At 45.9% G+C, this 72089-nt stretch overlaps 1 protein-coding gene across 1 annotated transcript; it reads right to left on the bottom strand.

The window, feature by feature from the left end:
• Positions 1–37841: 37841 nt before the first annotated feature.
• LOC140191160 (uncharacterized) lies at positions 37842–63089 on the bottom strand. Its single transcript, XM_072248291.1, has 2 exons — positions 62796–63089; positions 37842–46095 (listed from the first exon to the last, which is right to left on the bottom strand). The coding sequence occupies exon 2, from the start codon at positions 46025–46027 to the stop codon at positions 44150–44152; it is 1878 nt and encodes a 625-aa protein (XP_072104392.1). The 5' UTR covers positions 46028–46095; positions 62796–63089; the 3' UTR covers positions 37842–44149.
• Positions 63090–72089: the final 9000 nt, after the last annotated feature.

Raw genomic sequence — 72089 nt, 5'->3', positions numbered from 1 at the left:
TATCTGCGTTTGTTCACTGCTTGTACTTGTGTGTGTGTGAGAGAGTGTATGTGCCACCACGGGGTGGGTATGAGCACAGGCGAGGGTGTGCACGTGGACGCGTGTGTTCGCGTGTGTCTGATTGAGTGTAGCACCAATCAATCTGCTGGAGAAACTCAGCGGTCGAGCATCATCCAGGGAAGGACAGGAGTTCCAGATTCAGGATTGTTTGTCGTCATTCTTCAGTACACAAGCGTAAAGGAGAACAAAATGATTGTTACTCCAGATGCAATACAGCATAAAGGAGAAACATGAATATAAAAACATGAATATAAAAAATATATAAATATGAATATAAAAACATTCCTATAAAACTAGGGGGCCGTGCACAATCCTGATTTGATGGATCCAGACATGAGAAGCACGGAGGAACACCTGGAGAAACTTCCGAAATGCCCGCTTTGCTGCCGCTGCTACTGTGCGATCGAGAATCTCTGGAGGGGAAGGCCCCAAATCCTCGGCTTTGCCTATTGCCTGTTGCCGGGGCTGGGGTTGAAGCGCTCAGCAGAGATGGTGCTCGGTGTCCAGTGTCGGAGAGCTGGTCGGAGGCTCGGAGTTTTCGGACAGACTTGGAGTCGGACTGTGGTCAGGTGCTTCCAGGATGCTGTATCGGTAAGTTTGCGGTGCTGGAGGTTCACCGTCTGCGTGGGATGATGGGACTTTCGAGAGATTGTGAGACTTTTTACCGTGCCCATGGTCTGTTCTTCATCAAATTACAGTATTGCTTTGCACTGTTGTAACTATATGTTATAATTATGTGGTTTTTGTCAGTTTTTCAGTTGGGTTATCATGTGTTTCTGTGATATCATTCTGGAAAAACATTGTATCATTTCTTAATGCATGCATTACTAAATGATAATAAAAGAGGACTGTGTGTCCTCATAATCTAAAAAAAACACAATTGTCGATGTTTTGAGTTGAAACCTCACATCAGGACTGAGAGTGGAGAGGGGAGTATGAAGAGAAGAAGAGCAGTGAAACATGAGTGATTGTAGACCCTCTGAGTGAGTTCACTATACGTGTTTGTGCTTTGTTTGGCACAAATCTGTGCAAATGCATGTAAAGTATATGAGCTGTGTATATATCTTAGTGCGTGTGTGTGCGTGAGTCTATTGTGTGTGACTTTGTATGTCTGTAAGTATGACTGTGTGTGTCTCAGTCTCGATTTATTTGCTTCAGTGAATGTGTATCGGTGCATCAGTGCATGCGACTTCATGTGTGTGCTCACACACTTAAACAAGTGTGTAAGTGTGACTGTGTATATCTGGGTGTAGAACTATACTGGGTGGCTGCTTCACACACTGAGCTATCCTGTGAGCTACAGAGTCTGCAGAAGGACTTTGACAGATTAGGAGAATGGGCAAAGAAGTGGCAGATGGAGTACAGTGTAGGGAAGTGTATGGTCCACTTTGGTAGAAGGAATAAAGACACAGACTATTTTGTAAATACAGAGTGAATTCAGGAAACAGAGGTACAAAGGGACTTGGGAGTCCTAGTGCAGGATTCCCTAATGGTTAACTTGCAGGTCGAGTCAGAAGTAAGGAAACTAAATTAAATGTTAGGATTCATTTTGAAAGAACTAGAATATAAAAGCAAGGATGTAATGCAATGCACTTGATAAAGCATTACATTTGGACTGCATTTGGAGTATTGTGAGCAGATTTAGGCCCCCATATCTAAGAAAAGATGTGCTTGCATTGAAGAGGGACCAGAGAAGGTTCATGAAAATGATCTCAGGAATGAAAGGGTTAATGTATGAAGAGTTTTTGATGGCTCTGGACCTGTACTAGCTGGAGTTTAGAAGAATGGGGACGGGTGGGGAGGGGGGATCTCATTGAAATCTATCGAATATTGAAAGGTCTAGTCAGAGTGGATGTGGAGAGGATGTTTCGTATCGTGGGCGAGTCTAGGACCAGAGGGCACAGCCTCAGAATAGTAAGGCATCCGTTAGTCGTGCCAGACCATGGATCTGCACCTGGAAAGTTTTCACTCTCCAGGGTGCAGGCCTGGGCAAGGTTGTATGGAAGACCGGCAGTTGCCCATGCTGCAAGTCTCCCCTCTCCACAACACCGATGTTGTCCAAGGGAAGGGCATTAGGACCCATGTAGCTTGGCACCAGTGTCGTCGCAGAGCAAGGTGTGATTAAGTGCCTTGCTCAAGGACACAACACATGGTGCCTCAGCTGGGGCTCGAACTCACGACCTTCAGGTCGCTAGTCTAATGCCTTAACCACTTGGCCATGTGCCCACACCTCAAAATAGAGAGATGTCCATTTTGAACAGAGATGAGGGGGAATTTCTTTAGGCAGATGGAGGTGAATCTGTGGAGCTTGTTGCCACAGACAGCTGTGAAGCCCAAGTAATTAGGTATATTTAAAGATTGGGTTGATAGATTCTTGATTAGTAAGGGCATCAAAGGTTTTAGGGTGAAGACAGGAGAATGGGATTGTGAGGGAAAATAAATCAGCCACATAGGTGGGTCCGATGGTCTAAATCTGTTCCTATGTCTTATAGTGTTACAGTAACAGGTATTACCTCTGAAATCAGTCCCTGTCTGTGTACAGCACCCACTCCTTCCCTGCCAAAGGCAAGGAATAGAAATCTGGCAGATGGCTGTCTGACTCTAGCTTCCAGCTCTGTTAGGACCCTGATCTGCAGCTCCACAGCAACGGCCCTGCCCATGTAGGATTCGTTCCACCCAATGAAGTGTGCAAAGTGCTGGCACGGCTCCAGGTCACAGCTCACGCTACACTGACCCATTTTCTTTCCATTCATCAACCTGAGGAAGTAGGAGGGTCTGTTTCTCTATTTACCCAGCTTGCAGATGGAGCTTTAACGGGAATTGCACTTGACAGAAATCCCCTGAGGGATCCTGGGCCATTAAAGGAATTAAACAAATACAAGTTATGTTCGAAATAGAAAATAGTAACAACATATTTTTGCCATGTGTTCAGTGTTTCAATGCAGTGTGTTATTAAATAATGCTAAACCACTCAGAACATAAGGACTTAAAACTTTGTTGAAGGTGCAGGTTCAGGAGAAGGGAGAGGTGGAGAGGCTTAGGAAGGGATTCCAGAGCTTGAGGCTTTCGGAGTAACGAAAATCTGGGTTAAGAGAACAAAACCAGAGAAGCAAAGGGAACTCTCAGAGCCAGAGCAGGTTACAGATTGTGGGGGGCTGGGGGTGTGGGTGGTGGGTGAGGCTGGGGCTGCAAAAACGTGAGGGAACTGGAAGTCAGTAGTTGCTGGGGTGGTTGCCGTGTGCCATATTGGCCAAAGAGCTCGGCGAACTAGGAATCAGCGCGGTCCCAGTAGACACCACTGGGACCTAATCCCAGTAGGGAAAACGCTTCACCCCAGCAGCGGACAAAATTGAGGTGACAACACTCCTCCTCATAACTGTGCTTGCGGGTATGGAATTGCAGACACACACACTCATACAATCTTACATATTAACAAACACACACACACATGCAATCACATTCATGTACGCATAACGACACATATACATAATCACACACACATGTACTCACACACACACATTTAACCCTATCAACCATGACTTGGTTGAAATGACTGTTGCCCATGTGTCAGTGGGTTCGAATCTCACTCTGGAGAGAACACTGAGGAAGGAACAGTGCCTTTCAAAGGAGACAGTAAACTGAGGTTGTGACTGAGCTGGGAAGACGAGTATCAAAGAAAATGAAGACTGTTCTCTCTGACAAATATTTACCCCACTTCTAATGCACAGACACTGAAGATACGGATGGGATGAATCTGCAGTAGTTGGTTCTGCTGTTTTGCAGCTCCAGGGACCAAGTTTCAATCCTGACCTTGGACTTTCTACATCTCCCTGTGATCAAAGTGGTTTCTGCTGGGTGCTGTAGATTATTCTGCTTCTAAAGATTTGCCAATATACTAATTGTCCATGGTGAACCACTCTTTGGTTGGTAGAACCAAAGTTTAAAGTAAGTTCATTATCAATGTATGCATAACCATACACAACCTTGAGATTCATGCTCTTGCCGGCACCTACAGGAAAGCAAAGAAATACATTAGAGTCCACAAAAAAACACACACACAACGAAGACCGACAATATGCAAATCATGCAAATAATAAAAAACAATAAACAAATAATACGTAGAATATAAAGCTGCAGAGTTCCTGAAAGTGAGGATCGATGAACGTGCAAGAGAAAGAGAAATTGAGAATAAATTGAGAAGAAGCTAGTGGACCTGCAAGAGAGAGAGAGAGAGAATAAGTCGCACAGGTACGGAGGAATGCAGAGAGCAGGAAAGGGACTGATGAGATTTCTCTCAAACAACAGGAATTCTGCAGGTGCTGGAAATTCAAGCAACACACATCAAAGTTGCTGGTGAACGCCTAGGAAGATCCTGACGAAGGGTCTCGGCCTGAAACGTCGACTGCACCTCTTCCTAGAGATGCTGCCTGGCCTGCTGCGTTCACCAGCAACTTTGATGTGTGTTGATGAGATTTCTCTGCTGGGAACAGCATAAATCCAATGGGTAGAATGGCCTTTTACTGTGTTGTAGCATGTAGAAAGTCATCATGTTGTTAACAGAAGCTTGCTGTATTTAAATTGGCTACAGAGATTATTGTATTACATCCAATCTGCAAAATAATGCATTTAATTGATGGCTAGGTCCCCAGGGCCATTATGATCTCATGGAAGGAACTTCATAAATGGAAGTTTTTCCTTCCTTCATTTGGAGGGTCTCACGAGAACTCTTCTACGCTGGCTGCATGAATCATCACATGTTCCCGTGTGAGGTGTGGTGGGACCTGTTGTACAGCTGCTTTCAGGATCGACGGAAAACAGATAAATGCAAATAGGCTGAGCTTGTTCAGAATGGTAAACTGTACAAAGTGCAGCAAGTTCATATCAAACAGCAAAACAGTCTGTCAATCCAGGCAGGATTGTGTAAAACCATAAAACAAACAGTACATTGGGTCAAGTCCCAGCAACTTATAAAACAGCTCTGAGGGAGTCAAGCCAGAGTTATTTATTCACACACAGGAAGGGACAAACTGGCATGGCAGGCATTTAGTTGCGTCTGACCATGCGGTGGTCAGCCCTCCGGTGCACCATAGAAAACATTCTGTCTGGATGCACTATGGCTTGGTACGGCAAGTTCTCTGCTCATGACCGCAAGAAATTGCTGAGAGTTGTGGACACAGCTCAGCACAGCACAGAAGCCAGCCACCTTCCCTCCCCCGTGGACTCTAGACTTCATAATCAAGCTGCCAGCATCATCAAAGACCTCACCCACCCTGGACATTTTCTCTTCTCCCCCTCCCAACAGGGAGAAGATACAAAATACCACTGTTCAAGGACAGCTTCTAATTCCCCTGTTATCAGATCCTTCAATAGACCTTTTGTACAATAAGATGGACTCTTGGTCTCATAATCTACTAAGTCATGATTTTTCACTTTATCGCTTACCTGACTACACTTTATTGATAGCTTTTGCACTTTATTCTGCATTGGTATCGTTTTACCTTATTTTTTTTCTCTCAGTGCACTGTGTAATGATTTGATCTATATAGAGAATGTGCAAGTTGTTCCTAAAACACTGAGTGTGTATCTTCAGGCTCCTGTAATTCCTCTGCGATGGTAGTGATGAGGTCCCAGATGGAGAGGATCCTTCATGATGCATGTTGCTTTCTTGAAGCACCAGCTCTTGACGATGTCCTCGATGGTGGGGAGGGTTGAGCCCATCGTGGAGCTGGCTGAGTTTACAGCTGCCTGCAACCTTTTGTGATCCTGTGCATTGGAGCCAGGTGGTGATGCTCAATAGACAATAGGTGCAGGAGTAGGCCATTCAGCCCTTTGAGCCAGCACCACCATTCACTGTGATCATGGCTGATCATCCACAATCTCTACCTTTTTCCTGTTTTCTCCCCATATCCCTTCACTCCGCTATCTTTAAGAGCTCTATCTAACTCTTTTTTGAAAGAATCCAGAGAATTGGCCTCCACTGCCTTCTGAGGCAGAGCATTCCACAGAACCACAACCCTCTGTGTGGAGAAGTTTTTCCTCAACTCCGTTCTAAATTGTCTACCCCTTATTCTTAAGCTATGGCCTCTGGTTCTGGACTCCCCCAACATCAGGAACATGTTTCCTGCCTCTAGCGTGTCCAATCCCTTAATAATCTTATACGTTTCATTCAGATCCCCTCTCATCCTTCTAAATTCCAGTGTATACAACCTCAGTCGCTCCAATCTTTCAACATATGACAGTCCCGCCATCCCGGGAATTAACCTCGTGAACCTACACTGCACTCCCTCAATAGCTAGAATGTCCTTCCTCAAATTTGGAGACCAAAACTGTACACAATATTCCAGGTGTGGTCTCAACAGGGCCCTGTACAACTACAGAAGGACCTCTTCACTCCTATACTCAATTCCCCTTGTTATGAAGGCCAGCATGCCATTAGCTTTCTTCACTGCCTGCTGTACCTGCATGCTTGCTTTCAGTGACTGATGTACAAGAACACCTAGATCTCGTTGTACTTCCCCTTTTCCTAACTTGACTCCATTTAGATAATAATCTGTCTTCCTGTTCTTGCCACCAAAGTGGATAACCTCACATTTATCCACATTAAACTGCATCTGCCATGCATCTGCCCACTCACCCAATCTGTCCAAGTCACCCTGCATTCTCATAACATCCTCCTCACATTTCACACTGCCACCCAGCTTTGTGTCATCTGCAAATTTGCTAATGTTACTTTTAATCCCTTCATCTAAATCATTAATGTATATTGTAAATAGCTGCCGTGCCAGCACCGAGCCTTGTGGTACCCCACTAATCACTGCCTGCCATTCTGAAAGGGACCCGTTAATCCCTACTCTTTGTTTCCTGCCTGCTAACCAATTTTCTATCCATGGCAGTACCCTACCCCCAATACCATTTGCTCTAATTTTGCACACTAACCTCCTATGTGGGACCTTATCAAAGGCTTTCTGAAAGTCCAGGTACACTATATCCACTGGCTTTCTCATGTCCATTTTCATAGTTACATTCTCAAAAAATTCCAGAAGATTAGTCAAGCTTGATTTCCCCTTTGTAAATCCATGCTGACTCGGATCTATCCTGCCACTGCTATCCAAATATGCTGTTATTTCATCTTTTATAATTGATTCCAGCATCTTTCCCACCACTGACGTCAGACTAACTGGTCTATAATTGCCTGTTTTCTCTCTCCCTCCTTTCTTAAAAAGTGGGATAACATTAGCTACCCTCCAATCCACAGGAACTGATCCTGAATGATTACCAATGTGTCCACAGTTTCTAGAACCACCTCCTTAAGTACCCTGGGATGCAAACCATCAGGCCCTGGGGATTTATCAACCTTCAGTCCCATCAGCTTACCCAACACCATTTTGTGCCTGATGCAAATTTCCTTCAGTTCCTCTGTTACCCTAGGTCCTCTGGCCACTATTACATCTGGGAGATTGTTTGTGTCTTCCCTAGTGAAGACAGATCCAAAGTACCTGTTCAGCTCGTCTGCCATTTCCTTGTTCCTCATAATAAGTTAAAGATAGCGCCAGTAACTGGCGACTTTGCGCGTGCTCTCCCGAGCAAACTGCCCTCTCCACTATCCTATAACCGAGAAACCCTTTTAAACCTCAAATGTAGTAAGATAAAGATCAACAACACCCTGGCGAAGCTACTGACCGAGCTGGATACCACTGCGCCAGAACTGCTTCTTAAACTCTGGGCCGCACCTGGACCCGACCAACGAGGCCCACCACGTTCCCGGAGACCCGCAGTCTGCTACCGCGCCGGAGCGCTTGGAGACACAGCCCATTCCGACCAGCACCTCTCCAGAGCAGACGACCACACAGAAGTGACGTCGGAGGTGACCACCGTAAAGCCCCGTTGGTGGTCATCCACAGCTGCCGGAAGTGAGGCCTCCACCGCCAACCTCGGAAATCGAGCCCGAGGCTCGGCTGGAGCGGAGGCCTCCGCAACCATGACTCGGCTTACGGACTTGTTTCAGCCAGGAGCCCGGCCATCCGGGATTAAGTGTCGGCTTCAGGGTCCGACCCAATCGACAGCCCGGGCCCCCGGCAGCTGGAAGTGGCAGTGGAGCCTCCCCCGTTACTCGGCCCGACCCGGAGTGTCCGACGACGCGACCTGCCGATCCATCCCCGCAGGACGCGTCCACCAACATCAAAGAGCTGACAACAACACACTGCACTGATGGAAACCTGGAAAGATGCACTATTTACCGAGGAAGCATGGGAAAAGAGCTGGGCTGCTGGTCAGATTGAAGTGAGGGGCTTCAGGGTCCCTATGCCCACCATCCTACTAGCTAATGTGCGAGCCTCAGAGAACAAGGTGGATGATCTTAAAGGGAGACTCACCTACTGCAGGGAGATGCAGAACTGTGTGTGTTCTGTTTCACCGAGACCTGGCTGTCCCCTGCCTCCCCGACTGTGCCATCCGACCGGAGAGATTTTCGATCCATCCGATGGACTGCACGGCATCTTCGGGCAAGACGAGGGGAGGTGGTGTCCGCCTACTGATCAACACTGGGTGGTGCTCGGACACAGTGGCACTGACAAGCTCCTGCAGCCCGGACCTGGAACACCTGTCGGTGAAGTGTCGTCCCTACTATCTGCCACAGGAATTCACCTCAGTCACACTGACAGCGGTCTACATTCCCCCCCAGGTGGATGTGGAGTGTGCTCTGAACATACTGTATGCCAACATCAGTGAACTTGAGACCAGGTATCCGGAGGCTTTGCTCATTACAGCTGGGGACTTTAGCCAGGCCAACCTCAGAAAGGCGCTGCCAAAGTTATACCAACATGTCTCTTGCTCCACTAGAGGCCCGAATATACTTGACCACTGCTACACAGCAGTCAAGGATGCCTACCGTTCCGTCCCACGACCTCACTTCGGAAAATCGGACCATCAGGCCATACTCCTCCTCCCGGCTTACAAACAGAAACTGAAGTGGGAGGTCACGGTGTCAAAAGTAGTGTCGCGTTGGACAGAGGAAATGGATAGGGTCCTCTGTGACTGTTTTAAATTGGTGGACTGGTTAGTATTCAAGGACTCGGCAGCTAACCTCGATGAGTATGCCTCAGCTGTCACAGACTTTATTTAGAAATGCACGGAGGACTGTGTGTCTCGCAAGATGATCCGGGTATTCCCTAACCGGAAACCTTGGATGAATTATGAGGTCAAGTCCCTTTTAAAGGCTAGAGCTGCGGCTTTTAGGTCCGGGGAACCAGTCGCTACACGGAATCCAGGCGTGAACTCCGGAAAGCCATTAAAGGCGCCAAGAGGCAATATCAAGCCAAGTTGGAAGCCCAGGCTAATCAAAGGGATGCCAGTAGACTGTGGCAGGGTCTAAATGAGATCACCGGGCACAAAGAAAAGGCTGGGAATATCAATAATTGTGGCGCTTCTCTTCCTGACGAACTTAACATACTCTACACAAGATTCGAACAGAAGAGGAGCGTCCCGCTCCCTCCGGATGAACCGGACCTGGTGGCATCGAGATTCATCATCACCGAGGAGGACGTTAGAAGGGCCTTCCTGAAGATAAATCCAAGGAAGGCGACGGGCCCAGATGGTGTCCCAGGATGGGTTCTCTGGGCCTGTGCAAGCAAGCTAGTTGGAGTGTTTGCTGACATCTTCAACTGCTCCTTGCTTCAGTCTAAGATCCCCTCGTGTTTTAAGAAGGCCACGATAATCCCAGTGCTGAAGAAGAGCAAGGTGGCATGCCTGAATGACTATCGACCTGTGGCTCTGACATCAATTGCTATGAAGTGCTTCGAGAGATTGGTTATGGCACACATCAACCTCAGCCTACCGGTCAACCTCGACGCTTTGCAATTCTCCTACCAGAGCAACAGGTCAATGGCAGATGCCATCTCTCTGGCCCTACATTCCTCCTTAGAACACCTGGAGAATAAAGACGCATACGTAAGGCTCCTTTTCATTGACTACAGCTCTGCCTTTAATACCATCGTTCCAAATAAACTGATTCCTAAGCTCTGGAACCTGGGCCTTAGCACTCAGATCTGCAGCTGGATCTTCAATTTCCTCACAGACAGGATCCAGGCTGTAAAAATAGGGGACAAGTTCTCCTCTACAATCACTCTGAGCACTGGTGCCCCACAAGGCTGTGTACTCAGCCCCCTGCTGTACTCACTGTACACCCATGATTGTGTAGCTAAGTTTCCATCAAACTCAATATGTAAGTTTGCTGATGACACAACAATTGTAGGCCGTATCTCGGGTAATGATGAGTTTGAGTACAGAGAGGAAATTAAGAACCTGGTGGCATGGTGCGAAGACAATAACCTATTCCTCAACGTCAGCAAGACGAAGGAATTGGTTGTTGACTTCAGAAGGAGTAGCGGACCGCACGGCCCAATTTACATCGGTGGTGTGCAAGTGGAACAGGTCAAAAGCTTTAAGTTCCTCGGGGTCAATATCACAAATGACCTGACTTTGTCCAACCAAGCAGAGTCCACCGCCAAGAAGGCCCACCAGTGCCTTTACTTCCTGAGAAAACTAAAGAAATTTGGCCTGTCCCCTAAAATCCTCATTAATTTTTATAGATGCACCATAGAAAGCATTCTTCTCGGGTGCATCACAACCTGGTATGGAAGTCGTCCTGTCCAAGACCGAAAGAAGCTGCAGAAGATCGTGAACACAGCGCAGCACATCACACAAACCAATCTTCCGTCCGTGGACTCACTTTACACTGCACGCTGTCGGAGCAGTGCTGCCAGGATAATCAAGGACACGACCCACCCAGCCAACACACTTTTCATCCCTCTTCCCTCCGGGAGAAGGCTCAGGAGCTTGAAGGCTCGTATGGCCAGATTTGGGAACAGCTTCTTTCCAACTGTGATAAGACTGCTGAACGGATCCTGACCCGGATCTGGGCCGTACCCTCCAAATATCCAGACCGGCCTCTCGGTTTTTTTGCACCACCTTACTTCCCATTTTTCTATTTTCTATTTATGATTTATGATTTAAAATTGTAATATTTACTAATTTTAACTATTTTTAATATCTTTAATATTTAATATTTGTAATCCAGGGAGTGTAAAGCGCAGAATCAAATATCGCTGTGATGATTGTACGTTCTAGTACCAATTGTTTGGCGACAATGAAGTATAAAGTATAAAGCATAATTTCACCTGTTTCTGTCTTCAAGGGCCCAACTTTGGTCTTAACTAATTTTTTCCTCTTCATATACCTAAAGAAGCTTTTACTATCCTCCTTTATATTTTTGGCTATCTTACCTATGTACCTCATCTTTTCCCCCCGTATTGCCCTTTTAGTTATCTTCTGTTGCTCCTTAAAAGTCTCCCAATCCTCTGGCTTCCCACTCATCCTTGCTATGTTATACTTCCTTTCTTTTATTTTTATACTGTTCTTGACTTCTCTTGTCATCCACGGTCGCCCCTTACTCCCCTTAGAACCTTTCTTCCTCTTTGGAATGAACTGATCCTGCACCTTCTGTATTATTCCCAGAAATACCTGCCATTGTTGTTCCACTGTCATCCCTGCTAGGGTATCTTTCCAGTCAACTTTTGCCAGCTCCTCCCTCATGTGTCCATAGTCCCCTTTGTTCAACTGTAATACTGACACTTCTGATCTTCCCTTCTCCCTCTCAAATTGTAGATTAAAACTTATTATATTATGGTCACTACCTCCTAATGGCTCCTTTACCTTGAGTTCCCTTATCAAATCTGGCTCATTACACAACGCTAAACCCAGAGTTGCCTTCTCCCTGGTAGGCTCTAATACAAGCTGCTCTAAGAATCCATCTCTGAGGCACTCCACAAACTCCCTTTCTTGGGGTCCAGTACCAACCTGATTTTCCCAGTCCACCTGCATGTTGAAATCCCCCATAACAACCATAGAATTATCTTTGCGACATGCCAATTTTAACTCTTGATTTAACTTGTACCCTATATCCAGGTTACTGTTTGGGGGTCTGTAGATAACTCCCATCAAGGTCTTTTTGCCCTTACAGTTTCTCAGTTCTATGCATACTGACTTTACATCTCCTGATTCTATGTCCCCCTCGCAAGTGACTGAATTTCATTCCTCACCGACACAGCCACCCCACCCCCTCTGCTAACCTGTCTGTCCTTTCAGGGATGTATAACCCTGAATATTCATTTCCCAGCCCTGGTCCTCTTGCAGCCATGTCTCTGTTATTCCCACAACATCATACTTGCCAATTTCCAACTGAGCCTCAAGCTCATCCACTTTATTTCTTATACTCTGTGCATTCATATATAATACTTCTAATCCTTTTAAAGTAATGCTTTTACTCCCCTCAACTTTCACATCGATACTTATTGCATTTGCCCATACTCTCCGATCCCTTCCTGATCTTTCTGCCCCTTTAACTCTGTTGTCTTTCTTAACTTTACTTATTCTCTCATTCCCTCTAACTCCATTCTTATATTTCCAGCTTTGGTATGCCACCAAAGACTCCAGCAGATTTCTACCATAAAGAGCATCACCACCTGGCTCCAATGCACAGGATCACAACGTAACATCTGAACTGCTATATCCAAGCTATTGAACCTTACATTATTGAACCTCTTGCACATGGCTGATATTTGGGCATGGATCCTCAGTTGGGAGGCTTTGGATCCACAGAGAAAAGTAACTGGATCTGAAGGAAGAATCAGTTCAGGTTAGTTAGAGGGTAAACAGGACCACGACCTGATTTGCTTAGCTGCTCCATTTGCCCAAAAGAACGCTCTTCCTTCATCTGCCAAGGCTCTCATCGTTCATTGTCCTTGACGCCCCTTGCTGACTTGAGTTGTCAGATTAAGTTAGTCTTCTCTATTTCCTCAGCAAGCAGTTTTTTTTGGAATGATTTTTAAGGATCTTCAGTTTCAATCCAGTTATCGTGTCATCCTTCCCTCAAGTCACATAAGATTAGCTTTATTTATCACATATACATTAACGCAAGATTCAAGTTTATTTATCACAAGTGCATCAAAACACACAGTGAAACCAACACACCTGAGGACGTGCTGGAGGCAAGTGTCACCAGGCTTCCAGCGCCAACGTCGCATGCCCACAACTCACTAACGCTAACCCGTACGGCTTCGGAATGTGGGAGGAAACCAGTGCACACAGAGGCAGTCCACACAGTTGCGGGGAAAACATATAAGCTCCTCACAGGCCGTGCAGGGATCAAACCCAGATTACTGATCATTGCCTCTGTAAGACAATTGTACCACCATGCAGCCTGGCTTTCTTTTGGCCACGAGAGGCTCATGGACACAGTTCAGCTCTTTACTCTGTCGCTTCCTTCTCCTCCAGCCCATGTTCCCGCTGCCGCAGTTGGTTAGCGCCAGGTCACCTGATGGAATTTTTACTGGTGGTGTAAGCTATCATTCTTGCCCTGAAAACGCCTGACAGGAGCGCGTGACATGAGGAGGCTCACGCCATATGCATTATTGAGTGGAAACCCGGATGGTGTCACAAGGCAACAATAGGGAGCGAAGCCGGTGTCTGAATGAGCAGCGGATTCTGAATGAAGGGTCTGAGCGCCCGCACAATATGTCGACTGAATAATTAACAGAGTGCTCAGGAAAAAGCACTGAGTGAGCAGTCAGGCTGTAATGAATAGTAGATGTCATGGAAAGCCTTATCAATAATGTGCCAGGCAGGGTTGTTTGCAGAAACGGTTTTAACAATGTAGTGGCTTGGAGTGGGGTGTCATATTTCTTCACCTTATCTTCATTGAGAACTTGGACGAGTGGCATGTGGAGAAACATTACGATCCTCTGTGATCGTCGGGCGCTGCAGTGGGCTGGGTAGTACTGGGCTGTTCTGAATTGGCATTGAAATTGGAATTTGAATTTTCCTGTACTTAATAAAGTGCCCACTGAGTGTATGTTTGTGGTTGTACCGTATAGCCTACTGTATTATGTGGGACTATTTTATGTTGTAGTAACACGTCATTGAGCATGCGCTATAGGGCGCGTATTGATCTGTATATATGTGTTCAGTTGGGGTTTCATGAACAAAGTCTGCTGTTAACTTAGCTCCAGTCTCTAGCGTTTTTATTAATGAATTGTGTAAACGGCCACATACACAACAAATAGGCGACGAGGTTAATGAACCTGCATCGTATCGGAACGCCGTGTTTTAATTGCGAGCGGCGCTCAGCAGAGGCAGTGAGGCCGCGAGTCCGAAAAGAAGCGGGAGTTCAGCCCGAGTCGGGAACGTCGGGAGACCCAAGGACGCGGTCGGAGCCGCGGCGCGTCCAGGCGAGACCACAGCCGGCGCTGAACCCCGGGGCTGCCTGCTTCAGAGGGGAGATTAAAAAAACGGATACTGTTGTGTAAACGGCCACATACACAACAGTGGTCTTCAGCTGCTGCAGCCCATCCACTTTCAGATTTGACGTGCTGTGCATTCAGAGATGCTCTTCTGTACACCACTGTTGTAATGCGTGGTTATTTGAGTTACTGGTGCCTTTTCTTCGGTTGAACTAGACTGCCCATTCTCCTCTGACCTTGCTCATCAACAAAGCATTTTCGCCTATGAATCAGCTTCTTTTGTTTTTCACATCATTCTCGGTAAACTCTACAAACCGTTGTGCATGAAAATCCCAGGAGATCAGCAGTTCTGAGATACTCAAGGCCATCCCATTTGGCACAACAATCATTCCTTGGTCAAAGTCACTTAGATCACATTTCCTCCCCATTCTGATGTTTGGCCTGAACAACAACTGAACCTGTTGACCATGTCTGCATGCCTTTGTGCAGTCATTGGCAGATTAGATATTTGCATTAATTAGTGGGTGTATCGCTGTACCTAATAAAGTGGTCACTGAGTGCATGTTTGGTATAGATGGCAGGCTGGGGTGAGGAACGACATTCGAAGGGATGATTCTTAGGGCAGCAAGTCTGTGGATATTTCTAAGCAACCAGCATTCCCCTCATCCCATCATTATGACTTTCAAGGACTGTGTGTGCTTGCTCTGGCTCTGCTCAATGTCAACCCTTCCAAATTTTCTGGGCCTACTGTGCAAATGTGATTACGCTGTTCAAGAGCTGAGGTTGAGCTCCAAAGAAGAGCAGCGAGAGGCTGCTATTGTTACCATGGAAACATAAAGACTGTCTGCTCGAGCATCGGCTGACAGGAAGAGCTGACCTACTTTCTCCAGAAGGTTGTCAGGCCAGTAGTTAAATGATTTGCTCTACTCCTTCAGAAGCACACTCACCAGCTTATGTCATTGGACCTGGAATTCCTGGAAATGCGGCTCCACTGATTTTGATGAGGTGGCATCTCTACCAACTAGCTTGGCAGAGCTTCGCTCTGGCTGGCTCTGGGTAAAGGGAGATGTGGAGACTGGACAGGATGTCGATCTCTGAGACCATACCTACTTAGCGAGCTAGTCGGTCTTGGTTTAAGCAGACTCTATTTCATCATTGAGCATTCATAATCTCCACTTTCACCTATTTTTAGTAGCGCAGCTGTCAAAACTGAACCAGGACAATTGATATGGCAGCTGGACTTTTAAATTAATCTGTAATTAGATTAGGTTCCTTAAAGTTGTTACAGCTATGGCTGGTAGTGGGGATAAGCCCCCACTATCTATTAAATGCTTCCAATGGCATACGTCTCAAATAGCTTCTAACAACCAGTCCAACTCCTGGCCTTCATCATGTGGCTTAGCTGCTAAGCCTGGTGGAACCATTTGTACTGACAGAAGAAGGGACGAGGGCAGGTTACTGGTGTTGGGTAGTGTAATTGGTGGTAACGTACAGAATTCACAACCACCAATATTGGGCTGGGGTTCACCTTAAGAGGCAGATGTGATGTGATGACGTAATTACGTAAAGGACTTTTACCACACTTATGTTCAGATTTTGATATTCAATGAATGAATTGCTACTGTTTATTTTAAGCCTAAAATGACTCCACTGTTTGATTTGTGAAAACCTACATTGGTGACCCCATGCTCTAGGATGATTCCAAAGTTATCGAACATGTCACTCAATGCAGTCGCTTTGAAACTGCCAGGGACTGCCAAAATATTGTTGCTTGGTTTGTACAAGCCGAGGACCCATGCACGCTGTGAGAAATCTCTGCCAACGACATCAAACATTTCTTTGTGGCAGCGTCACTCAGTAACTCCACAGCTGTACAAGTGGAGAATCTACTAGAACACCTGCCTGATCAGAACAAATACCGATCGCTAAAAACTCACCCTTTTACAGGCTTTTGGACTGTCGGAGTCTGAGTGTGCCGAACATTTGCTCTCCTTGCCTGGCCTCGGTGATGCTAAGCTGCCGGAGCTAATGGACCACACGTTGTCTCTCCTGGGAAATCACCATCCTTGTTTTATTGTTAAAGATCTCTTCATACAGCGAATGCCTGACCAAGTCCACATAGGCCTCACTAATGCAACCATGAAGGGCTATAGGGAGCTTGCTAAAATGGCTGATAGGCTATGCTCAGCTAGGCAACGGCGCATCAGTTCTCTTCCTTTAGCTCAATAAGTCCGGTCAGCAAGGACGCCAACATAAGGACTCCAGTGGCTGTGAAACAGATGATGCTGGGCCTGTGTTTTTACCACACTCACTTTGGTATGAACGTGAGGAAGTTCTGACTGCCTTGCAGCTTCGACAGTGCTAGTGCATCGGAATATCAGAAGACTGGGAACACCGTGGATTCCAGCTGCCAGAGTGGTCTGCTGTTCATTATGGACACCCCTTCAGGGCGACAATTGCTGTGTGACATGGTGCTCAAGCTGTTCACATGGCCGATTGATGAGAAGGCAAAGAGTGCTGATACCCACTGCAGGATTCAGACTTACAGGACATGACCGGTGATGTGGGTGATGTTATACCTGGGACTCTGTCCTGGCTAAAGTGGCTAGACCTCTGCCTGGTGCAGGTTTTCCCACGTGCGTAGACTGGACCAGGAAAAGATGGCGACCTCAGAGGCTGACTTTGCTGAGTTGGAATCGTACGCCGGTCGAATAGCCCCCGGGCTTTGCTCCTCCATATGGTCCCCAAGTCCGATAATGGTTGCAGCCTTTGTGATAATTACTGACACCTTAACCAGGCCACCACCCTGACCATTACCAAGTCCCACGCTTCCAGGACCTTACAGCATGTTCAGCCAGAAAGTTAATTTTTCCAAAGTCGATCTGGTTAGCGGCTATCACCAGGTGCTTGTGTCCTTGGAAGACAGTCCCAAAATGACTGTGATAAACCTGTTTGGCCTCTTTGAGGTTCTGCGCATGCTGTTAGGGCTGAAAGATGCAGCACGGACTTTTCAACGCCCATGCACTCTGTGTTAACAGACTTAGATTTTCTTTTTGTTTACCTGGCTGACATACTGGTCGCCAGAGCATCCAAATCTGAACACGTATCTCATCTCCGCACACTTTTCGAGCAATTAAGCCAACACGGGTTGATTACTAACCAGTTTGGGTTGTCAATCATTGACTTTCTTGGCCATTGCATCTGTGCAGAAGGTGTGAAACCCCTCCCATCAAAAGTAGCCACCGTTATGAATTCCCACTACCCCACACTACTAAAAAACTACAGGAGGTTTTAGGTATGGGGAATTTCTGTCGCTGCTTCATTCTGCGAGCTGCTGAACTTGTTCTCCCCCTGTATGATGTATTTAAAGGCAATACCCTGAATCAAGTGTTTGACTGGTCAGCGGACATGACCATGGCATTTGATGATACCAGACAGGCTCTTTCCAACGCGGCCCGACTGGTGCACCTGCTCCCCAAAGCACCTGTAGCCATTACTACTGACACTTCAGACTATTCTGTGCTGTGCACGATCAGTCTGTTGGAGACGTGTGGTACAGCCGCTCCCCTTCTTCAGCCGTCAGCTCTGTCCCCCCCCCCCCCCCGAAAGGAGTACAGCACATTTGACGTGAGCTTCTCGGTCGCTATCTGGCTGTCCGCCATTTTCATTTTCTTCTAGAGGGTCGCCATTTCACGGCGTTCATTGACCACAAACCCCTCGTGCATGCGATGGCCAAAATACCAGTCTGCACGGCAGCAACACCATCTGGCCTACATATCAGAGTTCACAACTGATGTACAACATATCAAGGGAAGGCGGGAGGAGAAAATAGCAGCGCGCCATGCGCGCGCAGCTCTCCTGTAAAAAATGATATTGTATCCGTTAAATAGGGGCCGTGGACAATTCTGATTTGATGGAGACAGATGTGAAAGCACAGAGGAATATCTGGAGAAATTTCTGAAATGCCTAGTTCACTGCCGCTATTTACTGCACGATCGAGAATCTTCAGAGGGAAGGCCTCAAAGTCCCCAGCTTTGCCTGCTGCTGGCAACCGAGACTGAGGTCGAATCCTTCAGATAGAGATGGTGCTCGGTACTCGGTATCGGAGGGCTGATCGGAGGCTGGAAGTTTTCAGACGACTCAGAGTCGGACTGTGGTCGGGCATGGCAGGGAGAGTTTTCTTCCTTCTCCCGTCTGCGTGAGATGTGGGATTTTCGAGAAACTTTGAACTCTTTTACTGTGCCATGGACTGTTCTTCATCAAGTTATGGTATTGTTGCACTGTTGTAACTAAATGTTATAATTATGTAGTTTTGTTAGTTTTTTCAGTCTTGGGCTGTCTTGTGTCTTATTCACACCAGAGGAATATTGTATCATTTCTTAAAGCATGCATTACTAAATGACAATAAAAAAGGACTGCGTGTCCTCATAACCTAAAATATTGCCCTGGCTCATTGCCTCTCACAGCCAGCCATTGAGGTCATACTCATACGGGTTGATTATGTTGGCATGGCGGCCAGCCAAGCTACTGACCCAGAGGTCCAGCCTCACTGAACAACAGTCACGGGCTGACATTAACTTTGGGGAAGCTGGGCTTTCTCTCCTGTGCGATATCTCAACCGGTTGGCTTCACCCCATAGTGCCCTCAAAATGGAGGCCGACTGTTTTTGACTCCATGCATGGCCTCTCACATCTGGGCCGAAGGCTCTCACAGAAACTGGTTGGACTGAAGTTTGTGTGGCGTGGCCTTAGAAAGGATGGGCGTGATTGGATTGCAATGTAGGGTCAGTGGGGAAAAAACTAACCATATTGGCACCTTTTGATGTCCCTGAGCGACAGTTTGACCATGTCAATGTGGACCTTGTTGGTCCTCTTCCCACTTCCCGCAATTTCACACACCTCCTTACCGTGGTGGACCGTACCATCAGGTGTCCAGGGGTCGTCCGTTTAGCATCGACAATGGCCACTGGCTGGCTTGGGTGCTCATTGGCACCTGGGTGGCTTAGGTTGGCACCACATCTGATATTTTCTCTGATCGCAGTCCTCAATTCATATCAGACCTCTGGGCTGCGATGGCCCAGAGCCTCAGCATTAGGCTACATCACACCATGGTGTATCACCCACAGCCAAATGGCCTATGCGAGCGGTTTTACCGCTCCTTAAGGCTGCTCTGAGAGCTTCCCTGATGGATGTGTCGGTATGATTGTCTCCCACGGGTCCTGTTGGGGCTCAGAACAGCTCTAAAAAAGAACTTACAGTTGTCCGCAGCTGAGTTGGTATACGGGCAACCGTTAGAAGTGCCAGGTGAATTTACTCCTGACACCGTGACTGTCTGGTTGGCCTCTTAAGAGCATTCCACCATCCTCAATAAATTCAAATCCTTTGCACCTATATCTACCTTCCATCATGGCGGACAGCGCTCTTGGGTTCCTGTTGACCTACGTTCCACCTCGTTTGTTTTCATACGTCAAGGTGCTCCCCTTAAACCGGCCCACCAAGATTTGGAGGATTCCGCCACCACGCCCCTGCCGTCACAACATGGCTGTGAACATGTCAACACATGTCTGGATGAGTCAGAGGCACCTGCTGGTCCTCCACCCATGGAACATTGGACCTGAGCCGTGTGGCTCGTCCCAGATCCGTTCAGGCTCACAATGTCGGTTTTAGTGAATCCTGGTGGGGGGCCCGTGTAGGGTAATGTAATTGGTGGAAACGTACAGAATTCATTACCACTGACATTGGGAAGGGGTTCACTTTAAGAGGCTAATCTGACATGATGAGGTAATTACGTAAAGGACTTTTAACAGCTTTTGTTCAGTTTTTGGAGTTCAATAATTGAGTTCCTATGGTTTTTCTTAAACATGTTTTATTTTTGAAAACCTACACTGTCACCTTAAAACCAGTCGCTTCACGCAGATGGAGTTTCATCAGCCATGGTTGGCAGCTCATCTAGGAGAAGGACAACTCTCATCTCACGCCTCACTTGCCTTGTGGTCATACTCACTCATGGGGAAGGCTTTGGGAGTAAACCCTGATGAAAAATCTGGAGCTTGAATCCCTAAGGCAGCCCTACACTGAGATCAACGTTGACTGGCAATTTCTGTGATGCCGCTCGTGCCAAACTGTATCGTTCTCTGCAGTTCCTTTGGATTCATCAACTGCGTGCTACATGGACATCAGCTTGCTCTCCATATTGTGCTGCCCTGGCTTGCGTATCACATAGACAGCAGGGGCACAACATCTACAGCCAACCCCAACCAATAGAGATGTTGCAATTCGTAGACTAGCACTGGCAATAGTGACATTAAACTAACAGAGCCATCTAAGCGTCAAAGTCAATGTAAATTTATTATCAAAGTACATATATGTCACCATATACAACACTTAGAGTTATTTCCTTGCAGGCATTTACATGAAAATGAAGATATACTATTAAATTTATAAAAGCGATATATAAACAAAGACTGACAAGTAATGTGCCCAAGAAGACAAATTGTATAAATAAAAATAATAAATAATACTGAGAACACGAGTTGTAGAGTCTTTGAGTAAGTCTGTAGATTGTGGGAATCAGTTCAGAGTTGAAATGAGTGAAGTTATCCACGCTGGTTCAGGAGCCTGTGATGGTTGTAGGGCGATAACGTAGTGGTGTGGGATCCAAGGCTCCTGTATCTCTTTGCAATGGGAGTAGTGAGAAGAGCATGGCCTGGATGGTGGGGGTCTTTGATAGTGGACGCCACTTTCTCCTGGCAGCTCTCCATGTAGATGTACTCAACGGAAGGGAAGGCTTTGCCTGTGGTGAACTGGGCTACACTCACTATTTTCAGTAGCTTTCTCCGTTCCTGGACATTGATGTTTCAATGCTAGGCCATGATACAACTGGTCAAGAATCTGGTTTAATAATGCCCTTTGGGGAAGAACCTTCCGTCCTTCTATGAGAGTATTGTGCACGATTCTGGTTGCCCAGCTTTAGGATATCTTCATGCTGGAAAAGGTGCAAAAAAGATTCACGAGGAGGTTACAGGGACATGCAAGCTTAAATTATAAAGAGAGGTTTGGTAGCCTGGAACTTTTTTTCTGGAGTGTAGAAGTTTGAGGAGTGACCTTCTGGAACTTTATAAAATCATGATGGGTGTGGATAATTTGGATGGGCAGTCTTTTTCTCAGAGAAGGGGAGTCTAAAACTAGATAGATTAGATTTAAGGTGAGAAGGGAAATATTTAAAATGGACCTGAGTGGCAACTTTTTCCACTGGGGGAATGTGTGGTACATAGCGCAAGCTGTAGAGGTGGATAAAATTAAAAACTTAAAAAAAAAAGGATTAGCTTTATTTGTCATGTGTACATCAAGATATCGAAACATACAGTGAAATGCACTGTTTTTGTCAAATCCAGTCAGTGAGGATTGTGCTGGGAGCAGCCTGCGAGTGTCAGCACGTTTCCGGCACCAACCTAGCATGCTCACAATTCACAAACCCTAACCCATGCGTGGTGGGAATGTGGGAGGGAACCAGGGTATCTGGTACACCATGTGGTCACAGGGAGAACATACAACTCCTCAGAAACAGCAGCAGGAATTGAAACCCTGACTGGTGTTTGCTAGCACCGTAAGTAGCTTGAATTTAACAAATACGTAATCTTGCTGCCCCAGACATTTGAGCAGGTAGATAGACTGGAAAGGACTAGAGGGATGGAGGCCAAACACAGGCAAATAGGACTTGTTCGGATCGACAGTTTGGTCAGCACGGATGAGTTGGGCTAAAGGTGCCTGTTTCCATGCTTTACAATTGTGTAACTCCACAACTTGATCTACATTGTGACCCTGGTCACCACCAACACTCTGAAATATCAGTGATGAACAGTAAATGGTGGGCTTCCCACCAATGGATGAATAATTTATACAAATCCTTCATTCATTCCCTCCTTCACTTCACACTTGTTGCTGCCTCAAGTCGTAAAGTCATAGAATCATAAAACACAAATTCAACCTATATTGACCAGCAGACACCCATTCACATTAATCCCACCTTTCAACACTTTGAATGTCTAATCCTAGATGATATAATGATGTAATGCCAAGGATTTATAAGGCATTGGTCAGACTGCACTTGGAGTAATATGAGCAGTTTTGGGCCCGCTATCTAAGAAAGGACGTATTGGCCTGGATCCCGGAAATGAAAGGATTAACATATGAGGAGCATTTGATGGCTCTAGGCCTGTACTTGCTGGGATTTAGAAGAATTGGGGGGGGGGGGGGGCGGAGTTAATCGTACCCTATCAAATGTTGAAAGGCCTCGAGAGAATGCACATGAATGCATGTTCCCTATAATGGAGAAGTCTAGGACCAGAGGGCACAGCCTCAGAATACAAGAACATCACTTTAGGACAGAGATAAGAAGGCATTTCTTTAGCCAGAGGGTGACGAATCTGTGGAATTCTTTGCTATAGATGGCCGTGGAGACCAAACTATAGGATACACTTAAAGCAGAGGTTGATAGGTTCTTGACTAGTAAGGGCATCTGAAGTTACAGAGAGAATAGGGATGAGAGGGATAATAAATCATCCATGGTCAAATGGCAGAGCAGATTCAATGGGTCAGATGGCTTAAATCTGCTCATACGTCTTATGGTCTTATAGTCTTATCATTCAAATTGTAAAAGCAACTCCAATTCCACTGTCTCTATCCCTCCTTGACTTGTTTCTCCCTTTTGTCCTTATGCCATCACTCTTCGGACAACCGTTGCCTTCCTCAATGTTCCTCACTTCCTTCCTGAGTGGCCTTTGCACATACCCTCCTATCCATCATTCCCACCTGTAAGCAGACATCCCACCTCTCCTGGGAGTTCCGGGTGTCTCCCGCATATCGATGGCGGCTCCCTGATGCCTGCAAATTATATACAATATCCCGGAAATGGATTTTTTACAGAGGGAGAGGGAGAGGGAACAAAAAGAAAGAAAGAAAATGAATGAATCCTGCTTGATCTCTCTTTGTGCTAAGTAGACCTATCAGTTTTCTCTGTGGGCGGGCTTTGCAGTCGACCTCTCTCTCTCTTCCATAGTCCATCAGTTCAGTTACCACTGTCTGTAATGATGCTGAAATCATTCGGATAACTGTCGGTGATGAAGTACAAAAGCCTGGCGAAGAAATTCCCAAGGCTGGCGGTGACAACCTGACTACGTGAGGCTGTCCTATACGGGCAGGGCGCGTTGGCGTCTTAAAGGGGATTAGAGCGGGATTAGAGCAAAATCGTCCGCTAAGACATCTTTAAAAACGCGCTCACAGCAAGCAAATTCTTCGGGGTTTTTTTTCTTGAAACACTTCCACTTACAGGTACATCGAAGCCTGTGATGGGCTGGGTTTAAGCGCAGCCGTTTTCAGAAGAAAAACCGATTTTAATAAGTACCCGGCCCCCACCGAGGTCTCGTCATTAGGACAGCGAACTGTTTACCTGTGCTGTGAACTTCATATGCATTTTGAATTACACTTTATTAAATAATATGGTAATATATTGTTTTATGTGGTGTGTGTGATACATGTATTGTGACTACACCGTGGTCCGGACAGAGGTTGTTTCATTTGTGGACAATCAGCCGGATGACAGTAAACTTGGACTTGAAGATACAGAACTTCTAAGTCACTCATTTAAAATCCCCCATTTCGATGTAAAAAAGTAAGTTCTGATCCTGATTATTGCAGGCTGTGTGTGTGTGTGTGTGTGTGTGTGTGTGTGTGTGTGCGTGCGTGTGTGTGTGTGTGTGTGTGTGTGTGCGTGCGTGTGTGTGTGTGTGTGTGTGTGTGTGTGTGTGCGTGTGTGACTGCAGATGTACATGCGATCGGATGTTGTCCGAATGGACGTTAAGCAGCGCACACCTGTGATAAGGATATGCCTTATGCTTTTATTTCTTTTAGGGACCACAACATATTAGGGAGGCTAAGCGCAGGGAAGGTTGCTCAGGTATTTCAGTTCTTTTCAGCAGAAAACCAAAGTCGAACAGAGAAGGTCACTAGAGCTGAGGTGTACTTTACATCTTTCATCGTTGAGCATAACCTGCCATTCCAGGTGTGTAAACACACAGGCAAGCTATTCAGGAAAATGTTTCCTGATTCAGAAATAGCAAAGGACTATGCCCCTCATCAACCAAGGCAGCAGCTATTGTGAACATGGCACATTAAGACAGAATTCAGAAGTCAGCTGTCTCACAAAACACTTGTGAATCTGATGTCTTGCAAAATTAACAAATTCATTGACACAGACTGCCATGAGGTTGAGACTTCCGGTTGAGACCTCCCTGAAATGAGTTTTTGCAGCGTGGGATGTCTGTGTAAGGTTCTCCTGAGAGGTGCAACGCCCTGTTGGGGAGACCAGAAACATGCAAAGTACAGGCCGTGCACAGGTTATGAAGCCGACTTACAGACATGCCTACATACGATCAAGGTCCTCTGACAATATGAAATTCAAAAATCCAGCCAACACATAAACATTCTATCCTATGAACAGCAGATGTAGTTTCTCTTTCCTGTTTTATTAATTGCTCTCTCTTGTCAGACTTACGTCCTTTTGATACCATTCATGACAAAGTTGTTGAGGTGTTACCATAGCAAGTAATTTTTGTTTATTTTCCAACATGGAATGAAGGAGGGAGGAAGACCGTGGAAACAGGACTGCTCTCAGCACTTGAATCAGACAGCTTGATTGGTTCTTGATTGGACACAGCGTCAAAGGTTATGGGGAGAAGGCTGGGGAGTGAGGCTGAGGAGGGGAAAAGAGGGTCAACCTTGATTGAGTGGCAGAGCAGACTCGATGGGCCAAATGGCTTAATACTGCTCCTATGTCTTCTGGTCTTGTGGACATGATGAGTCACTGCTATAAAATAGGATTCATATGGATGTTGCTTGGGCAGAATGGCCTTCCATTTTTGTATGAGGCTATGACTTTATGATTGCATGAGAAAATGGACAAAGCAGTAGCAGAGATAAATCAACCTTTAAAAACAGAACTTGTTTATAACCCAGGATGGCCTGATTTCAAATCTCCCTCTTTCTCTCTCTCTTTGCTTTTCCCCTTTTTCTCCTTCCCTCTTTCTTTCTCTCTCTCTCTCTCTCTTCCCCTCCCCTCTTCTTCCCCCTCTCTGTGAATGGTGATTGCTAAAACAGTACTTCAGGGGTGTATATGGAGCAGGTGCTTTATGGGTCATAAACCTTTCCAGCATTTTGTGATTAGTTTTTACCACTCAACTACAGGAGGAATTTTCAGTCCTTCTCTTTGGGATTGCGATCCGGACTGGAAACCAACATCTCCCAAATTGGGAAACACTGAGGCCTGATGCAGGTTCTTGTCCCGAAGTGTCAACATGGCTTTTTTTGTTTCCTCAGACGCTGCCCGATTCAAGTTCCTCCAGCCAGATTAAGAGGTCCACAGTCTCAATTTCTGGAACCACAGGTTGCTTCGTGCATCATGTCCATGTCACCAGCTGATTGACCAGTAAGCAGGAATTGTGAAGAGAAAGCAGCAGCAACAGCTGTACGTACGGAGTCAGGACAATCCCCTTGTCCCTAGTGTGAATGTCTCTGCTGTTCAAGAACTGGCCTCCACAATCACTTCCAAACACACATCAGATGAGCTGCACAAACATAATCATCATTGTCGAAATCGACAGGCAACCAACTGATTTTTTTTAGACAATGCACAACATTCCAGAGTGCAGTGCGTAATAACAACACTGGTAACAGATCTTCGCTGGAAAATTCCAGAATCTTGTTATTCTTTGATGTGATATGTGTGTTACTGTAATTCCCTCTGGGAAGGGAAGTAGTTCCTTTTTGTAGAACAGGCCGACTAGGCCACTATTTATAATCATCATAATAAAATGGAAAATAAAACCTGGGCTATTTCTGGCTTTGACGGGGGCCATCTTAGTGAAGGTTGTAAGGTTAAAAGGAGATTAAGTTATTTTGGTTTTATTCGGAATTTCATCTGTAATGCAAATCTCCTCTGTAATACAAATCTAAGACCGGACAGCTTGGGGAGAGGTAAGCAGAAGGACAATAGAAGGCAAAGGGCTGAAAGAGTTGGAAACTAATGTAGATAATAAACTGATCAAGAAAGTAAGAGGGAGATTAAGTATATCTGAGAGAACATAGCAACTAGTAAAGATCTGAGAGAAAGACAGCAACGTAGGGATGCAAAAATGTAGGAAAGAGAGAGACAGAAAGAGGGAATGAGATGTGTGGGGGTAAAGAGGATAGGAGAGAAAGGATTGGGAAGAGAGAGAACGAGGGCAAGAGAGACAATACAAGGGAAAAGGGAGGGGGAGAGAGATGGGGAAGGGAGAGAAAGGACGTAAAAGAGGGAGAGAGAGAAAAGGGGGGGTCAAGACAACGTTATTGAATGATCTGAGAGAAGGCAGCATCCAACAAAGATACTGAAAGGAAGAGAGACAGAGACGGAGAGAGACGCACACACAGGATAATGTAGAGTCAGAAAGATAGATAAGGAAAAGAGTGCTAGAGAAAGAGAGAGAGAGAGAGACAGGGAAGGGGGGGGAGAGAGAGACAGGGAAGAGGGGAGGGGGGAGAGAGAATTAAAGTGCTGTGGGCTGAAATGAACAGTACCGATTAGCAGTGGCATTGGACAAGAGAGGAGAGAGAAGAACTTGAACATGGTAGAAAAGTGCTTTCAAGAGGACAAGTGAAATAGTCCCTCCTGAGAAGCTGGTAGCTAAACTGGCTTTAATTACAATTCATGTTCATGTCGCACTTGGCACCATGCCAGCCAGCCTGATATGGATGACCTTATTTTTTTTGTTTAGCTGTAAAGCCTGTTTTGAAACAAAAATAAATAGGAACAAGAACCCGGGGGTTGGAAGGACAGGTTCTGCTACGTTAGCTCTGGAGCGCTCCAGCTAAGCCTAGATTGCAGCTGACGGAAGGGGCAGGCACATTGTCTGAATGTGAATCAGCAGGCAAGAGAAAGGGTGAGGCCAACATCTGTTTGTGCATATGATATCACAAGGACTATGCTATATGCCTGAGTGAAGAGTTCACAGAGGACATACTCCCGTTCCAAAGTCACGATACAACATGGAAAGGTCATAAATTGCATTAGGTGATTGTCATCTAAAATCTCCTGTTTCATTAGATAATCCAGAATCAGACTTATTGAACCACATCAGTTGATTGACCCTTTCACTTATCCAAAATCATGGCCTTAAATTTGAGCTCCATGTTGTAAGACATAGAGTTCAAACCCATGTACACTCAGTAATGTTATCCGATACACCTGTACGTCTGCTGTTAATGAAAATATCTAATCAGCCAATCATGTGGCAGAAACTCAATGCATAAAAGCACGCAGACATGGTCAAAAGGCTCAGTGGTTGTTTAGACCAAACATCAGAATGGGGACAAAATGTGATCTAAGTGTCTTTGACCATGGAATGATAGTTGATGCCAGACGGGGTGGTTTGAGTATCTCAGAGACTGGTGATTTCCTGAGGTTTTCACACATAACAGTCTCTAGAGATGACAGAAAATGATGCAAAAAGCAAAAAACATCCAGTGAGTGGTAGTTCCGTGGTGAAAACGTCTTGTTAATGACAGAAGCCAGATGAGAATGGCCAGGCTGGTTCAAGCTGACAGGAAGGCAACAGTAACTCAATTCATCACACGTAACAACATGACAAAAGTGGAATGCAGAACCACATCTCTGTATGCACAACACAAGGTATGAACCTTGAAATGAGTTGGACTACAGTATTTTTTATATATAAAAAGAAGATAGTTAGTATGAAGTGATGGAAAGAAGGTGTGGGACAAGGGCTGGCAGAGGAAAGGTGGAGGAGACAGTGACTGGGAGGTGGTAGGTGGAGGTGTCAAAGGGTTGATTATAATGGAATCTGGTTGGAGAGGAATTGAGCGAAGGAAGTGGGGAGAGCAGATGGGAATAGCAGGGGTGCAGACCCAGTGGGAGGAATGTGTGGGGGATGGGGATAATGATCTATCTTTATTTTTAATGTTTAGTTTTATTTGTCACATGTACATCGAAACATTGAGACTTACAGTGAAATGCATCATTTGCATGAGCGACCAACACCGTCCAAGGATGTGCTGGGGGCAGCCCACAAGGGCTGCCACGCTTCCAGAACCAACATGGCATGCCCATAACTTACTAACCCTGACCTGTACGTCTTTGGAATGTGGGAGGAAAGCAGAGCACCGGGAGGAAACCTGCAAGGCTATGGGGAGAATGTACAAACTCCTTACAGACAGTGGATGCACTGAAAGGCATTACACTAAATGCCACACTGCTGATAAAAAGATATAATGAGTGGGAGGAAGAGGAACAAAACAAGGCGAGGGGGAGGGGCTGTGGAAGTCAGAGAATTCAGCGTTCGTGTCTTTGGAACTTCGGCTGCGTGCATCGACAGTGAGTTGGGGGTAGTGAGGGAGGGTTGTGCTGATGCATTGGAGGAATAAACTGATGTAATGAGGATTTCAGCCAGATACGTCCACGATTCACCCAGTGCCCTCTTAGTTTCCCCGGAGACAGCGTCTGTGCAATTTATTGTCACAGACATCTGTGGAAGTCAAGTCAATGGATATATTTAAAGTGGAGATTGATAGGTTGTTGATTATTGAGGGCATTAAAGGTTATGGGGAGAAGGCAGGAAACTGAGGTTGAGAGATAGTAAATCAGCCATGATGGAATGGCAGAGCAGGCATGTCTCATGGTCTTTATGTCTTATTATAGCACCTCAACTTCAAAGTTCAATGTTCAAAATGAATTTATTATCAAAGTACATATGTCACCATATACAACCCTGAGATTCATTTTCTTGTGGACAATCACAGTAAATACAAGGAACACAACAGAATCTCTCAAAGACCACACCCAGCAGGACATTGAAACATATAAGATTATTAAGGGATTGGACACGCTGGAGGCAGGAAACATGTTCCCGATGTTGGGGGAGTCCAGAACCAGAGGCCACAGTTTAAGAATAAGGGGTAGACCATTTAGAACGGAGTTGAGGAAAAACTTTTTCACACGGAGAGTTGTGGATCTGTGGAATGCTCCTCAGAAGGTTGTGGAGGCCAATTCTCTGGATTCTTTCAAGAAAGAGTTAGATAGAGCTCTTAAAGATAGCGGAGTCAAGGGATATGGGGAGAAAGCAGGAACTGGATACTGATAGTGGTTGATCAGCCATGATCACAGTGAATGGCGGTGCTGGCTTGAAGGGCCGAATGGCCTATTCCTGCACCTATTGTCGATTGTCAATAAACAATGTGCAAAGAAACCCAACAAATTGTGCAAATAAAAAAAATGAGAAAAATAATAATACATAAATGAGCAGTAAATATCAAGAACAAGAGAGAAAAAGTTCCTGAAAGTGAATCAAGATCAGTGGAAGCTTTTCAGTGATGGGGCCAGCGACATCTTCAGAGCCAGGGACTCAACACTGAATTCGACAATTTTATGTAGTCAGCCTTTCCTGTTTGAATTTAAGATGTAGTGGTAGGCCATTCGGCCCCTCATACCTGTTCTACTATTAGACCATAAGACAGACCATGCTGTGCAAGCTGTAAGGTCATATGGTTCCCTGGCAATTGAAAGGATGTTCTAATAAAGGTGGAAACATTTATATTCAGGGATGAACAGCAGGTGGAACTGAGATAACAGGAAGGGTTGATGATTAGAAAAATTGGAGATGTCATAACTCTGAAATGAAAAAAAGTTGTAGGGAGAAAGCTCAGCAGGTCAGGCAGCAAGCTTGACCTGAAACACGAATTCTGTTTCGCTTCTGTTGGGACTGGTGGATCTGCTGAGTGTTTCTGGCATGTGTTACGTGCTACAGAGCCGGAGGAGGTTACAGAGAGAAATTTTAAAGAGGAGGGTGAGAGCTTCAAATTAACCTCATCGCTCACTTGGGTGTGGTTCCGATCCTGAATCATGCCTGTTAAATTAGCTCAGCTGTTTTCAAACTGAACAAGTGGTTAGAAAGGGAGTCAAACATGCTGATTAAATTAGGACACTTACGCTCCAGAAAAGCAGGTCGCTAAACTGGGTCAGCGCCTGAGAGAGAGGAAAACTGAGATAGAGAGCGAGAAAGCAGAGCAGCACTGCTATGAGGACTAAGTAACTGACACTGCTCATAACAGCAACTGCAATGTTGAATCAAATTCTTAACAGGTTTCAAATCAGCTGGATATGGATGGGTAAATTCCTCTGATAAAATGGAAAGAGGTGTGTTTACTTAATGAAAATACTTGACATAGCAAGAACTCCAGAGATGACATGATAAACGGGAATGAGATTTCCTGCATGTAATTAATGCATACCACACGTCCAGTTCACTGGGTTCTTTGCTGATGTTACCTCACATGGAGTTAACTATCAAAACCATAGGACATAGGAGCAGAATTAGGCCATTTGATCCATCCAGTCTGCTCTGCCATTCCATCATGGCTGATTTATTTATTCAAGGATACAGCGCTGTCTAGTAACCGCCAGTTTAACTCTAACCTAATTACGGGATAGCATACAATGACCAATTAACCTACTAGCTAGTGCATCTTTTGACCTTTTGGCTGTGGGAGTAAACTGGAGCACCTGGGAAAAAAACACATTCATTCCACTGGCCTGCCCTTCTCCCTGTAACATTGAATCCCCTGACTAATCAAGAACCTATCAACCTCTGTTTTAAATGTACCCAATGACTTGGCCCCCTCAGTCATCTGTGGCAATGAATTTCACAGATTCACCGCCCTCTAGTTAAAGAAGTGACCCCCATTGGTGCCATAGTAACATAGCAGTTAACACGAGGCTGTCACAGCTCAGAGACGTCAACGCTCGGAGCTCAATTTCGGAACCATCTGTAAGGAATTTGTACCTGCTTCCCGCGCCCATGACTAAGTGGGCTTCCTTCGGGTGTTCGAGTTTTCTCCCACAGTCCGAAGATGAACCAGTTAGTAGGTTAACTCATCGTTGTAAATTATCTTGTGACTAGGCTAGCGTTAAATAGCTGGGTTGCTGGGCGACGCATCTTGTGGGCCAGAAGGGCCTGTTTCAAGCTGTATCTCTAAAAATTAAAAAAATGCTTTATTTCTAGCCACTAAGTAGCTAAATGAGAATTTCTCTATTCATTATTCACAATAATAAAACTAACACTCCTGGAATAGCCTTGTAGACCATGTCAGTGCCTGGGGTGATTACTATGGAGGTTGTGCCTTGCACTCTCCTTCGTTTGTTGACAGGATATCACCTCAGTTACTCTTCATATTCATTCTACTCAACTATTCTGCAAGAGGATCTTCATAATCTTCCTTATGATATCGTCCCATGATCCTCTCGTATCCCTTTTGCCAATCACCTGTCCAGTTCTTGGCTCCATCCCTCCCCCTCCTGTCTTCTCCTATCATTTTGGATCTCCCCCTCCCCCTCCCACTTTCAAATCTCTTACTAGCTCTTTCAGTTAGTCCTGATGAAGGGTCTCGGCCCGAAACGTCGACTGTACCTCTTTCTATAGATGCTGCCTGGCCTGCTGTGTTCACCAGTAACTTTTATGTGTGTTGCTTGAAATTTCAGCATCTGCAGATTTCCTCCTGTTTGTGATTATGATATTGTTTCTCCCTTTCCCTATTCTTGGCATGTCATTTTACAGTTAGACAAGACATTGGTAAGACCAAATTTGAAGTACTGTGTGTAGTACTGGTCACCCTGCTAAAGGAAGAATGTTACTAAACTATAGAGGATGCCGAAAGGATGTACATGGACCTTCACAACACGCTGGAGGAACTCAGCAGGTCAGGCAGCATCCGTGGAAAAGATCAGTTGACGTTTTGGGCCGGAACCCTTCGCCAGGACTGTAGAAGGAAGGGGCAGAAGCCCTTTAAGGAAGGTGGGGGAGGGTGGGAAGGAGAAGGCTGGTAGGTTCCAGGTGAAAAACCAGTAAGGTGAAAGATAAAGAGGTGGGGTAGGGGAAGCAGGGAGGTGATAGGCAGGAAAGGTGAAGAAGGAATAGAGGAAAACACAATGGGTAGTGGAAGGAGGCGGAACCAAGAGGGAGGTGGTAGGCAGCTGGGGGAGGGGGCAGAGTGACATAGGGATAGGGGAAGGGAGGGGGAGGGAATTACCAGAAGCTGGAGAATTCTATGTTCATACCAAGGGGCCGGAGACTACCTAGACGGTATATGAGGTGTTGCTCTTCCAACCTGAGTTTAGCCTCATCATGGCAGTAGAGGAGGCCATGTATGGACATATCTGAATGGGGGTGTGAAGCAGAGTTGAAGTGGGTGGCTACTGGGAGATCCTGCCTGTTGTGGCGGACGGAGTGGAGGTGCTCGACGAAGCGTTCCCCCAATCTGTGTCGGGTTTCACCAATGTAGAGGAGGCTGCACCAGGAGCACCGGATGCAATAGATGACTCCAACAGACTCACAAGTGAAGTGTTGCCTCATTTGGAAGTACATGGACCTTGCAGGACTGGATGACTTGGGATATAGGGAAAAGCTGGATATGCTGAGACAATTTCCCTAGTGCTTAGGAAGCTTCAGACCAGAGAGGACGAGGGCTGGTGAACACCCCCCCCCCCCCCCCCCCCCCACCGTCAGGTCAGTGGGTCATCCGCAGGTTCCAGGATGAGAATTCTATGCAGGCAGAAGGTACAAGGGCTGGTGACCCTTTAGGGTCAAATCAGCGAGAATGGAGTTCAAGGTGTTTGTGGACCTCATTCATCATCTTCAGTGAGTCCTTGGGTCAAGTCCAAAGATCATTCGGAGGTCGAGAGCCCCAAATCTGGGATTCCACTGGAGAAGTTGAAGCCCGATGTCTGTGACTCTGTGAGTCCACTGGACCCTGGAGACAGCTGTCCTGGGGTTAGGGGGACGATGTGTCATGTGTGAGGTTGGGTGGGAGGGAGTAAAGGGGCTCGTTTTGCTGTTGACTCTGTTTTGTTCTGTTCTCTGCCGAGCTTTGTGGGCACGCTAGGTTGGCGGCGGAATGCGTGGCAACTCTTGCAGGTTGCACCCAGCTCATCCTTGGGCGTGTTGATTGTTAACGCAAATGAGGCATTTTGCTGTGGGTACATGTTTTCATGTGCGTGTGATAAACAAATGAATCTGAAACAGGAGAACATCTGCAGATGCTGGGAACCCAAAGCAGCACACATGAAATGCTGTAGGAACTCAACTGGTCAGGCAGCATCCATGGAAAGGAGCAAACAGTGAACGTTTCCTGCCGGGACCCTTCTTCAGCACTGAGAGGGAAGTGGCGGAGATACCTGAATTAAAAGTTGGGGGGGTAAGGGAAAAAGGCTAGCTGGCAGGTGATAAGTGTGACTTTGCAGATGCTTGTAAAATCACGAGGGGCATAGATAAAGTGGATGGTCACAGGGTAGGGGAGTCTAAAACCACAGGGTATTGGTTTAAAGTGGAAGAGGAATGATTTAAAAGGGAGATCTTTCTCTCCCAGAGAGGTAGTGTGTACTTGGAATGAGCTTCTGGATGAAGTTGTTGAAAAAGGTACAATAACAGTATTTAAGAGCTACTTGGATAAACACATGGATACAAAAGTTTTAGAGATATTTAGGAGAAATGTAGGCAAGTGGAGCTAGCTTAGATGGGCTTCTGTGCTGAAGTTGTTACGACATGCACCCAACCGTGCCAGCTCCCGGCATTTAGACACTCTAACTCTGCAGAATATGGATAGCTGTTGTGGCCCCTTAAGAGTTTGGGACCATCCCGCTAATTGGCAATCACGTTTTGGGTGCCAAGAAGTGAGCTTTTGAAGAGCACCTAAACCGAGGATTGGTATTCCATCATAAGCCTAACTAGAGATATCGCTGTTGCTCAGTTCTCGTTCCAGCCTCAGATATTCCAGCACTTGGGTCCAAACTATCCTCGACAAGGCCTCTTGTCAAGGATGTGAGGGGGAAGATTTTTTTCAGAGTGGTGGATGCCTGGGATGGTGGTGGAGGCAAGTACATTAGAGACTTCTAGGAGAAGTTTGGGTCGGCACAAAGTTGTAAGGAGGATGAGGGGATATGGACAGAGTGTAGGTAGGAGGGATTATATTTGGGTGCTTTTGACTTGCTTTTTATCTCGTTTGGCACAATGTTATGGGCTGAATGCTGTACTGTTCTATAATGGGCGGTATCTCACTGAAATGTATCAAATATTGAAAGGCCTAGATAGATTGGAAGTGCAGAGTATGTTCCTAATAGCGGGGGAGTCTAGGACCAGAGGGCTCAGTTTTAGAATAAAAGGACGTCCCTTTAGAACAGAGATGAGCAGGAATTTCTTTAGCCAGAGGCTGGAGAATCTTTGGAATTCATTGTCATAGATAGCAATGAAAACCAAGCCACATGATTGGCTGATTAGATATTTACATTACCGAGCAGGTGTACAAGTCTACCTAATAAAATATAAAATGACAACTGATATATATATATATCTCAGTTACATACACATATATATATATACATACACATACACACACACAGTATATATAATTTATAGCATATATACTATAAATTACAATAAAATACAATGAATTACAGTAAGAAATACACATATATATTTCCTTATTGTAATTTATAGTGCATTTTATGTATTGCCATGTACTGCTGCCACAAAACAAATGCTTCATGACATTTGCCAGTGATAATAAACCTGATTCTGACCCTAATTCTCATTTGTAGCGTCACCCCCTTTTAAATAAACATTCAGACATGGTTACTGCTTTGTTTTTTTTATTTAATTCAGTGTTGTTTGAAAATCAAATGAAAGTAAAAAGCTATACAACATGACAGCTCTTTACATAATTTACAAGGGACAGTAAAAAAAATCATTCAAGGTCAAATCTTTGACAGAAGGTAGAGGCTTTGGAATTAACACAAAACAATTTGAAATACCAGGACATTATGCCTGTTTATAAACGCAAACACCTAGTCAAAATTAACAATCTAACACGTAAATGATTGAAACAAAGTGTACACTCTGTGCTCTCAGACCGGGTGGTCAAACCCCAGGGAGGCGAGATCCTTTATAAAACATTGAAGATTGTCAAACAGATGAACAAATATACAATGCTGATTTTGTGGCTAGAACATTTTTGCATACAAGGTCAAAATCTCTCATGTGTAAATGAGGCAATTAGTTGAAGGTCTTCCAGTCTGAGGAGAGATAGCTTCACTAGCAATCTTCCTACTGCAGTATCTCTCCGTGTGAATGTACAAATTTGCTCATGTCTCCTTTCTTTAATAAGATATGACAGCCAGAACAATAAAAGACCCAACAACACATCTGAAGTTTGTGTGAGAACAGAGGAACCTGACGGGATATGTGGCAGGGTACATCAAGAGACCAGATGGCACCCTGAGATTCATATATAAATGCTTACACCTGTACAAAATACCTCTAACACTGGTCACTTAACTAAAGAATTTTGCGAAAGCCCTTGAGAGTACAGAAGTGAGATGAATTGGCTGGTTGAGTGGTGTTTCAACAACAACAACCTTTCACTCAATGCCAGTAAGACCAAGGAACTGATTGTGGACTTCAGAAAGGGGAAGTCGAGGGAACACACATCATTCCTCATTGAGGGGGTCAGCAGTGGAAAGAGTGAGCAGTTTCAAGTTCCTGGTTCTCAACATTTCTGAAGATCTATCCAAGGCTCAACATATTGATGCAATTACAATGAAGGCACGGCAGAGGGTATATTTCATAAGGAGCTTGAGGAGATTTGGTGTGTCACTAAAAACTCTAGCAAATTTCTACAGGTGTACTGTGGAGAACGTTCTAACTGGTTGCATCATCTTCTGGTACAGAGGAGCCACTGCACAGTATCAAAAAAACTGCAGAGGGTTGCAAACTCAGCCAGCTTCATTATAGGCACTAGCCTCCCTGGCATCGAGGACATCTTCAAAAGGTAATGCCTGAAAAAGTCTGCATTCATCATTGAGGATCCTCATCATCCATTACCATGAGAGAGGACGTACAGGAACCTGAAGACACACACTCATTTTAGAAACAGTTTCTACTCCACTGTCATCAGATTTCTGAATGGACAATGAACCAACCTACCAACATGACCTCACTATTTTTGCACTACTTCTTTAATATTATATATACACACAGGTATATTTTTCATGCATTTTGTGTATTGCACTGTACTGCTGCCGCAAACAACACATTTCATGGCACATATGCCTGTGATATTAAGCCTGATTCTGAGAGGGTGCAGAATAGATTCCTTCGAAAGGATCTATTCGATAAGGATATGATAAGGAAACCCATCTCTGGGGTTAGACTGGTGAATGTGAGGAAGGTAAAGGTCAAGGGCAGGTTCGAGAAAAGTGGAAAAGAACATGGCGATTGAAGGGCCTGGAGTACATAGATTTATGATTTGGAGCGTAAGAGGAAGGGGTGAAGGAATTTTTATTTAAGCATAGGGAATAATGATAATTTGCCCTGCGGGACTGAATCAGTCAGGGATTTCGGGAAGAATGGCGATGGGTACGTAAGGAAAAATCAAGAGGCTGTGGGGGACCAAGCAGGGATTGGGATTTCCCTGTCTGAAGCTAGAGTAGGCACAATTGTCTGAATGCCTTCCTTCGGAGTTGTAGCATTTCTGTGGATTTTAGAGTTTCATGATCATTTCCGATTATCTCATTGCAGAAAACATGTGCAAGCATTAGAGACGGTGCAGGGGAGATTTGCCAGGATGCTGCCTGGTTTAGAGGGCATGTTTTGTGAGGAAAGGCTAAGTGAGCTAGGGCTTTTCCCTTCGGAGCAACGGAGGATGATAGGTGAATTGACAGAGATGTACAAGATGATAAGAGGCGTAGCTCCAGCCAGAGTCTTATCTTTTCCACAGCAGCCTTGGCCAATACCAGAGGACATCCTTTTAAGGTGAGCCAGAGGGAGATATCAGAGGTAGTTTTTTTTCACACAGTAAGTGGTAATTGCACAGAATGCATGGTCAGAGGGTGGGACAGTAGGAACACCTGAGAGATTCTTGGATAAGCATTTGGATGTAAGAAATATGGAGTGTAGTGGGCTGTGTAGGAGGAAGGGTTAGATTGATTGTGAAGTAGGTTTTTTACCAAAAGTCCTAGCTGAATGCTGTGCTGTACTGTTCTATATGAATACTCCTCATCCGGCCTGCTAAGAAGAACTAGACTGGCTGCACTTCAGTGAGGTGTGAGGGTTTCCCCAGAGCTATTAAGTTGAGCACCGGCAGGGGGACAATCTCCCAGAACGTTAATCTGCAGCTTTTTGTAGTCTCCAAAACTCATGCGGTGACCGAAGTCCAGAGTGCAAACACGAGGAAATCTGCAGATGCTGGAATTTCAAGCAACACACATAAAAGTTGCTGGTGAACGCAGCAGGCCAGGCAGCATCTCTACGAGGAGGTACAGTCGACGTTTCGGGCCGAGACCTGACGAAAGGTCTCGGCCCGAAATGTCGACTGTACCTCTTCCTATAGATGCTGCCTGGCCTGCGAAGTCCAGAATGACCTGGTTATCTGACCAGTGGAAACTGCTACACCAAACAGCTGGTCAGGTGTTTGGATGCAATAGGTTATTCAAATATTAGAGGAGCAAAGTAGTTTTTATGATTGTTTTCTTTGGCCATGAAAGAGGTAATTTTTTTTTTGGTACAGTACAGTTTAATCCCTATGTACTCATTTCAGGATTCACGTTCTGACACACTGCCCCAGCAAGGGCGAACAAATGTCAAAAAGTGGTTGATATTTGGGTATTCAGAATGAATGACATGTAAAGGTGATTGACATCCCTTCATCCCGGACAAGCCCTGTCTAAAGTGGGTGGCACAGTAGAGTAGTCATATCACAACACTATTACAGTGCTAGCGATCTGGGTTCAATTGCACTGTGGCTGGTAAGGAGTTTGTACGTTCTCCCTGTGACTGTGTGGGTTTCCTCCGGGTGCTCCAATTTCCTCCCATATTCCAAAGATGCATGGGTCAGCAGGTTAACTGGTCACAGAGCGGGTCCTTTGGGCTGGAAGGACCTATCACCAGACTGAATCTCCAAATTGACTTTGGTGTTGGAAAGAGGACCATTGACGGGCCCCACCGTCGACTGGAGACAGCCCAAACCTCAATGTTCTGATGAAACCTCTGCAACTGTCCAACCATAATTCCTTCTGGTGGGGACACCCCCAACCCAAGACCACTGGGGTTAGGTCAATTGTTGAAGTTGTTCCTTGCACCTTCAGCCCAAGGTGACCGACCAGCCCCAGGTGAAGCCTACTCCCCTGACATTCCAATTCATACAAAGCTACTAAGTAAATTCCAGGAATCACAAATGCAAATTATACATTCAAGTTTCTATCAGGTTTCTTGTCAGTTTAGGTCATCCCTCCAAAACCAAGTTAATTTCCTTGCTAAATATCTGCAACTGAGTTGGTTCAAGGGGACACTCTCAATGAAGTTTTCTCATAACAGATGTCCACGAAGAGATATTTCTTAAGGGTCATTAATTTTTAAAGCAAAGTTATGACCACCGTGCAACAATAAATGGTTCTATACAGGTCACTTTCACTCTTACAGAAGTGGCTCGACATTAAAAATGACTTTAAAAATGCCATTAATAATATTTGGATTAAACCAAGTTTCAGCTGTCTTGAATCAAACCGCACCAGGTTATCTTACTTAGACTTATCCAAAAATAGTCATAAAGTCATAGAGCTCTATAGTGCAGAAACAGACCCTTCGGGTCAACTAGTCTGTGTCATCAACCAGCTTCTGGACCATATCCCTCCCATTCAGATACTTATCCAAATATCCTTCACATATTGAAATTGAACCCACATCCTCCACTTCCTTTGACAGCTTTTTCGACACTTGCACCATCCTCTGAGTGAAGTTCCCCTTTAAGCATTTCACCTTTCACCCTTAACCCATGACCTCTAGCTCTAGTCTCACCTAACCTCAGTGGAAAAAGCTGCTTGCATTTTCCCTATTGATACCACTCATCATTTTAAATACCTCCATCAAATCTCCCCTCATTCTCCTATACTCCAGGGAATAAAGTTCTAATCAATTCAAACTTTCCCTATAACTCAAGTCCAGGCAGCATCCTTTATACACTTCCTATTTTATTGGTATCATTCCTGTCAGTAGATGACCAAAACTGCACACAATGCACCAAATTAGTCCTTATCAGAGCCTTGCTCAATTTCAACATAACATCCAACTCCTGCGCTCAATATTCTGATTTATGAAGGCCAATGTGCCAAAAAATTTTAAGAAATGCGTGTTTAAAATCTAACAATGTTCTGAACCTTTGTACAGTTCTACTGGCTCATGGACAATTCAGTGTGCGGTAACACTCAAATAGATTTAAGACAAAACTTACGGAAGTAACGTCCTTTTGAAAATGAGAGTAACCGGCTTCTCTCAGTGTGTGGAACAGACTCGCTCAGGCCTGGGGACTGGTTCAGTGGCAAGGAGCCACTGTGATGCCAGTGTGTTTGCAATACAGGAGACAGCGTGTCAGTCGCTGGATACACAATGAAATTATTGCTAACAGTTCAGGCCAGGATCCTTTGATACTCCTGAAGAAGGGTGTCAGGCTGAAATGTCAACTATTCCTCTCCATAGACGCTGCATGACCTGTTGAATTCCTCCAGCATTTTGCTCCTGATTTCCAGCACCTGCAGAATCTCTTGTGTTTATGCATTTTTGCCTCCGCACAGCAAAGCCACTGGAGAACCTATGCCAACTATGTGATTTGAAGTAGATGGGGACAATAAGTTTTGTAAAATGGACGAAATGATACTTTCAAATGCTTCTCATTGAGGGAGATCAACAGGGGAAAGGGTGAGCAGTTTCAAGCTTCTGGGTGTCAACATCTCTGAAGATCTATCCTGAGCCCAACAAACTGATGCAATTAAAAAAAAAGACACGATAGTGACTATATTTCATTGGGGGCTTTGAAGAAGTTTATTATGTAACCAAAGACTCTACCAAATTTCTATACTTGTACCGTGGAGAGCATTCTAACTGGTTGCATCGGCACCTGGAATGGAGGGGCCACTGCACAGGGTCGTAAATGTCTGCCGTAAGTTGCAAACTCAGCCGACTCCATCGTGGGCACAACACACCCCAGCATCGAGGACATCTTCAAAAGGCGATGCCTCGAAAAGGTGTCATCCATCATCAAGGACGCTTATCACCCGGGAACACTCACAACACGCTGGAGGAACGCAGCAGGTCGGGCAGCATCAGAGGAAACCAGATTGATTCCTGGGATGGCAGGACTTTCATATGAAGAAAGACTGGATGAACTGGGATTGTACTCGTTGGAATTTAGAAGATTGAGGGGGGATCCGATTGAAACGTATAAAATCCTAAAGGGATTGGACAGACTAGATGCAGGAAGATTGTTCCTGATGTTGGGGAAGTCCAGAACGAGGGGTCACAGTTTGAGGATAAAGGGGAAGCCTTTTAGGACCGAGATTAGGAAAAACTTCTTCACACAGAGAGTGGTGAATCTGTGGAATTCTCTGCCACAGAAAACAGTTGAGGTCAGTTCATTGGCTATATTTAAGAGGGAGTTAGATATGGCCCTTGTGGCTACGGGGGTCAGGGGGTATGGAGGGAAGGCTGATGCAGGGTTCTGAGTTGGATAATCAGCCATAATCATAATAAATGGCGGTGCAGGCTCGAAGGGCCGAATGGCCTACTCCTGCACCTATTTTCTATGTTTCTATGAAACGATGAGTCAACATTTCGGGCTGAGACCCTTCGTCAGGACTGTAGAGGGAAGGGGCAGAGGCCCTATCAAGAAGGTGGGGGGAGGGGGAGGGTGGGCAGGAGAAGGCTGGTAGGTTCCGGGTGAAAAACTAGTAAGGGGAAAGATAAAGAGGTGGGGTAGGAGAAGCAGGAAGGTGATAGGCAGGAAAGGTGAAGAAGGAATAGGGGAAAACACAATGGGTAGTAGAAGGAGGTGGAACCATGAGGGAGGTGATAGGCAGCTGGGGGAGGAGGCAGAGTGATATAGGGATAGAGGAAGGGAGGGGGAGGGAATTACTGGAAGTTGGAGAATTCTATGTCCATACCAAGGGGCTGGAGACTACCTAGACGGTATATGAGGTGTTGCTCCTCCAACCTGAGTTTAGCCTCATCATGGCAGTAGAGGAGGCTATGTATGGACATACCTGAATGGGAGTGGGAAGCAGAGTTGGAGTGGGTGGCCACTGGGAGATCCTGTCTGTTGTGGTGGGCGGACGGAGCGGAGGTGCTCGGCGAAGCGCCTGGGACCTGGGACTCGCCCACTTCTTCTTGAACCATCAAGCAGGTGGTACAGAGCCCGAGGTCATGCACTCAGTGCTGCTTTCTCCCCACCGCCACCAGATTTCTGAGTGGATAATGAACCCACACACACAACCTCATGATATATTTCTCTCCCTTCTTGCACTGCTTATTTAATTTAAACATATATAATGTGCGCATATTTCTTATTGTAATTTGCAGGTATTTTAAATTATGTATTGCATTGTACTGCTGCCGCAAAACAGAAACAAAAAATTTCATGATATACGCCAGTGATACAAAACCTGATTCCGATTCTAAAGTCGACTTGTGTAAAATGGACAAAATGGTGCTTTGGAATTCTTCCTTTTCAACTTTGGGACCTTTGCTTTGCATAGTGTCTACTGTATGCGACTAGTCATTGATAAGCTGTTTCTTGCAACAGCAAAAATAAAATGAAGCATTTCCGTGTTAACACTCTACAGCGCCAGTGATCAGCATTCAATTTCCACCACTGTCTGTCAGGAGTGTGTGTGTTTGCTCCGGCCGCCCTGGTTTCCTCCCACACTCCAAAGAGGTGCGCGTTAGAGTTAGCGTGGTGAGGATACGGTGTCTGGGACAACACCGACCCTGCGTGGGGGAATGCGGCCTCAGTGGGATAGAGGTGGTAGGACTCGGAAACAAGAACGACGCAGCTGCTGAGGATCTGAAATAAAATGTTGGAAACACCCAACAGGTCAGGCAGCACCTGCGGAAAGAATAGCAAGGTTGACATTTCAGTTCAAGCGCCATTTGCTTTTCCAACATTTTCTGTTTTTGTTATCATAGAAATTGTAGGGCGGACCCTCCAACTCATATACTGTAAAACCATGAGACCATAAGACATAGGGGTTGAATTAGACCATTAGGCCCGTGAGTCACTCTACCATTTGGTCATGTCTGATTCATTATCCTTCTCAAGCCCATTCTCCTGCCTTCTCCCTTTGGCACTTTTACTAATCGAGAACCTATCAACCTCCGCTTTAAAAATTCTCAAAGACTTGGACTCCAAAGCCATCTGTGGTGATGTATTCTTTAGATTCACCAGCCTCTGCCTAAAGGAATCCTTATCTCTGTTCTAAAGGGAAATCCTATTCTGAGGCTGAGACCTGTGATCCTAGACTCCCCTGCTACGGGAAACATACCTTCCATGTCCACTTTATCTCAGCCTTTCAATATGACAGACTTATCAACCCAATATCTGTGACTGTAACCACAGATTCAGTATCTGTACCTTGTGGACCAGACCAACCCAGAATACATCATTGACTTGAAACTTTTGTCCAAGTTCCCTCTCCACGGATGCTGCCTGGCTGAATTGCCCTATTGTCTACAACCTCTGCTGTATATCAATTGGGCTATTGAGATGGAAATTATAAGCTGTTTATGGCAGAAATACACAAGTATTTAGGAAGAGTTTGTGCAGAAAGACTGTGTGTTGGCTGGCAGTAGCACACAAGCAGAATGAAAACCAGCTCTCGTTCTGGCTTTGACTGTGACTGGGAAGCACGCCATTGAGACTTGTAATGAAACTGTTGAGTACATATGGACAGATGCCACTGCGTCTGAAACAGTTGCTAGGAACTTTAAGGTGTGAACACCAAACATGAGAAGCAGCACAATGAAGCTCGTTTTACAAATTCCTTCTATCCGCCTCATTAATTTCTGATTTTCTACAATTTCTCAATGCCTGGGCATGAGTTCAGCCGACAAACCCCCACTGACACCTCGGAATGAATGATGACTAGAGTACAGGCAGTTTACGCTCAACAAGGTACGGACTTGCCGCCTTGCTGGTTCTGTGTTTAGACTTTTACAGATCTGGCTAAAAGACACAGGAATGCAGGCTGTCTATTGCTTGGTGCGATTTGTCTCCTCAGTCCTGATGAAGAGAGGTGATGGCTCTTTTTCCATCCTGACGTAGTGGTTAGCGTGACGCTATTACAGCTTTGGGGTGTTGAAGTTTGGGGTTCAATCCCGGCATCCTCGGTAAGGAGTTTGGTAAGTCTTCCCTGTGGAATGTGTGGGTTTCCTCTGGGTGCTCTGGTTTCCTCCCACACTCGAAAGATGAACTAGTAAGGTTAATTGATCATTGTAGATTGCCCTGTGATTGGGTTAGGGTTAAATCGAGGTCGTTGGGGTTGCTGGACAGCATAGGTTGAAGGGCCAGAAGGGCCTATTCTGTGCTGTATTGCTAAATAAATAAAAAACAATAAATAAAAAAATCGTCCGATTGATGTGCATCAGTCCCTGAAACAGTAAAGGATATGAATACACCAAGTCTGGTCCAGCATGCAACTCTGATGCTGACCTGAGTCGAGAGATGGACAATTCCTAACATTTTTTGTCCTGGTGCACAGCAAGATGAGAGGAGATCTGCTACATGGAGACATTGCTGCTATTTAGTAGCCTCAGACGTTCAGATGAACCACCATCCTTATTTCACTTCTCTGTAGCCATGTTCCTGCATGTTTTGTCCTTAAGTGGGGCTGGTTAAACTGTAGCCCTGGTGGGGTGGTGACATTTCAACTGCTTGCGTGGCATTCCCTTCAAATTTCCTAAAACAGGCTACGCCTACAGTGTGAAGGTCGGGACCCTTTGATGTGGAGATTTGGTTGCTCTGGAGATTAATCGACCCTTTGGGAGGAGGTTGTTCAAACTGGCTTAGCACTCCTGCTGCGCACTGTGATGCCTTAGTGACTAGATGCTCCGGTTCACTCCAGAGATCTCTCTTCCCGTGACCTGGAGTGTAACCCCTCATGATGCACCCATTGTGATGGAAACCGTTGCCCCCCAGCAGTGAAGCCCCCTGATCAGCAACGTGCTGTGGAAGGTCCTGCCCGTTATCCTGCTCGCCACCCTGAATCATGGCTCTGGCTTTCAGGCGGAGCTTGTGAGGGAGAGCCATTCTCCTGAGCACCTGGGGGGAGTCAGCGTGTGCTGCATCACTGAGGCCGGCCCTGTCTGCCTTGTCTTGGCTGTCACTGTCCGAACCTTCGGAAAGGGCACCATCTGATACCTTGTCCGCAGCGACACCGGAATATGCCATCAGGCCTTGATCGAGAACCTCGGGCGTCTTAATGACAGAAAAGAGCACAGGGGGACATTCTGATGTCTCCTGCTTCCCAACGGGAAAGCTCCGGGTGAGGGAACATTGTGGAACCTCATCCAGGTGCGGGACTGCGGTGCGTTCACCGGCCTCGCTCGTGCTCAGGGAACTCTGAGGACTGGCGCGCACCAGCCGCTCAATGATCGGGCGCTCGCGACCGGACCCTGGACACAGTTCAGCTACATAGCCTCCCAGCGGGTAATTGCCCGTCAGCTCCTCCTGGGTCCGCGGGGCCGGTGGCCGCTGAGTGCACCACTGGGCCACGTCGCTCGGAGGCACCTGGCGCTGACCTTCCACCACCATCGAGGGCGCGGGTGCAGCGTGGACCCCTCCCTGTGGGTAATCTGTTCTGCCATTCCCGTGGGCCTGGGGCATGGCAGACAGAAGAAGGAAGTCATCCAGATGGGTAGTATCAGAGTCTGCAGTTTCCACACAGCCTTGAGTCCCGTACCGAATAATGTCCCTGGCTGCAAAGTTGTACTTCAGTGGCTCCTTGTAATTTACAAACTCAATATCATGGTAGCTCCTTAGCAGGGACGCTGACTCTCCAAAGGGGACCTGGGCATTCATGACCTCCTTGATGTCTCTCATTAGGTCCTTGTCCATTGAGTTCTCATCTTGCCTGCTGTCCCCTTGAATCATGGGCCCCGGGCTGTTCCCAGTGCTCAACGATCCATCGGAAGTATCGGAGAGGGAGCCCCTGGGCGAATACTTGCTGAGGGATGTGAACCCGCCCCCTCGGCTGGGGTGCTCGGCCTCCGAGGAGTCAGACTGGAGGAGGACGGTGGAGTAGCCGGTGCAGTAGGAACTTCCTGCCGACCCTGACAGCTGTCGACTCTTCTCCGCGTATGCAGCGGTGGAGATCAGGCCGAACCGCAGCTGCAGAGACAGCAGCTCTGACTTCAGGCGGACGTTCTCCTCGTTCAGCGCCAGCACGCGGTTCTCCAGCACCATGTCGCTGATCCTCCTCTTCTCCCGTGACCGCTTGGCAGCCTCGTTGTTCTTGCGCCTCTTCTCCCAGTAGCTGGCGTCTTTCTTCTCGTCAGAGATGAACTCGCGCTTCCTGCGACCGGTGGCGCTGGCTCTGCCCCGGCCTGCCTTGCTTCTGTGGACCAGCTCTTGGCTGAAGGTGCCAGGGGTGTCCGCGGTTTGGGCAGGCACCGGCTCCAGACTCTCCATCTCTGAGTAGTAGCCAGATTCCATTAGGGACAGCGATTGACTCAGGCAAGACAAAGGCATCCTGGGCATGCTAAGAAACTGGTTTGAGCCCAATGTCTTCTCCCATTTGGAGATGATTCCATGTCCCTCCAACGGTCCTGAGAACAGAAAGCACAGTTTCTTAAATGTCCCTAATATACCTACTTCTACCACCACCTGCAACCCACCCTCCCCACCCCTCGCAGGGTGTTCCCCACACCTACCACTCTCTGTGTCAAAACTTACCTCTGACATCCCTCCTGTACTCTCCCCCAATCCCCCCAATCACTTTGCAATTATGCCACCTTGTATGAGCCTGAAGAAAAAAACCCTGGTTATCCACTCAATCTATGCCTCTTATCATCATCTACATCTCTATCAAGCTGCCTTTCACCCTCCTTCACTCCAAAGAGAAAAGCCCTAGCTCGCTCAACCTATCTTCACAAGACCTGCTCCCTGGTCCAGGCAGCATCCTGCTAAATCTCCTGTGCACCGTCTCTAAAGCTTCCACGTCCTTCCTGTAACGAGGCGACCAGAACCGAACGTAGTACTCCAAGTGCGGTCTCACCAGGGTTTTATAGAATTGCACCATTGCATCGTGGCTCATGAACCCAGTCCCCCGACTATCAGCTCGGCACAACATTGTGGGCTGAAGTGCCGTACTGCTCTATCCTCTATGACTGCTCATCTCTCTGTGCATTGGGGTTCAGTAGGTTTTGACCTACCACCAGAAGATTAACAAGGCTCAGCATGAAGGGGGAGTGGCACTCCAGCAAGGTCAGAGTGCAAACAACTAAATGGATCGGAGTGACGGAAGTTGAGGCCCATTGGCCGTAGCCAAGCCAGTGAATCTCTATGTGGCCGTTGAGGGAGGTTGGAACCTGGTGCCTGCAGTTCCGACTCCTCTGGAGCCTGGAGACAGGAGGCCTGTCCTGAGTTTAAAGGACTATGTACGTGAGTGGGTGGGAGGGAGGAACGGGACTTGTTTTTTTTGCTGTTGTTGTTTCGTTGCTTGTTGTGTTTTGTTTTGTTCTGCCAAGCATTGTCGGCTTGTTTTATTGGTGGCAGAATGTGTGGTGGCTCTTATGGGTTAGCCCCAGAACGTCCTCAGGTGTGTTGGTTGTTAACCCAAAGGACACATTTCCCTGTATGTTTTGATGTTCATGCAACAAACTTGTTCTACGCACAGCCGTAGCACATAGAACAGTACAGTTCAGTGCAGGCCCTTTGGTTCACGATGTTGTGCTGAATCTTGAATCTTGACTCACTCCGCTGATGTTGACTCAAAGCACTGGCGCTACTCTCGACAGAAAGTGAGTCCCTCCCACAGCTGATATAAATATCCGGAATGGATCGGCAGATGGTAACCATTGCACAGATTCCAAAAGTGTCCTGTGTATGGTTTGCCAAATGAGACCACTGCAAGTGGAGAATGTGGATCCCACAGCAGCTAATGAACATGGGCTGTACGCACAGTGGGCCCAGTGAAAGCTGGGTCACAACAGTGGGCAAAGTATTTCAGTAGAGGAATACTGGGTGGGACTGTGTACTGGAATCTGTAACTGAAAATAACACTCCTTGGGCCTTCAGACCCACAATTTATACTTTATGAATGCAGAATGTTCTGTGTTTAAGGATATTTTCTTCACTCCCATTCCGACATATCAGTCCATCACCTCCTTTACTGCCACAGTGAGTTAAGTTGGAGGAGCAACAGCTCATGCAAGTAAACAATAAGATGAAAGATTATAATGAAGTAGAACTCAAGATGGAGAAATTGATGTTCATGCCGTCAGGCTGGAGGCTACCCAGTTGGTGTACGATGCGTTGCTTCTCCAACCAGAAAGTGGCCTCTTTGCGGCGGTAGATTTCAGCCTCACACTTTCTGAGACGGGGAGTAACACAATGAGGTATTTTGACAGGCCAGACCGCCAGTGGGCCAGGGAGAGCACAAATCGCTCAACCTCGTCCATGGACAAACTATCTCACTGGGAGGGGTTCACGGGCCGCAGAAGGGGAGGAGAGGACACGGATACACGACACAAGTGATCCTGCTGGTGAACATCTTGTTGCAAGGAAATGGCGCAAGATCGAAAATTAAGAGGCTCTATGCACTTGACTCAGAGCATTGAATGACACGTTCCTGTGCAGAGTGGCCAGGCATGAACTACTTGCAAATATAAGACTTTAATACTTGGAGACTGTAAATGCTGAGGTGACCCTAGTGTCTGTCTGTTTGTCCAAACCTCACTGTGCGTCAGTCTGGCTGCCAGCAACATAGAAACAGACGATTTCACATCATCACTATTTGGGTAATTTGCAATGAAATTTATCTCTGTATGAAGGTAAAATATTCTAAGAGTAACTGTCCCAATTGTACATGTATCACTGTTAACTTTTTATGAGCTTAACTTTCCCCATCATGCACAGCTAATGTATTCTCAGCGTAACTCTCTCCATGATATATCAATGACACTGCTAATCATTATGAGTGTAACTGTCCCCTCTGTTCATTGTGAACTTATACTCAATGTGACTGTCTGCATCATACACTGTGAACTTATACTCAGTGTGACTGTCCACATTGTACAATGTGAACTGCCACTCAGTGTAACTGTCTTGTCTCCCTTTCTCTTCACCATTTACACCTCGGACTTCAACTACTGCACAGAGTCTTGTCATCTTCAGAAGTTTTCTGATGACTCTGCCATAGTTGGATGTATCAGCAAGGGAGATGAGGCTGAGTACAGGGCTACGGTAGGAAACTTTGTCACATGGTGTGGGCAGAATTATCTGCAGCCTAATGTGAAAAAGACTAAGGAGCTGGTGGTAGACCTGAGGAGAGCTAAGGCACCAGTGACTCCTGTTTCCACCTTGGGGGTCAGTGTGGACATGGTGGAGGATTACAAATACCTGCGGATACGAATTGACAATGAACTGGACTGGTCAAAGAACACTGAGGCTGTCTACAAGAAGGGTCAGAGCCGTCTCTATTTCCTGAGGAGACTGAGGTCCTCTAACATCTGCCGGACGATGCTGAGGATGTTCTACAAGTCTGTGGCGGCCAGTGCGATCATGTTTGCTGTTGTGTGCTGGGGCAGCAGGCTGAGGGTAGCAGAAACCAACAGAATCAACAAACTCATTCGTAAGGCCAGTGATGTTGTGAGGATGGAACTAGGCTCTCTGACGGTGGTGTCTGAAAAGAGGATGCTGTCCAAGTTGCATGCCATCTTGGACAATGTCTCCCATCCACTACATAATGTACTGGTTGGGCACAGGAATACATTCAGCCAGAGACTCATTCCACCGAGATGCAGCACAGAGCGTCATAGGAAGTCATTCCTGCCTGTGGCCATCAAACTTTACAACTCCTCCCTTGGAGGGTCAGACACCCTGAGCCAATAGGCTGGTCCTGGACTTATTTCCTGGCATAATTTACATATTAATATTTAATTATTTATTGTTTTATTACTATTTAATTATTTATGGTGCAACTGTAACGAAAACCAATTTCCCCCGGGATCAATAAAGTATGACTATGACTATGACTATGTTCACATCGTACAGTGTGACCTGATGCTCAGGGTAACTGTCCACATCGTACACTGTAAACTTATACTTAGTGTTGAACATTTTTGCAAATAAATCGATGTGAGGCATTTTTTATTTTTAAGAAAAAACCATGGACTCATTTATCGAACTCCAAACAAACTGAACCCAAAGTGCGCTAAAAGCCTTTCACATAATTAGTCCTCAGGTCAGACCCACCTCCTAAGTTGAAACCCCAACTCAACATCGGTGGTTATGAATTATGTACATTTCTGCCAATTACATTAACCTGCGCAGGCTCCCTCCCCCTCCCAGAATTCAGTAAAACCGGCATTGTGACCCTGTCCAGAGGTCACATGAGCTACCCGGCTCAGGTCTTATGTTCTATGGGTGGAGGAACAGCACGATCCTCTGGCTCATCCAGAGATGTGTTGACATGTTCATGGTCACTTCATAACAGCAAGGGCATGGTAGCGGAATCCTCCAAATCTTGGTGGGCCAGCTTAAGCAGACATCCCACCTCTCCCGGAAGTTCCGGGAATCTCCCGCTTAATGATAGTGGATCCCTGATGCCCGCAAATTATATACAATATCCCGGAAATTGATTTTTTTTTAGAGCGAACGAGAGAGAGAGTGCAGGGAAGTCCTCGTAGCAGCCTTTAAGGAGTGCTGAAACCACTCACATAGACCATTGGATTACATGTGATTTGCCGCGGTGTGATGTAGCCTAACCCCAAGGTTCTGGACCATCACAGCTCAGAGGTCTGATATGAATTGGGGACTGTGGTCAGAGGAAGTATCAGCTGGGGTGTCAAACCGAGGAACCCAGGGGCTGACGAAAGCCCAAGCCACGTCTGTGGCCGTTGTCGATGCTGTACAGATGACTTCTGGCCGCCTGGTGGTACAATCCACCATGGTAAGGAGGTGTGTGAAACTGCGGCATGAGTTGGAAGGGAGAAGAGAGCCAACAAGATCCCCATTGACATGGTCAAACTGTCACTCAAGTTCCTCAAAAATTGTCAGTGATGTCTGGATATGACAATTAATTTTTGCTCGCCTGCACACCACACAGGCTGCAGCCCAATCACACATGTCCTTCCGAAGGCCATGCTAAACAGACTTTAGTGCAACCAGTTTCTCTGAGGCCCTCCAGCCCAGATACGAGAGGCCATGTGTAATGTTGAAAACAGTCTGTCTCCAGTTTGGGGTGATTAAGACTGGTTGAGACATTGCACAGGAAAGAAATCGCAGCTTCCCCGAACTTAATGTCAGCCAATCGCATGCTCATGACTGCTGTTCAGTAAGGCTGGAGCTTGGGGTCAGTAGCTCGTTTGGCTGCCATGCCGGCATAGTCAACCCCTGTGTGTATGGGCTCAATGGCTGGCCGTGGAAGGTAATCAGCTATGGCATTATTTTTCCCCTTGATATGTTGTATATCAGTTGTGAACTCTGATACATAGTCCAGTTGGTGTTGCTGCCGTACAGACCAAGGGTCTGGCAACACACATCAAAGTTGCTGGTGAACGCAGCAGGCCAGGCAGCATCTCTAGGAGGAAGTACAGTCGGTGTTTCAGGCCGAGACTCTTTGTCAGGACTAACTGGAGTTAGTTCAGTTAGTCCTGACGAAGGGTCTCGGCCTGAAACGTCGACTGTACCTCCTCCTAGAGATGCTGCCTGGCCTGCTGCGTTCACCAGCAACTTTGACGTGTGTTGCTTGAATTTCCAGCATCTGCAGAATTCCTCGTGTTTGCGTTTTTTAAAAAAAAGTCTAAGGGTCTGATATTTTGGCCACCGTGTGCATGAGGGGTTTGTGGTCAATGAACGCTGTGAAATGACGACCCTCTAGAAGAAAATGAAAATGCAGACGACCAGATAGAGACCGAGAAGCTCACGTTCAAATGTGCTATAGTTCCTTTCAGGGGGACGGAGCTGCCGGCTGAAGAAGGCAAGGGGCTGCCACACGCCCCCGACCAACTGTTTGTGCACAGCACCCACAGCACAGTCTGAAGTGTCATTAATAATGGCTGCAGGTGCGTTGGGGAGCAGGTGTGCCAGTCGGGCCGCGTTGGAAAGAGCTTGTCTGGTATCATCAAATGCCATGGTCACGTCCGCTGACCAGTCAAACATGTGATTAGAGATAATGCCTTTAAAGGGGGACTTTAAAAGCTTGGTGCACTGTAGAGGGGGAGCATAAGGTCAGCAGTTCGTGGAATGAAGAGTTGATAGAAATTCACTATGCTTAAAATGTCCTGTAGGTTTTTAGCAGTGCAGGACAGTGGGAAGTCCACAATAGCGGCTACTTTTGATGGGAGGGGTTTCACACCTTCTGCGGAGATGTGATGGCCGAGAAAATTAATGGTTGACAACCCAAAGTAGCATTTAGCAGGGTTGATAATCAGCCTGTGCTGGCTTAAGTGCTCAAAAAGTGTGCAGAGATGAGATACGTGTTCAGATTTGGATGCACTGGCGACAATATGCCATCCAGCCCCTTGGCATGTACTGCCATGATGAGGTCAAACTCAGGTTGGAGGAGCAACACCTCATATACCGTCTAGGTAGTCTCCAGCCCCTGGCACGAACATAGAATTCTCCAACTTCCGGTAATTCCCTCCCCCTCCCTTCCCCTATCCCAGTTTCACTCTGCTCCCTCCTCCAGCTGCCTATCACCTCCCTCATGGTTCTGCCTCCTTCTACTACCCATTGTGTTTTCCCCTATTCCTTCTTCACCTTTCCTGCCTATCCCCTCCCTGCTTCCCCTCCCCCACCCCTTTATCTTTCCCCTTACTGGTTTTTCACCTGGAACCTACCAGTCTTCTCCTTCCCACCCTCCCCCCACCTTCTTGATAGGGCCTCTGCCCCCTCCCTCTACAGCCCTGACGAAGGGTTCCGGCCCGAAACGTTGACTGTTCGTTTCCAAGGATGCTGCCCGACCTGCTGAGCTTAGCATTACTGAGGAGACCAGATCAAGGAGACCAGATGCTTGCCTAGTTCAAACCGTAGAGTCTCCAAATGACAATACTACACAGTGGAATTTACTGCTGCTGCCAACAGTACTTTGTTGCAGCATGAATTGGGCCTCGGCCTGTGCAAAGCAGGCAATGACATTTTGCTCACTAACCTACAGCAGTTTCAAAGTGACTGCTTTGGCCGACATGTTCAATACCCCTGGTATCGTCCAAGAGCATCAAGGTAATGAGCGAACGATTTTGCAAATAAAACAACATGATTGACTTTATGCTTCAGAAAAAATATACAACTCAATTATTGAACTCCAAAAAAATTGAACACAAAGCGCAGAAAAAGGAATTTACACAAATACCTCATCATGACAGGCCAGCCTGTTGAAATGAACACTCAACTCAATGTCGGTGGTTGTAAATTAGGCAAATTTCCACAAATTATATTACCGACAGTGTAACTGTTCACATCGTACACTCTGAACTTACGCTCAGAGTAACTGTCCACATCGTACACTGTGAACTTATACTCAATGTAACTGTCCACATCGTACACTGTGAACTGATACACAGTACAACAGTCAACTTCATTCAATGTGAAATTATAATCAGTCTAACTGTTCACATCGTACAATGTGAAATTCTACTCAGTGTATCTCTCCACATAGTGTACTATGAACTTATAATCAGAGTAACAGTCCACATCGTACGCTCTGAACTGATACTCAGTGTAACTGTCAGCATTGTACACAGTAAACTAACATTTAGTGTAAGTCCCACCTCGTACACTGCGAACTTATACACGGGGTAACTCTCCACGTTGTACGCTCTCAACTGATACTCAGTGCAATTGTTCACATTGTATACTGTGAATTTACTGTCAGTGTACATTGTGAACTGTTTCTCTGTTTCACTGTCCACATCGTAAACTGTGAACTGATTCTCACTGTAACTGTCCATCGTAGACTGTGCACTGTTACTCAGTGTAACGGTCCGCATTGTTCACTGTGAACTGATTCTCATGGTAACTGTCCACATTGCAGAATGTGAACTCTCACTTAGTGTAACTGTCCACACTGTACACTGTGAAGTGCTACACAGTATAACGGTCCACATCGTACAATGTGTACTTATACTCAGTGTACATGTCCAGATCGAACACTGTGAACTGATTCTCATTGTATTTTCAGCATCATAGAATGTGAACTTATACTCAGTGTAACTGTCCACATTATACACTGTGAATTTATACTCAGTGTAACTTTCCACATCATACACTGTGAAATTATACGCAGCATAACTTTCCACATCATACAATTGTGAACTCATACTCAGTGTACAAGTCCAGATCGAACACTGTGAACTGTTAGTCAGAGCAACTGTCCACATCCTATACTGTGAACTTACATGCAGTGTAACTCTCCACATTGTATACTGTGAACTGATATTCAGTGTAACTGTCCACATTTTACACTGTCAATTTATAATCTGAGTAACTGACAACATCATAGTCTATGAATTTATACTCAGGGTAACTATCCACATTGTTCACTCTGAACTTATGCTCAGAGTAACTGTCCATATGGTACACTAACTTATAATCACTGTGACTGTCCACATGGTACACTGTGAACTTATACTCAGCGTAACTGTCCACGTTCAACAATGTGAACTGACATCAATATAGCTGTCCATATCGTACAGTGTGAAGTCGTACTCAGTGTAAGTGTCCACGTTGTACACTGTGAACTGACACTCAGTGTAACATTCCACATCGTACACTGTGAAATTATACTCAGTGTACATGTCCAGATCGTACACTGTGAACTGATAGTCAGAGCAACTGTTTACATTGTACCCTGTGAACTTGTAATCAGTGTAACTCCCCACATTTTAAACTGCTATAGTACTTCCAGTGTAAGTTTCTGCGTGGTATAATGTGAACTTATATTCATTTTATCAGTGAACATCATTCACGGCAAATGAATACACACTGCAACTGTCCGCCTCGTACACTATAAACATATAGTTTCTGTAACTACCCAGATGGAATATAAGGTGTTGTTATGCCATCAGGTTGGAGACAACACCTTATATTCCGTCTGGGTAGCCTCCAACCTGATGGCATGAATATTGACTTCTCTAACTTCAGCTAATGCCCTACCTCCCCCTCATACCCCATCCGTTATATATTTATATACGCACATTCTTTCTCTCTCTCTCTGTCCATCTCACTATACCCCTTGCCCATCCTCTGGGCTTTCCCCCCCCTCCCCATTTTCTTTCTCCTGTCCTATGATCCTCTCATATCCCCTTTGCCAATCACCTGTCCAGCTCTTGGCTCCATCCCTCCCCCTCCTGTCTTCTCCTATCATTTCAGATCTCACTCTCCCCCTCCCACTTTCAAATCTCTTACTAGCTCTTCCTTCAGTTAGTCCTGACGAAGGGGCTCGGCCTGAAACGTCGACTGCACCTCTTCCTAGAGATGGGGCCTGGCCTGCTGCGTTCACCAGCAACTTTGATGTGTGTTGCTTGATACTTAGTGTAAGCACCCACATCATAGAGTGTCAACTTATACTCAGTGTAACCATCCACATTGTACAGTCTGAAGTGATACCTAGTGTGACTGTCCATATTGTACTCTGTGTAGCAGCCCACATCGTACAATGTGAACATATAATCAGGGTAACTGTCCACATCGTACACTGTGAACTGAAAATGAGTGTAACTGTGCACAGCTAATGCTGTGAACTGATACTCAGTGAAACTGTGCATATCGAACAGAGTGAACTTATACCCAGTGCAAATGTCCACATCGTACTCTGTGAACTTATAATCAGTGTAACCGTCCACATTGTCCAGTGTGAATTATACTCAGTGTGACTGTCCACATTGTACACTGTGAACTGATACTCGGTGTAACTGTCCACATCACACACTGTGAACTGATACTCAGTGTAACCGTCCACATTGTCCAGTGTGAATTATACTCAGTGTGACTGTCCACATTGTACACTGTGAACTGATACTCAGTGTAACCGTCCACATCACACACTGTGAACCGATAGTCAGTGTAAATGTCCACATCACACACTGTGAACTGAAAATTAGAGTAACTGTGCACAACTAACACTGTGAACTGATACTCGGAGTAACTGTCCACATCATGCACTGTGAACTTACACTTAGTGCAACTGTCCACATCGTACACTGTGATCTTATACTTAGTGTAACTATCCACATTGTGCACGATGAACTCACACCCAGAGTAACTGTCCACATCAGACAATGTGAACTTACAGTCAGTGTAAGTGTGCACTTTTGACTTTTTCCATAAAATGGGTGCTTTTACTTTTTATTTTCTTTACTAACCCTCTATCCAGATTAAGATTTATAAAGTTCAATCATTTAATTGCATATGGTGTACTGTCTGATATTTTGTGGTGCGGATTTGTAACCAGGCAACACATCACGCAGCATCCACACAAACGAGATTTCTCAGTTTCGCGGGGCCAGAAGTTGTTTTCCCCCAGACGAACATGTGCTGGCCGAGCCTGAGGGTTACACACATTATACACTGTGAACTGATATTCAGCGTAACTGTCCACATCGTACACTGTGAACTGATACTCAGCGTAACTGACCACATCGTACACTGTGAACTTATACTCAATGTAGCCGTCCACATCGTACACTGTGAACTTACAATGAGATTAACTGACCACATCGTACACAGTGAAATTATAGCCAGTGTAACAGTCCGCATCATACACTGTGAACTTACACTCAGTGTAACAGCCTACATCATACACTGTGAACTGATACTCAGTGTGACTATCCACATTGTAAACTGTGATAGTATTTTCAGTGTAACTTTCTGCTTGGTAAAATGTGAACTTATATTCACTTGATCAGTCAACATCATTCACGGTGAATGAACATACACTGGAACTGTCTGCCTCGTACACTGTGAACATATATTTGCAGTAACTGTATGCATCGTACATGGTGTAATTATAATTAGTGTAACTGTCCGCATCGTACAGTGTGAATTTATGCTCTGTGTGACTCTCCACATCGTACACTCAGAACTGATGTCCAGTGTAACTGTCCAAATGTTGCACTGTGAAATGATACACAGAGTAACTGTCAATTTTGTACACTGTGAATCGATACTCTGTGTAACTGTTTACATCGTAAACTGTGAACTTATACTCAGTGTAACAGTCCACATCGTTCAATGAGAACTGACACTCAGTGTAACTGTCCACATCGTACAATGGGAACTGACTCTCAGTGTAACTGTCCAGATTGTAAGCTGCTATAGTACTTCCAGTGTAACTTTCTGCATGGTAAAATGTGAACTTATATTCACTTTATCAGTGAACATCATTCACTGTGAATGAATACACACTGGAACTGTCCGTCTCATACACTATGAACATATATTTGCTGTAACTGTACACATCGTACACTGTGAACTTATACGGAGGGTAACTGTCCACATCATTCAATTTGATATGCTACTCAGTGTAACAGTCCACATTGTACACTGTGAACTTACACTCAGTGTAACAGCCTACATTATACACTGTGAACTGATACTCAGTGTAACTGTCCACATTGTAAACTGCGATAGTATTTCTGGTGTAACTTTCCGCTTGGTAAAATGTGAACTTATATTCACTTGATCAGTCAACATCATTCACGGTGAATGAACATACACTGGAACTGTCTGCCTCGTACACTGTGAACATATATTTGCAGTAACTGTATGCATCGTACATGGTGTAATTATAATTAGTGTAACTGTCCGCATCGTACAGTGTGAACTTATGCTCTGTGTGACTGTCCACATCGTACACTGTAAACTGATACTCAATGTCACTGGCCTCATCGTACACTGTCAACTTATACTCTGTGTGACTGTCCACATCATACACTGTGAGCTGATACTCAGAGTAACTGTCCCTATTGTTCACCACCCACCCCCCCACTGCAGACAATGGACCCTTATTAATTTCATTTCATCCATTGGTGCTTTATGTAATTCAGGAAGTTGAGTTTTCTCTAATGGATTACACAACTGTCAAATCTATTTCATAATCCTCCCCAGTGCCAAGCTGTGAATCTCACCAGGAAAGGCAGCTCCTTCTGAGAGCTCAAGAGATTCTGCAAGCTGTGTGGGTGGGGTAGGGTTTATGTATTGAGAAACTGGGAGGTGATAGGTGGAAAAAGTAAGGGACTGACAAGGAACGAACCTGATGGAAGAGGATCAAGAAAGAACCCGAAGGAAGAGGGAGGTGATGGGCAGGTGAGGAGAAGGGAAGGGTAACGGGTTGCCAGAATGGGAAATGGAAAAAGAGAAGGGTTAGGAGAAGTTACTGAGTTAGATATTGTAGACCTTCTCTCTTTTTCCTGTCCCCCATCTAGCTCTCTTCTTATCCCTTTCTTGCTGCTGTCTTATCCCCTTTCTTTTCACTTGACCATAACCTCCCTCTCCTTCTCTTTCTCCTGCAGTCCACTTTCCTCTCCTAGCAGACTTCCTTCTTCTGCAGCCCTGGACCTCTTCCACCTATCACCTCCCAGCTTCTCACTTCCACACTCCCCCACCGAGCCACCTTCCCTCTCACTCCTCCAGCATTAGTCGAGGTTTCTGGGATTTGCAGAATTTGTTGTGTTTATCACTACAGTCCATTCCTTTTACTTTACATCACTCAGCCTGGTCCTCAGCACCAGTTGTCAACTGTCTATTTATACCAATCCTGCTTTTGTTCTCCTGATCTTCCCACCAGCTCCTCACTGATCCTACCACTGACCTCCAGGCTGCTGTCCACTTATAGTGGCCGATTAACCTGCTAGCCTGCAGTGGAATGTGGAGGCAAACTGAAGCAGCCAGGGGAACTCTGCGTGGTCTCAGGGAGAATGCAGGAGCTCCACATCGACAGTGGTGGAGCTATGAATTGAACTGGGGTTTCTGAAGCTGTGAGAGAGCAGATCGGCCGGTGTGCTTTTCTTTCACCACCACCTTTCCCTTCGCCCACCCCCTGAACCCCAGCCTGTTCCAACTTTCCTGGAGTCCACAAGGTGGCCAAACTAATTCCATTTCTTTCTCGATAGTTGATGCAATTTCTCTCAATAGTAGATGCATTTCCAGCTAGTGCTATTCACAGAATGTAAAATTGGAACGTGCATAGCTCTAGAGGTTCGGGAATCCAGGAAACATATGGTGTTGTAATTACTTTCAGTGAGTAAGAGAATCAAAATAGATCACATCTTGAAAATAAGAGGAACAAGACCCACTGTTTGTGAACAAGAGCTAAACGAGGTTAGTATAACATCAGAAATCTGATTTGGATGCTTCTTCTCATAACTTGGGATTTCCCAAAAGTGGTTGAGTCAAGGCCAGGAGCAGACACAACAGTTAGAGCAAGATTCCATGCTGAGAGCTAATGGCATCATTGAGATTAGCTGGGTCCTAGGCCCCCATTCAAGGAGTCAACGGAAGTTCTAGATCTAAGTGTGGTTTACATCATCGGATGTCAGCCCACTCAATGAATGGGGATTGTACAATTAGCTGTAACAAACACAACAAGCTGGAAGCACCAGCAGGCCAGGCAGCATCTATGGAAAGGAATAAACAGTGGACGATTTGGTCTGAGTGTCCTGAAGAAGGGTCCTGGAATGACTCCTGACATAGGGTCTCAGTCCAAAACATTGATGCTTAATTCACTTCCGTGGATGCTGCCTGACCTGCTGAGCTCCTCCAACATTTTGGATGTTTTACTCTGGATTTCTAGGATCTGCAGAATCTCTAGAGTTTTTGTCCAATTAGCTGCACAGAAATAGGTCCCTCGGCCGAACTAGTCCACATCGACCAAGATGACCATCTGAGCTAGTCACGTTTGCCCGTGCTTGGTCCATATCCTTCCAAACCTCTCCCATCCATGAAGTGTCTTTTAAAATGATGTTTATACCTTGAGCAGAATTGATCACCCCCTATTGTTCACCAGGGTAGTACTGATTAGGCCATAAAACCATAAAAAACAGGAGCAGAATTAGGCCATTTGGCCCATCGGGTCTGCTCTGCCATTCCATCATGACTGATTTATTATACCTCTCAACCTCATTCTCCTGCCTTCTCCCATAACCTTTGACATCCTTATTAATCAAGAACCTACCAACCGCCGCTTTAATTTTACCCGGCTTGACCTCCACAATGGCTTGTAGCAATGAATTCCACAAATCCACCAACCCCTGGCTAAAGAAATTCCTCCTCATCTCTGTTCTTAAGGGACTTCCTTCTCTTCTGAGGCAGTACCCTCCAGTCCTAGACTCCACCACTATAAGAAACACCCTCTCTACATCCACCCTCTCTAGGTTTCAGTGAGAACCCTCTTCCCTGCCCCCCTCATTCTTCTAAACTTCAGGGAGAATATTGTTGACGGTATCATATTTTGGATGCAGCATTAAATCTAACGCTCATTCTACCTCTTAGACTAACACAGATTCTTTCCGCTGTCTCCTGCTGTTCTGGCCAAATTGTCCCTCAGGGAGCACTCTACCAAACACGCTCTACCAAGCTCATGGACAGCTTCAATAAAGGACTATTGAACTATCTTACATGTTGAAGATTAACTCATGACCTCACAATGTAATCCTTCAGGAGGACTTCAAACTTGCCGTAGGGTTTGGAGGCTTGCATTCCTCAATGATCCGGAGAGCTGTGTTGACTGGAGTCAGGGCCTTATGCTTTGGCTCTTGGTTGGGTCACCGATGCCAAATAGGTCAAAAGGCAGAGGCCAGACTGAGAGTGGTAACACCGGTCCTCTAATTTCTGGAGTTCAGCTCAGGGCTATAGCCCTGAATGGTAAAACAAAACTACTACGGAATGGAAACAGCAATGAAGAATCCTGCTACATCTGAGTATGATAGCATTCCTGAGTCTCCATCCGGATCTAGTATGACTGACAGTAGTGAAAACTGATGACAAGGGAAGCCCTGAGAGATGGAAGGCTGTCATTGCTGCTTTAAACACCAGCAACATAACAGGCAGTAGCTCACAGCCTACTGTACCTCATCGCGGTCCTTGCATTATTGTCTGTCTGCACTGACTGCACTTTACCTGTACCTGTAATGTGTCATTGCAATTCCCTTGTACCGTCTTAAAGCTCTGAAATGATCCGTGTGGATGGCGTACAAGTTTTGCACTGTATCTCAGTACCTGTGACGATAATAAACCGGTTCCAGTTCTGCTGGAGTTGATCAGAACTTGCTGTCGGAATTAGTGACCAAGTTTCTGAGCTTTCAACTGAATCCCAAAACACATCAGCTGTTCATTGTGTCTTCCTGCCCAGCAGTAATCTGTCACACAAGATCTTATAACATAAAGTGGTTGTGCTTCATTAGTAATGGAACACTTTTGGGATGCCTGTGGATGAAAGTGGCTCTATTTAAACACGTTTATTCTTTTCAACATTAAAAAAAACTGCTAACCCTCTTAAATAATGGAAACTTATTCCAAAGTCTTATTTTATACACTCAGAGGCCACTTTATTAGGTACACTTGACCACCTGTTCCTTAATGCAAATATCTAATCATCCAATCACATGGCAGCAACTCAATACATAAAAGCATGCAGACATGGTCAAGAGGTTCAGTTGTTCAGACCAAACATCAGAATGGGGGAAGAAATGTGACCACGGAATGATTGTTGGTGTCAGATGGGGTGGTTTGAGTATCTCAGAAACTATGGATCTCCTGGGATTTTCATGCACAACAGTCTCTAGAGTTTACAGAGAATAGTGTGGGGGGGGGGAGCATCCAGTGATCGGCAGTTCTGAGGGCAAAAACGCCTTGTTAATGAGAGAGGTCAGAGGAGAATGGCCAGACTGGTTCAAGCTGACAGGAAGGCGACAGCAACTCAAATAACCACGGGTTACAGCACTGACGTGCAGAAGAGCGTCTCTGAATGCACAACAGGTTGGAACATTGAAGAAGACGGGCTACGGCAGCAGAAGACCACGAACATACACTCAGTAGCCACTTCATTAGGTACAGATATACCTAATAAAGTGGTCACTGAGTAGTGTACCTTGAACCTGGCTCGACACTATATTGCTTCAAATCAATCCTTTCCTAATTGTTTAGAATCACCTCTTTATTCAGCTTTATCTGCCTATCCCGCTGTATTTAATTACTGGTTCAAATAATTTCTCTCCGGACGCTTTTGTTTTCCGCCCGTTTAATCGTCACTTTCTATTTAAAGTTCCTCGCTAAAGCCACATAAGGAAGGTTAACGACTGCAAACACTAATATCGACAGGAAATTGTAATACGTTCTAAAAAATAGTTTGGGAAGCAAATCGCTTGCTGGAACTGTTTTCCAGTAATAAAGGTACTATATTTTTCCTTTTTTATTTTATGAGTTTTGCTCTCTCCACCCAACTCTGTTAATGAATAACTAATTTTGGCAGCCGTAGGTTTATCCTTATCCAAACACCCCTTTCCCAATAAATACATTGCAAACAGCCACATTGTCATTCAAATATAAATCTCCTACCCCCACCCTCCAGTTCCAACCTCCCCCACCAAGGATCAAGGGATCTCCACAGAAGTGGCAGGTTCCTTGACATTGAGATAAATTATACAATGCAACTCAGTAAGAAATCAATATCCAGAAACGGTTAATAGGATCAAAGTAGCACTCTAAGAGGCAGCATTCGTTTTTAGAAGGTACTCCCACGCAGCCGGCTTGTTAAATTTATATCTGCTTAATAGCCAACCAAAGTTTAATAATAGAACGAACAAGATAGTCCAATCTTCCTGTCGCGTCAAAGCGTACCAATAAAATCCCTTATCCTTCCAGGACTCTATTTGATTGCGTTTGATTACAAAAATTGAATATCTTTCAAGCAAATTTGCTAAATTGATTTTATATTACAATTAAGTAGGATATTTTAGGGAATATCTGCTCCCTTAAATTTGTCCATGTGCATTTTGTAAATTATCAGATTTATAAATACCCTAAACTCGCACTGCCACCCACCTTCACCCATCCACACCAACACACCACGGTTACTCACAGTCAAGGACAAGGGCAGTTAATTAAATCAACACGTAGAGTTACAGACATGCACACCACTCTGAGAGCTTCGCGCGGAAATAGACAAATTTGCTAGTACCGGGTGAAGATTTGCCAAGCCTGGCAATATAAAACAAACACACACACACACACACACACACACACAGAATGAGCGAGAGAGAGAGCGAGCGAGAGAGATTATAGACAACGCTGAGATTCGTCACTGTACCTTATGATAAGAATTACTTCAAAGCATCCAAGTTGTAAATCGTTTTTTTTTGTGTCTAAGTATAACATATAGACATTTCTAAGTATATTGTGTGGAGCTTTTTGTTTCCCTGTGATTCTTGACAGTGTAGATCCTGGAGCGGCTTGTATCTCTTTGTGGCTATCATCTATGTTCTGTCTAGTGTTATTGTACCTTAGCCTTCCTCCTTGGCAGGGATTATGGGGATATGTGTTAGTAGGTCGATGGTTACATAACAGCCTCTTAACTGCCTAGTCACGTTTAAGATTCTCTCTCTCTCTCTCTCTCTCTGTCTCTCTCTCTCTGTCTCTCTCTCTCTCTCTCTCTCTCACACACACACACACACACACACACACACCCCACCCACCCACTGGAAGAAAATCCAGGCAAGAAGCCAAAAGACCGGGGGAGGAAAGAGACGGAGTTAGAGACTGAAGCAGGGGGAGGGGAATGAGTTCTGAACGCTAGTAAGACATAAACACACACACAATGAATTCAAAACTGAAGTGAAAATATATGTATAAATAGAAAATGCAGAGCTAATTAGACCACCTATCTCTCTCTCACACACACATTTCGGAATAAATCTGGAGGAATATTTTAGTCCCACATTTCTTGGAGAATGAAGCTGAATGGAAAAAGAGAAACAACACCCTTGTGTTCACGGCTTCTTGTTAACGCAACGCTGCCTCCCGCAGGGATTTCCTACGAACGCATTAACCGCCCTCGTTTGAAATCCTCAAATGAAAGAGGCGATCTGTCGCAAGCGAGATATAGGCACATTGGCTCGCCAGGGCGAAAGAAAGTAACGCCCCTCCCCAATCATCTCATGGGGGCATTACCCTCCTCTCTCACTCTCTCTGATGTAAAATTTAGCCAGACTGATCTGGACATGAACACCAGCTACTCATTGGTCGGAGTTACCCCTTTAAGCAATTTACCTTTGTTCGGCAGCTAAACCGGTGACACTACCCGTTCACTGTAGGTGCAAGACGGATTGGCTTAATCACAGCCTGCTCTACAGTAGGGTTTCTGGCCCAAAGGTAGGCGTTGGTCAGGACTAACGCTTTCAGGTCAATCTGCCACAGAATAGTCACAGTCATAGTCATACTTTATTGATCCCGGAGTAAATTGGTTTTCGTTACAGTTGCACCATAAATAATAAATAGTAATAAAACCATAAATAGTTAAATAGTAATATGTAAATTATGCCAGGAAATAAGTCCAGGACCAGCCTATTGGCTCAGGATGTCTGACCCTCCAAGGGAGGAGTTGTAAAGTTTGATGGCCACAGGCAGGAATGACTTCCTATGACGCTCTGTGTTGCATCTCGGTGGAATGAGTCTCTGGCTGAATGTACTCCTGTGCCCAACCAGTACATTATGTAGTGGATGGGAGATATTGTCCAAGATGGCATGCAACTTGGACAGCATCCTCTTTTCAGACACCACCATCAGAGAGTCCAGTTCCATCCCCACAACATCACTGGCCTTACGAATGAGTTTGTTGATTCTGTTGGTGTCTGCTAACCTCAGCCTGCTGCCCCAGCACACAAGAGCAAACATGATAGCACTGGCCACCACAGACTCATAGAACATCCTCAGCATCGTCCGGCAGATCTTAAAGGGTCTCAGTCTCCTCAGGAAATAGAGACGGCTTTGATCCTTCTTGTAGACAGCCTCAGTGTTCTTAGACCAGTCTAGTTTATTGTGAATTCATGTCCCCAGGTATTTGTAATCCTCCACCATGTCCACGCTGACCCCTTGGATGGAAACAGGGGTCACTGGTACCTTAGCTCTCCTCAGGTCTACCACCAGCTCCTTAGACTTTTTCACATTAAGCTGCAGATAATTCTGCTTACACCATGTGACAAAGTTTCCTACCGTAGCCCTGTACTCAGCCTCATCTCCCTTGCTGATGCATCCAACTATGGCAGAGTCATCAGAAAACTTCTGAAGATGACAAGACTCTGTGCAGTAGTTGAAGTCCGAGGTGTAAATGGTGAAGAGAAAGGGAGACAAGACAGTCCCCTGTGGAGCCCCAGTGCTGCTGATCACTCTGTCGGACACACAGTGTTGCAAACACACGTACTGTGGTCTGCCAGTCAGGTAATCAAGAATCCATGACACCAGGGAAGCATCCACCTGCATTGCTGCCAGCTTCTCTCCCAGCAGAGCAGGGTGGATGGTGTTGAACGCACTGGAGAAGTCAAAAAACATGACCCTCACAGTGCTTGCTGGCTTGTCCAGGTGGGCGTAGACACAGTTCAGCAGGTAGACGATGGCATCCTCAACTCCTAGTCGGGGCTGGTAGGCGAACTGGAGGGGATCTAAGTGTGGTCTAACCATAGGCTGGAGCAGCTCCAGAACAAGTCTCTCCAGGGTCTTCATGATATGGGAGGTCAATGCCACCGGTCTATAGTCATTGAGACCGCTGGGACGCAGCGTCTTCAGCACAGGGTTGAGGCATGACATCTTCCACAGCACAGGAACCCTCCGGAGCCTCAGGCTCAGGTTGAATACATGGCGAAGTACTCCACATAGCTGAGGGGCACAGGCTTTGAGCACCCTGGTACTGACACCATCCGGTCCTGCAGCCTGGCTTGGGTTGAGACGTTTCAGCTGTCTTCTCACCTGTTCAGCTGTGAAGCCCACCGTGGTGGTTTTGTGTGGGGAAGGGGTATAGTCATGAGAGCAGGGTGGGGGACTGCGAGGAGGGGTAGGAGGGGAGAGTGGAATATGTGTTGGTTGGGGGCCGACAACAGATGGCTCATGTGGGGGATGGGCAGGGGCCACAATGTCAAATCTGTTAAAGAACAGGTTAAGTTCATTGGCCCTGTCCACACTGCCTTCCGCTCCTCTGTTGCTAGTTTGCCGGAACCCAGTGATGGTCCTCATCCCCCTGCAGACTCCTCAGGAGAACATTTCCTAAAGCAAGATTGAGGGATGACTGCTTTACCTCAGAGCAACATACACAAAATGCTGGAGGAACTCTTCCCACCACTGAGAACATCTTCAATATGTCCAAGGACCCTTACCAACTGAGACATCCCCCTCTTCTTCGTGCTGCCATCAGGGAGGAGGTATAGGAGCCTGAAGACCTATACTTTTAAAAATTTATTCATTTGTGGGATGTGGGCTTCACCAGCTAAGCCAGTATTTATTGCTCATCTCTAGTTGAGAAGGTGGTGATGAGCTGCCTTCTTGAACCGCTGCAGTCCCTGGGGTGTAGGTACACCCACAGTACACCCAATTAATGATTCAGAAATAGCTTCTTCCCCTCCACCAGGAGATCTCTAAACTGACCATGAACCCATGAATGTGTGGCATGGTAACGTAATGGTTAGCACAACATTTTACAGTGCAGGTAACGCGGGTTCAATTCCTTCCACTGCCTATAAGGAGTTTGTATGCTCTTCCCATTATTCTTGTATTTTATAGTAATTTTGTGACTTTGCTCTGTATTGCTCCCACAGCAAATTTCATGTCATTTAAGTCAGTGATAATAAACCTGATTCTCATTCTGAAATCATCCATGCCAATGTGAGACCCATAGTAATGTGGAGCAGATTAATGGACACTGGATACCCCCCTAATTTTCTTATATTATGTTCATATTATTTTTATTGCTTTGGTTTGTTATTTGGTTCATTCACAATTTGATTAATGTTCAGTTGCACTAGCAACGGTAATATTTCAGTGGGTTGATTGATGTTTACAAGGGGCAAAGCTTATACAGGCACTTGGGGCAGCTGAGGGGTCCTGGGGGCACGGGAGTGCGCACGTGATGGAGTAGATGGAGACGGCCCGGCAGCATGCATGGCAAGCCAAAGCGCTATGTTCCGGTGTTTCCAGAAAGGAGAATAAAGACGTTATTTTAAACTTCTGCATGCCTGGAAGTCCCTTTGTGTCCATGTGTGCAACACCAACTTTGGTGCCAAGCAAGCTCATTCCACCTGCCTCTATCCCTCTAAACCTGTCCTAACCACATACTTACCTAGATGTGGGCATGTGGCCAAGTGGTTAAGGTGTTCATCTAGTGATCTCAAGGTCACTAGTTCGAGCCTCAGCTGTGGCAGTGTTTTTGTGTCCTTGAGCAAGGCATTTAACCACACATTGCTCTAGTGTCTGTGCGAGGTGAGGAGTGGTGCCCCACACAGACTTCCAATCTGCACCTTGTAAGGATTGAAAATGCCCGACACAGGCCTCTCATGGTCTGAGTCGACGTTCCCCTCCCCTATCCAGATGGCTTTTCAATGTTGCTGAAGGTTGAATGTGTGGTGAGGAAGGCAAATGCAATGTTAGCATTAATCTCAAGACAACTAGCATATGAAAACAAGGATGTAGTGTTGAGGTTTTATAAGGCACTGGTGAGGTCTCACTTGGAGTATTGTGAGCAGTTTTGGGCCCCTTATCTAAGAAAGGATGTGCTGATATTGGAGAGGGTTCAATGGTAGTTCACAAAAACGATTCCAGGATTGAAAGGCTTATCATATGAGGAGCGTTTGATGGCTCTGGACCTTTACCTCACTGGAATTCAGAAGAATGAGGGGTGACCTCATTGAAACCTATTGAATGTTGAAAGGTCTTGTTAGAGTGGATGTGGAGAGGATGTTTCCGATTGCGGGGGTGTCTAAGACCAGGGGACACAACCTCAGGATACAGACCGTCCTTTTAGAATGGAAATGAGGAGGAATTTCTTAAGGCAGAGAGTGGTGAATCTGTAGAATTCATCACCGCAGGTGGCTGTGGAGGCCAAGACATTGGGTATATTTAAAACAAAGATTGATAGATTCTTGATTAGTCTGAGCATGAAGGGATATGAGGAGAAGGCAGGATTCTGGGGCTGAGAGGGTAAATGGATATGATGAGCCAAGTGGCCTAATTGTACTCGTACATCTTATGGTCTTATCATCTTATGTGCCTGCCTCAGCTGTCACTACTGGTAGCTCATTCCAAACACATACCACCTTTGTATGGGGTTTTACTGATGTCCCTTTTAAATCTCTCTCCTCTGATCTTGAACCTATGCTTTCTTGCTTTCAGCACCCCTTCTCTGGGGTAAAAGATCCAGCTGATTTCACCTTGCCTGGGTCCCTTTTGATCAGATAAGACCTCGATCAAGAAGATCTCTATTCACTCAGCTACACCCTGACAGAAGTCGATAAAGTTAAGAGAGCCATAGATAGGGTAGACAGATAGAATCCAAAGATAGAAATGTCAAATACTAGAGGACATAGCTATCAGGCAAGAAGGGGAAAGTGTCATGGTCCGGTCCGTGAAGTCCGGATTCTGGTTCACGGTCTGGTCCATCGTTCCTTATTCCAGATTTTCTGGTTTTCCCTTTTTTTCTGTTGGGTGCTCTAATTGAGGCAACTGATTCACATTTTGGGCTGGCTACATAAATAGCTCTTTGGTTCAGTTTTGGTTGCTGGATTGTTCCTGTCCAAGCGCCTTGTCTGAATCCCTTCTTGGCCCCTTCCTCCTGAAGTCTTGCCCTGCAACCTGTGTCTGGAGCCTCGCCTGAAGCCTTGCATTGCCTGTAACCTTTGCCTACACTGCTGTCAAGTTCAACTGCTGGAGCAAGATAAGGAACTGTTTATCATTGTTTGGAACTGCCTCTTTGTGCCCACACCTTCACTAGGTGGATCCAGCCATTTGCTGCTACTGAGTGTTGGGAACTGTCTCTGTGTCCATGCCTTTGCTAGATAGGTCTGGCTGTCTGCTGCTACCTAGTGTTGAGAACTGTATCTGTGTCCACACCTATACTAGATAGGTCTGGCCGTTTGCCGCTACCTAGTGTTGGGAACTGTCTTGTTGTGTTTAGCATTCTATGTATGAGTCCCGGCCCTACGTCCTGTTCCCAAGGAGGGGTCCTGGCTCTGTGTTCTGTGTATGAGTCCCAGCCCTATGTCCTGTTCCCAAGGAGGGGTCCCGGCTCGGTGTTCCATGGCTCTGAGTTCCTGTCTCTCCTTCGACCAAGGCTCTGTGTTCCTGTCTCTCCCTCGACCTTTGTGTTCCGAGGTTCCTGTTGTCCCAAGTCCAAGGCTCGGCTGTTCCTGATTACCAAGTCAAGGCTTCGTGTCCTCGTCCGGTCCATATGACTCGTCCTGCCCATGTGCCTCGTCCTGCCCATGTGCCTCGTCCTGTGCTGGAGTTCCCACATCCTGTACTGGAGTTCCCTTGTCTTGCCCAGGAGTTTCTTGTTCTGTCCTGTAGCCTTGCCTAGTCCTGTCCCCCAAGACCACATCATGTCTTCGCCTGTTCCGGAGTCTGAGCCCGAGTCAAGACCCAGGTTCTGGGTCCTTGTCCAGTCTCTGGCTTGGAGTCCAAACCCTGCCCTCATCATGTCCTCCCCTCGAGGAATCCTGGCCTCGTCATGTCCTCGCCTCCAGGAACCCTGGCCTCGTCATGTCCTCACCTCGTTCCGGGATCCGAGCCCGAGTCAAGACCCAGGTTCTGGGTCCTTGTCCAGTCTGTGGCTCGGAGTCCAAGCCCAGGCTCCTTGTTCCCTGTTCCTTGTCCTGGTCCCGCTTGCACAGTCAACGTCCTAGGCCAAGTCTGTGTTCTTGTCCCTGACCCTACTCTGCATCCAGTCATGTCCCTAATTCTAGTCTCTAGTCCTGTCCTGTTCAGTGTCTGTGTCTTGCATTTGGGTCCGCCCCCAGCACCCCCATTATGACAAAAAGTTTAAAGGAGACGTGTAGGTAAGTTCTTCACACGGGGAGTGGTGGGTGCCTGGGAAGCACTACCAGGGCTGGCGGTGGAAGCGGATTCGATAGAGGTGTTCAAGAGCATTTAGACAGGCACATGAAAATGCAAGGCTGCAGGGAACTAGATCATGTGCAGGTGAAATGGATTAATTTAATCTGCCTTCATCTTCAGTGTAGACATCTGGACTGGAGTGCCTGTTCCTGTGCTGTACTCTTCTATGTTCCTCACAGAGCTACAAATTTATAGAACATCAAAAGTTCAAAGTAAATTTTTTTATCAAAGTACATATACTACGATATAGTACCTTGTGATTTATTTTCTTACAGATATTAACAGGAAAAAAGAAATACAATAGAAGACTGACAAACAATCAACATGCAAAAGAAGACAAACTCTGCAAATAAAAAAATACTGAGAATGAGTTGTTAGGCATCCTTAAAAATGAGTCTGTAGGACATAGTGCCAGTTCAGTGTAGTGGTGATTGAAGTTATCAACTAAATTCAGGCCACCGAACAATTTGCTGGAAGAATTCAGTGGACCAAGTAACTCCTGTCCTGATTTTCAACTCAAAGCATTGACAGTTCCTTCCCCCTCTACCCCTACAACTCCCCCCCACCACAGACTCTGTTCGCCCTGCTGAATTCCTCCAGCAGGCCCTGTGTTACTTCAGATCCAAGTATCTGCAGCCTCGTGTCTCCATGGAAGCAAGCCTTTCGGCCCATCTCCTCCGTGCTGACCGAGGCACCTGTGTTGAGCTCGCCCCACATGTCTGCTTTTTGGCTGTATCCCACTAAACCAGTGGGTCCCAACCTGGGGATCACGTACCCCTCCCCTCGGTTAATGGTAGGTGTAGATGCCCTGAGAAAGGCTGGCTACTCTAAACCTGTCCTCTCGTATTATCCATGCTCCTGTCTGAATGTCTCTTAAATGCTGTGGCTGCGAGGACAACCTCACACGCCTCAACTCTGAACTGATCACACAGCCTACAGACTCACTTTCTAGGACCCTGCAACTTGTTCTCAGTGTTGTTTATTGAAGTACGTAATTATTTATTGTAATTAAGCGGCTCATCTTCTTTTGCACATTGGATGTTTGTTAGTCTTTGTAGTTTTTCATTGGGTCCATTATATTGCTCTGGTCTACTGTGAATGCCTGCAAAAAAATGAATCTCAAGGTAGCATATGGTGACATATTTGTACTTTGATAATTAATTTACTTTGAAGTTTTGAACTTTATAATAGAGCTAGACGGGACCTGAGGGGGAATATTTGATACAGAGAGTGATTGAAACCTGGAGTGCACAGCCCAAGGAGGTGGATACTTACAGAACATTTGACAGTTATCTCAATGGTTGCTGGATCATAGAAGTCTACAAGCCAAATGCTGGTCATCGTGACTAGTGTCCAGAAATACAATGGTCAGCATGGACTCTGCTGATGGACCTATTCCTGTTCTTTATGACTCTATCATTTATTTTTCAGGGTCAGGTATTGCAGACCAGTGTTTATTGCAGACTGCAGTAACCCAGAAACGAGAACAGAGAGAGGAAGTCAGGAAATGTGGATCCATCAGTGAAGACATCTTCTAAGAGTCAGAGGTAGCGGCAGGATTGAGATCCAGCAGTGAGCGTTTAGGAAGGAAGTTAAAAGCAAGACCTCAGAGGTTAGAGATCTTGCAGATGCTGGAAATCTGGATCAACACGCACAATATGCTGGAGGGACTCGGTGGGTCAGGTACCATCTACGGAGGAAAATGAACAGTCACTGTTAGGTCATAGGTGAAACTAGGATGCTGCCCGGACTAGATGGCCTGTCTTATGAAGATAAATTGAGTGAGTAGTACTTTTTTCTTTGGAGCGAACAATGATGAGAGGTGATTTGACAGTGATGTACCAGATGATAAGACGGATAGATAGAATGGATAGCCGGTGACTTATTCCCAGGGTGGAAATGGCTAATATGCTGATGCATAATTTAATGATCAGCAGCACTGGGGCTCCACAGGGGACTGTCTTGTCTCCCTTTCTCTTCACCATTTACACCTCAGACTTCAACTACTGCACAGAGTCTTGTCATCTTCAGAAGTTTTCTGATGACTCTGCCATAGTTGGATGCATCAGCAAGGGAGATGAGGCTGAGCACAGGGCTACGGTAGGAAACTTTGTCCCATGGTGTGGGCAGAATTATCTGCAGCTTAATGTGAAAAAGACTAAGGAGCTGGTGGTAGACCTGAGGAGAGCTAAGGTACTGGTGACCCCTGTTTCCATCCAGGGGGTCAGTGTGGATATGGTGGAGGATTACAAATACCTGGGGATACGAATTGACAAAAAACTGGACTGGTCAAAGAACGCTGAGGCTGTCTACAAGAAGGGTCAGAGCCGTCTCTATTTCCTAAGGAGACTGAGGTCCTTTAACATCTGCCGGATGATGCTGAGGATGTTCTACGAGTCTGTGGTGACCAGTGCTATCATGTTTACTGTTGTGTGCTGGGGCAGCAGGCTGAGGGTAGCAGACACCAAAGGAATCAACAAACTCATTCGTAAGGCCAGTGATGTTGTGGGGA

Source organism: Mobula birostris, chromosome 32 (genome assembly GCF_030028105.1).
Source record: "Mobula birostris isolate sMobBir1 chromosome 32, sMobBir1.hap1, whole genome shotgun sequence".
Lineage (NCBI taxonomy): Eukaryota > Metazoa > Chordata > Chondrichthyes > Myliobatiformes > Myliobatidae > Mobula > Mobula birostris.
The sequence above is the reverse complement of the archived record's forward strand: the minus strand, read 5'-3'. Positions and strand labels throughout refer to the sequence as shown.

Coding starts and splice junctions, on each gene's coding strand:
- LOC140191160 (XM_072248291.1), bottom strand. CDS start 46,027: ATGCCCAGGATGCCTTTGTCTTGCCTGAGTCAATCGCTGTCCCTAATG.